Here is a 72089-nt window from a genome sequence, read left to right as displayed (position 1 = left end):
TATCTTAACCTCCCTAAGATAATGGGACGGTTATTATCCTAAAGATACGGCACTACTCCAACGGTGGTTATTGGTTCACCACTATAAGTACACTGACACGCCTCAGGTATTCCTAAGTCCAATACTCTCTAAGACCTGCTTACACCCTTGCTAACTTAGGCATCGGAGTGTCCTTGCAGGTACCACCCCCCATTCACGCGCGAGCACAAGTCGGACGGAGCCTCCCGAGTTGCGGACCTACCTGGGGTCCTCCTCCATTATACACTTGGGCCGCCGAACGCCATCCATTGGACTAATCTCCGGTTACCTACCGTAACATTGGCGCCGTTGCCGGGGACCCGCGAGATCATCCCTCGATGGCAGAAAGATCCCATGAAGAAGGCCATGTCGAAACGGATTCTGAGCAAGAGAATCCAGACATGGGCAATGACAATGAAGACACAGCCCAACATCAAGACAATGATCAACACAGAGAGGGTACCTCCGGAGTAAAGAATCCGAAGGTAAATTCCTCAGATGGGCGTGAATCAGAAAAAGGCGGACCAGCTCACGTAGCTGAACTAATGGGATTGGTCCATAGCCGCCTGGAGCAATTGGAACAAGAGCGGGAGAGGCAAAAGGAATCCGAAAGGTACCTTAAAGAAGAGATGGAACGGCGAAAAGAGTTAGAAAGAAAACTCTTACAGCTAGAATCCTCCCTCAAGAACTCCCGCGATGAAGGAGAAGACCAACTCCCAGGCGGAGAAGACCCTTTCAGCGAGGACATAATGAGGGCAAAAGTTCCAAGGAACTTCAAAAGCCCTGATATGGACCTCTACGATGGAACTACGGATCCAAAGCATCATCTTAGCAACTTCAAAAGTCGGATGTATCTAGCTGACGCCTCCGACGCTACGAGATGCAAGGCTTTCCCGACCACTTTATCAAAAGCAGCGATGAAGTGGTTCGATAGCCTTCCCCCAAGATCCATCACTAGTTTTGAAGACCTCTCAAGGAAATTCTTGATGAGGTTCTCAATCCAAAAAGATAAGGTAAAACATGCACCGAGCCTCCTGGGAATAAAACAGGAGGTCGGAGAGTCTTTACGAGCCTACATGGAAAGGTTCAACAAGGCATGTTTAGAGATCCAAGACCTGCCCACAGAGGCAGTAATAATGGGGTTAGTCAACGGACTTAGAGAAGGCCCCTTTTCACAGTCCATATCTAAGAGACACCCCGTTTCTCTAAGTGATGTACAAGAAAGGGCCGAGAAGTACATCAACATGGAAGAGAATGCAAAGCTAAGAGACCTGAGTTCGCGACCTGGACCCACTTCCTCCTCTAGGGAGAGAGAAAGGGAAGTCAAGAAGAAGGAAGAGCTCGGTCTCGAGAGGCCCAGGAAGTACCACTCTTATACTCCTCTAAAGACTTCTATAGTGGACGTATACAGAGAGATTTGCAACACTGAAAGGCTGCCACCCCCAAGACCTATTAAAAATAAAAAAGGGGGAAGTCGCAGCGAGTATTGCGAGTACCATAAAATATATGGTCACTCCACCAACGACTGTTACGACCTCAAAAATGTGATTGAAAAGCTGGCTAGAGAAGGTCGGCTTGACAGATATCTCATGGAGAGGTCGGACACCCATGGAAAGAGAAAGCGAGATGACATGGACAGAAGAGATCCTCCACCACAGACCCCTGAGAGACACATTCACATGATCTCAGGAGGATTTGCGGGAGGTGGGATCACCAAATCTTCTCGCAAAAGACATCTCAAAAGAGTCTACCAAGTCGAGGAAGAGACGCCCGACTTCCCCACTATCTCATTTACAAAAGAAGATGGGCAAGGGATAGTACCCGGGCATGATGATCCCGTGGTAATAACTATGATCCTAGCTAATGCCCATCTCCACAGAACCCTAGTAGATCAAGGAAGCTCGGCGGACATCCTTTTCAAGTCCGCCTTCGACAAGCTAGGGTTAGACGAAAAAGAGTTGAGAGCTTACCCCGACACCCTATACGGGTTAGGGGATACGCCAATAAAGCCACTGGGATTTTTACCCCTTCACACCACCTTTGGAAAAGGGGAAAAATCAAGGACTCTGAGCATAGACTTTATAGTCATCGATGAAGGGTCAGCCTACAATGCCTTAATCGGCAGAACTACCCTTAATCGCCTTGGAGCAGTGGTATCAACTCCTCACCTTTGCATGAAATTCCCAACTCCAGGAGGAATAGCAACGGTGAGGGGAGATCAGAAATTGGCGAGGAAGTGCTATAACGAAAGCCTAAATCTGAGAGGAAAGGGCAAAGAAGTCCACACCATAGAGTTGGGTGGAGCAAGAACCAGAGAAGAACTACGACCCCAACCGGGAGGAAAAACCGAGGAGATACAAGTCGGGGAGGAGGAAGGAAAAAACACTTACATAGGAGCCAACCTAGGGGAAACCCTAAAACAAAGGTTGGGAGAGCTCCTAAGAACTAATTCCGACCTCTTCGCATGGAAGGCTTCCGACATGCCCGGGATTAATCCCGAGCTCATGTCCCACAAGCTCTCGGTTTTCCCAGGGTCCCGACCTGTACAGCAAAGAAGACGCAAGCTCGGCCCAGAACGAGCCTCAATAGTAGAAGAACAAGTACAGGCGCTCCTGGAAGCCGGCTTTATTAGAGAGGTCAAATACCCAACGTGGCTAGCCAATGTAGTGCTAGTCAAGAAACAAAATGGTAAATGGAGAATGTGCGTCGACTACACCGACTTGAATAAGGCATGTCCTAAGGACCCTTATCCCCTACCGAGTATTGATACCCTGGTGGACTCCAGCTCAGGGTACCAATACCTATCATTCATGGATGCCTACTCGGGATATAACCAAATCCCGATGCATGAGAAAACATCGTTCATCACACCAAAAGCCAACTATTGCTACGTGGTCATGCCATTCGGACTAAAGAATGCAGGAGCTACGTATCAAAGGCTGATGAACAAAGTGTTTTCCCCCCATATTGGGAGCCTAATGGAGGTATACGTCGACGACATGTTAGTAAAAACCAAGCAAGAAAACGACCTCTTAACCGACCTCTCACAAGTCTTCAATACTATAAGGTTGCATGGGATGAGACTAAATCCCGCAAAATGCGCCTTCGCAGTAGAAGCAGGGAAATTTCTAGGCTTCATGCTAACACAAAGAGGGATTGAGGCCAATCCCGACAAATGCAGAGCCATCCTAGAAATGAAAAGTCCGACTTGCTTGAGAGAGGTTCAACAGCTTAATGGCCGACTTGCAGCCCTCTCCAGGTTTTTGGCAGGATCGGCACTAAAATCCCTTCCATTATTCTCCCTGTTAAGGAAGGGATGCCGGTTTGAATGGACTCCGGAATGTGAGGAGGCGTTCCAAGAGTTCAAAAAATTCTTAAGCCAACCTCCCATATTAACTCGACCAATACCGGGGAAAGACCTCGTCCTATACCTATCCGTCGCAAACAGGGCTGTCTCATCAGCCCTAATCAGAGAAGACGAGGTCGGGCAACACCCGATCTATTTCACCAGTAAGGTTCTACAAGGTCCTGAGCTAAGGTACCACAAACTAGAGAAGTTTGCTTACTCCTTAGTGATAGCCTCACGAAGGCTACGACCTTACTTCCAGGCTCACACAATAAGAGTCCGTACGAACCAGCCCATGAAGCAAATCCTTCAAAAGACGGATGTTGCAGGGAGAATGGTTCAATGGGCGATAGAGCTCTCCGAGTTTGATTTGAGATACGAAACTCGGACTGCAATTAAAGCCCAGTGCCTCGCCGACTTCATAGCGGAATACGCAGGTGAACAAGAGGAAAAACCGGCTACATGGGAACTCTATGTAGACGGATCCTCCAACAAGACGGGGAGCGGCGCAGGCATAATATTGGTAGATGGAAAAGGAACCCAGATAGAGGTCTCCTTAAAATTTGAATTTCCGGCTTCAAACAATCAGGCAGAGTATGAAGCCTTGATAGCCGGATTAAAATTAGCGGAAGAAGTCGGCACTACAAAAGTGATGATCTACAGCGACTCACAAGTAGTGACCTCCCAAATAAGCGGAGAGTATCAGGCAAAGGACCCCAATATGAAGAGGTACTTGGAAAAAACCTTGGAGCACCTTGGGCACTTTGCGGAAACCGAAGTTAAGCATATAACTCGGGATCTGAATAGCAGAGCTGACGCCCTATCCAAGTTAGCAAGCACCAAACCCGGAGGGAACAACAGAAGCCTGATCCAAGAAACCCTCCAAGAACCCTCGGTATCAAAAACAGAAGACGAACAAGAGGTACTTGAGGTAGCCGGCCTAAACCTCGGATGGATGAATCCCTTAGTCGAATACCTGAAATTCGACATCCTCCCCAAAGAGGAAAAAGAAGCTAAAAAGATCCGAAGGGAAGCACAACATTATACTTTGGTGAGAAATGTTCTTTACAGAAGAGGGATATCAACACCATTGCTGAAGTGCGTGCCGACCTCAAGAACCGCCGAGGTATTGGAAGAGGTACATAGTGGAATCTGCGGAAATCATCTCGGAGCAAGGTCATTAGCCAGAAAAGTAATCCGAGCCGGATTCTACTGGCCAACCTTGCAGAAAGATGCCACAGAATTTGTGAAGAAATGCCAACCATGCCAGATGCATGCAAATTTCCACGTGGCTCCACCAGAAGAGCTCATCAGTATAACTTCCCCCTGGCCTTTCGCAAAATGGGGAATGGACTTGTTAGGTCCTTTTCCCCAAGCACCAGGGCAAGTCAAATACTTGATCGTGGGAATAGATTACTTCACAAAGTGGATAGAAGCGGAACCACTAGCCACTATCACCGCCCAAAGAAGTCGCAGGTTCCTCTACAAAAACATTATCACAAGGTATGGAATACCTTATTCCATTACCACAGACAATGGAACCCAATTCACCGACGCCACCTTCAGAAATCTAGTAGCCAGTCTGAAAATCAAGCATCAGTTCACCTCGGTGGAACACCCACAAGCCAACGGGCAAGCCGAGGCAGCTAACAAAGTCATACTGGCAGGATTAAAGAAAAGACTACAGGAAGCAAAGGGAGCTTGGACTGAAGAGCTCCCTCAAGTATTATGGGCTTATAGGACAACTCCCCAATCCGCCACAGGAGAAACGCCCTTCAGATTAGTTTATGGCGTAGAAGCCATGATTCCAATAGAAATCAGTGAGCAAAGTCCAAGGGTAATTCTCCACGATGAGGTCGGAAATATACAGGGGCACAAAGAGGAGCTCGACTTGCTCCCCGAAGTCCGAGAGGGGGCCCAGATAAGAGAAGCTGCATTGAAACAAAGAATGACTACGAGATATAACAAAAAGGTCATTCGAAGAACATTCGCCACAGATGACTTGGTCCTAATCAGAAATGACATCGGAGTCAACAAATCGGGAGAAGGAAAACTCGCCGCAAATTGGAAGGGACCATACAAAGTCAAAGAAGTCTTAGGAAAAGGTTATTATAAAGTAACCGACCTAAATGGCACTGAGCTACCGAGATCGTGGCATGCTTGTAATATGAAAAGGTACTACAGTTAAAAGCGAACTCTACTCCCTGATGTACTCTTTTCCCAACTTCACGATTTTTTCCCAAAGAAAAGGGGTTTTTTCTGGAGAAGGGTTTTTAACGAGGCATCATAGTAGAGGCTAAGGGAAAATAGGCTATCAAGACCCTTAGTAGCAAAAAGGTACCTTCCCAATTAATAAAGATCTTTTTTATTACTACGTCTCTATTAAATATCCTCCTTTATTTTTATAAGTCTTTCTACGAAACGCGCCGACTTAAGCTCGACAAAACGTGAAAATCCCATGAACCGACCTAACATGGTCGTCAGGATGAAACGACGAGGTACAAGTCGGTGTAAAGAGGTTATATGAGTTGATCGTACTAAACTCGGGAACAGTCCGACTCATAAGTCAAAGACAAGAACCCGAGTAGAAAAACTCGGATATATTCCGAGTAAATGAAAAACGCATCGCAAAAATAACCTAAGTCATAAAAACTCACTAAAACAAAAGTTGAGTATAAAGGATAAACAAAAGAGATATCAAAACCTGGAAAAAGCTCAAAGGTTGCATACAAACCTTTGAACGAAAAGGGCTTGAGAAAAAGAAGCAAGCCAACAAAGGGGTTTCTTCAGAAAAGATCAAACATATCCAAAAACAGAAAAGCATGTGCACGCACAAGGTAACTTAAACCCTTATCCAAAAAAGGGCATTTATCTTTAAACCCCTTATCCAAAAAAGGGGTACGGATTGGAATATTTTGTTTACGGCCTTAAAAGGCCAGAAAGAAAAATTGTTCACCAGCACCAACAGATAAATAAAGTTTAAAAAAGGGGAGACCCACAGGCCGGGCCCCCATATAGCCATAAGAATAAAGAAGTCATTTTTTAATCGGAGTAGAGGAATCACCACCATCAGGAGGGGCGCCACCAGGACCAGCCGGAGGAACAGAGGAAGAACCCGAGGCATCCGTAGGACGAGGAGGAGACTCTATAATCCTCTGCCCCCGAGTCTTCAGGTCTGACTCGGAAATGACTTCGGGGACAGGAGGATCAACGATGGCGCCATCAATAACTACCTTGTCGGGATGTAAAGGAGAAAGGTCCAAGTCGGGAGCGATAACTCTGACCTGTTCCAAGAAAATTCTCCAAGACTCCTCGGCACCATCGGCAATAGAGTCCTCCAACTCGGCGTATGCGTTCCGAGAGTTCAGCAAGTCCTTCCTCACAGCAACAATATCTTGAAATAAACTATGGTAGCTGTCTTGGGCTGTCTTCCTCAAATTCGCCTCCAAAGTGCATTGAGCCCGCAGCTTACCTGTCTCCTCCCTAAGGTGATCCCTCTCCCTCCTCAACTTTTCTCTCTCCTCCTTCAACTCCTTCTCATGTTTTTCAAAAAGAAGAAGCCTCCCCTCCAACTCCTCAACCCTTGAGGTTGCCCCCAAGGAGCTGAGGGGAGTCTTCTCAAAAATGTCCAAAAGTTTGCCACAAACACCCGCCGTCCTAAAACTCTCCTCGGCCATGGTGGTAAGGTGGTTTCGAACAGAAACATCATCCATATGTATAAAAGGATAGATGTTCTTTCGGACGAATGCAAGAGCATCCGCCTTAACCCCACCATCAAAAGAAGAAGAGCCAGACTCTAAAGTCTTGCGCTTCTTCTTCTCGGGCTCGGAGAGAATTTGGGCAGAAGAAGGTGGTCGGGGCAAACTCGAGGAAGAAATGACAATGGGCTGAGAAGGAGTGCCAGTGTTTTTAGGAGGAGGAGGTGGAGGAGGAGGAGAGGTGATCGCCCCGACACCCCCGGACCTAGCCCGGGACTTCGCCTTGGCCTCCCGGACCCTTTGGTAGGCCTCCTGAGCGTTCTTTTTTGCCATATCTACAAAAGAAACAACCAAGTTACAAGTCGGTAAAATGTAAGTCGGCGGAAACAACTCGGAAATAAAGAATGCATGCACTACCTATTTGAGATTGAACGAAAGTCGGTGTTCCCTGAAGAATTTTTCTGGTATCCAAATATGGGGACCTCCCCCACGCTTCTCGGAAAAACCCTACAATAGCCGCCTCCACCTCATCCAGGTCATCGGGACCATATTTTTCACAAGAGGAGGGCGGCGACCAATAAAGGGGAAAGCGGGGAGAGGAATGCTCATCCAGAAAAAAAGGGTGGTGACCCTCTACGGCTTGAAGTTTGAAAAAGAAGTTTTTGAAGTCATGAAAAGATTCGTCAAAAAGGGTGAAAATCCTCCGACCTTGTATGGCTCGGAAGGATACCCATTGCTGTTTGTTGTTCAGCCCACTAAAGGGCTTAGTCATATGGAAGAGAAAGAAGAAAATCTTTAGGGAGGTCGGAAAGTCCAGAGCATGGCTTATAAACTGATAAATCTTTAAAAAACCCCAAGAATTGGGGTGAAGTTGAGTAGGGGCAACATTACAATAATGCAAAACAGATATCTCGAAATCTGAGAAAGGAAGAAAAACACCCAAACGGGTGATCATGCACTCATACATAAAGAAAAAATGAGGGGCCTCCTCATTTTCTCTCCCAAAATAGACCCGGTCTTCAGGACCCGGGATTATCAGTTCGTATTTGGGCTCGTCCTCCTCTGAAGTACAGAGCCTGTGATGGGTACGAAGATGAGTGATGAACTCAGCGTCGACCAACGGTTCCTCCCCAAGGACCGTAACATCTACCCATTGAGAAAGAACGTCTACGGAAGCCATTTTTTATATAAAGAAAAGTGGCAGAAACCTACAAAAAGGGAAAAAGAAAAGGAAAAATCAAAAAACACGGCCTCTAAGGAGAAAGATTCGAAACTAGAATCTACAGGTCAACCTATCTACTTGCAAAACAAAACATGCAAACAAAAAGCATGACATGAAAAAGCAAAGCTAACCTTTATCCGAAAATGAAGGTTGGAGAAGAACAGAAATCTTTGAACGCAAGGATGCAACACGAACAGGATAAGGAGAAGTTTGAAAGATCGCAGAAACGGAAAATGGAAAGAGAGGGAAAGTATTTATAAATAGGCTAAGGGGCATAATGGTAAAAACGAGGCAGCCATTAATGCGACTGCACCGTTACCAAAGCCCTCAATCCCTAAACGCTTCCTCAACGGACACGACGCTTGAATTGACGTAACTGTCAGAAACAAAAGGTCGCGAAAATCACGTCGGTTTCAAAACCCGTGAAGGTCGGCTACGAACCCGAGTTAAATACTTGAACCCAAGCCTTAAAAGGGCCTTGGGCTCAAGTAGGGGCACTGTTCATACCCTGGCCCAATGTTAGGGGCCCAGGTCCAATCGAAAGGCCTGATCCAAATAGATTAAGCCTAGCAAAGCACCCACCACCACTCAAGAAGTCGGTGTCAACCACGACTTAGTACGAAGAAGTCGGTTATGAGATTAGCTGGCAGATAAATACTCATTCAAATGAGTAACCGCCCCTGAAATCTCTCTAACCACTTCATAAAGCCATATCTTAACCTCCCTAAGATAATGGGACGGTTATTATCCTAAAGATACGGCACTACTCCAACGGTGGTTATTGGTTCACCACTATAAGTACACTGACACGCCTCAGGTATTCCTAAGTCCAATACTCTCTAAGACCTGCTTACACCCTTGCTAACTTAGGCATCGGAGTGTCCTTGCAGGTACCACCCCCCATTCACGCGCGAGCACAAGTCGGACGGAGCCTCCCGAGTTGCGGACCTACCTGGGGTCCTCCTCCATTATACACTTGGGCCGCCGAACGCCATCCATTGGACTAATCTCCGGTTACCTACCGTAACAATACTCATATATTTTAATCATTCAAATTCTTTCATGTGCAAAATCTATCATATTTAAGTCTTTGTAATCGAGAGTACATGCATATCCTTATGTTTTTTTTATAAATTCTATTTTTATAATTGTTACTACTATCTCGCAAGCCATTTAAGCTAAGAGTACATGCATTTTTATGAACTCTATGTGATTATTTAGTATGTCCTATTATTATGAAATTCTCTTGTACATGTGACCCTACACGATTTTTTTATGTGTATGCTCTTTATGTTACAATTATTATCTCTTTGATCAGAGAAAAGAAGAGAATGTGAAGCAATTAACTTGCATGAGACTAATTATCTTTACTTTTTCGAATCCTGTTTATCATATTTTTGCTTAACTTGATTTGACATTAGCTTCCTTGATTAGTTTTTTCTTTTCTTCCTCTTTGGTGTTTGAATAAAAAAAAGAGTAGAAAATTATGTTTTATTATCTTCTTATGTTTGACATGCGTCATGTTCTATTCTATTATTTATCATCTATGTTGCTGTTGTATGATGCCTGTTATCTTTATAGCATTATTCCTTTCTTTCCTTCTTTTACATACATACAATAGGTTCATCGTACAGAGTACATGCATGTCTTTGGGTTTTCTTGATTGATACTATTCCGATAATTGTTACCACTGTCTTACAAGTCATTTAAGCCAAGAGTACATGCACTCTTATAAACTCCATTCAATTATTTAATATGCCTCACTATCATTATATTTTTTAAAAATGTGATGTTACACAATCTTTTATTTATACCATTTATATTACTATAACTATTTCTTTAATTAGAGAGAATGAGAAAATGTGGAGCATTGACTTGCATGTTAAAAGAAACTAATTATCTCTAACTTTTTCTGAACTCTACTTATCATTCCTTTGCTTAATTAGTTTTTTCTTCGTTCCTGTTTGGTGTTCTTCTCTCTTATCTACCCAACGCTCAAAGTAAACTTAGCAAAAGTTTAAGATTATTTTTTTCCTTTCAATTGATTTGCTTTGGGTTTGGTTTGATTCTATTTTTATTTAGCAGCTTTGGATCCTTTTGTCTCATATAATTAGGCTGCAATAAAATAATTTAGGCCTACACACTAAATCACTCACTTGGGGTATTATTAACCCAAGTCATCATGTTTGTCATCGTCAATTTGTTATGTATTTACTAAACTCAACTACTTGTCTAATTGTTCTCAGGTAAATGCATATGAATAGCGATATGTAACTAATTATGTTTTTGCATGTGATTTATATGATTTGAATATTTAAGTTTGATATGCTAGAATGTTATTTGATTATTGATGATTTTTATTCCTTGTTAGAGATTAGGCTGTAAACCTAGATTCTCACTTAGGGTAATATAGAAACAGTAAGTTGTTTAGTCGGCTTCTCACCCCTCTCTCTGTACCATCTTCAGGAATGATGCAGTACAAAGTAATACATTGCTCAGTTGAGGTGAAAAGACAAGTGCACTAGTGGGAGCAAGTTATCGAGGACGTAGATACAAAACATTAAGTGTTTACCTTAAGAAGGAAGAACATGCGATTATTTTAGCCATAGTTAACAAATTAAGAGAATTAGGATTTTTTACGTGTCTTGTTTTATCCTTATTGAGTGATTGTAATTGTAACTATGATGTTTCTTGCTATAATTATTTGGTATGAGTAAAGTTTGTCATTGTTGTGCCTTCATAGTTTAGCATGCTCGTTTTTCATGTTAGTATTTCCAGATCCACTTATATTTTTTAACTAGTAACTATTTTAATAAAAACTAATTATTTAATATTTTTACACATGTAAATTATTTTATAAAAAGATTTCATATTACTTGAAAAATTTCACAAGTATTTAAATATTAGCTACTAAATATAATCCAAATAAAAGTTTAAAAGTATTAGAGTGTTACAGTTTGTACTTATTTTCTAAATTATCGACCTTGTTTTTATACTGCTATATTTTTTTTTATTATTGGGTTACAAACTCGACTCAAAAAGAGGAGAAAAGACACTAAAGAAATTCTACATCTCAGTCATATTCTCTTCCACATTGCCATCAAGAATAGGACAATACTACTAATATAAAACTGTCTGAAATATAAAAAAATCACACCTAATACAAAGATTAACACCAAATAAAGGAAATTTCTCCAACTAAATACTAGAGCTACCATAACTTTTGCAATGATGTCTCCACCTTTTATTCTGCTGTTATGGAGGACATTCCATTAATTATTTAACTTTGACCTTACGGTAAGACTGCATTGAAGTTAAATAAAAATTTTTTAGATTCAAATAGGATACTTTAAAACTTAAAAACCAAAACAAGATTACACCCAAACGTAGGGACTAATTTAATACTTTATCCTTTAATTAAACATAATCTCAGGTCATGTTTTTATTATGAACAAAAAATTATCATTAGTAAAAAATGATAATATTTCATATTTTTTTAAATAAGTAAATGTTAAATAAAATTTAGGATAAATTAATATCTAATATTTGAAAAACATATTGCCTTCTGAGTTTCAGTGGAGATTCAAATATTCTTAAAATTTTTATAGTAAATCACATTATTTATTGTAATAGAACTGTTAGAATTATAATGAGATATTACAATTTTCAATCAATTTTGAGTTATTTATGTATAAAAATTGGTTAATTTAAAAATAAGCCAACTTAATTTAAAAATTGTCCTTTGACTTTTTTTTTAATGATCATTGTATATGATAGCATGATAACATTGTCTATGTTGCAACTTGAATGATAATTCTGCATATCTGAAGGAGTTATTTTCATTTTAGGAATGAAGACCTTTCTACCTTCATTGTTTTTTGATAAAATTTTGGCTTCAATAATTTTGTTTTCAAGTATTGCGACGCTAATTTAGTTTCATTGTGAAGTCTAGCTGAATAATTAATATTTTAAATTAGGATAATTGGACAACTTTTTTTAAATAACAGTTCATGATGGTTATTGTGACGCTAATTTAGTTTTATTGTAAAGTTTAGCCAAATGATTAATATTTTAAATTAGCATAATTAGACAATCTTTTTTAAATGACAGCTTATGATTTGACAACTCAAAAAATTTTATTGTTGTCAAGAATTTTAGTGTGTGTTTTTAATTTATTTTTATTTAAAAATAACATGTAATCAGAATAAAGTTAGTGCATTATAGACAAAATAAAAAATATAATTTTTTAAAAATTAATTTATTATTAAAAATTATCAGGTAAATTAAATTTGTTTATTATTATTATTTATTTTTGTCATGAGCTGAACGAATAAGTTAGTACAGACCAAAAAAAGGAAAAAAAAAAAAAAAACTAAGCTCCTCCATTACTTTATGTTGCTCATCTAGTGTTTTTAAACATCCTCACCATTGATTGGTAGGGCTCCCACGATCGTTTTGGCCGGTGACAAATTTAAAAGTTCTTGAATCCATTTCCTTTTGCCTCTGCCATAAATGATCTTTCAAGCCCGAAAAAATCATTGTCATTGAAGAGGGAAACGTTTGTTCATCTGCTGCTAGCTAGCTAACTCTAAGTACAAAATCGATCCTGGAAAAAGAACTTCTGTCTCTATAAAAATGCCCATGGTCAACTGATTCCATTAGGCCTCCACCGACAACAAAGAAATATCTCGATTCACCAGGTATCTTTCGCTATCCTCTCTCAAATTAAAACGGTTGCTAAAAAACTTAGTTTAATGTGTTAGAGTCTCTCAACTTCACTATGATTTTTTTATGAAGGGCTCATGCTCCAAATTCTCTCCAATTTTATGCATTATTTATTTTAATTCTAAAATTCAGTTTTTTTTTTGTATAAAGATGTTTTTAATATTTATATACACTTTTTTGTTTTGGATTCCAGTCTAATATTTAAAATCTGTAAAAAAAAAATCTAAAATTTATAAAAAAAAATTAACTTAATTAACAGATTATTTTTTTAAATTCAGACCATTTAAATAAAATATAATAAATTAACAAAGTATGTAATACTCTATGCTTAACCAGAAGTATTTAAATATGAGCCATGTAATCATTAACCTGTTTAACACTATTAATAGCTAGAGTTAAAATTGTCCTACTTTATAGGTGATCTGAATTTGGATACGGGCGGGCTAGAATCTAAATTTTTATACTTAATGTAACTAGTTCAAAATAACCACATTAAATTTTAATATATTTGAGATTGTAATTTAATTTTTATTTTTAGAGATTAATACTGAAGTTGAACTATAATAGTTATTTCTTCAATTATAATATAAGTCAATTGAATTTTGTGTTGTGATTTATTGATTTTTTTATAGATTTTAGAGTAAAGCTATGACGAGTTTCATACTTTTTAATATTTTGCATTAAGACAAAAATAATTTAGAATATAAATTGTTATTATAATAACTGAAAATATACCTTAATCAATGATATACTTTATTTTCATTTTCTATCTGTATTTTAAAAAATTTATAGTTATAATATTAAACAATTAAAAAGTAGATGCAATTAATACTTAATATATAGGTGATTGAAATGTATAAAGAAACATAAAATTATATTTAAATGGTAAATAAAATAAAACTATTTAAATAACATGAAAAAAACACAATTTACTATATAGTATAAAAAAAATGGTTAATCACATTATCACAATAATACAAATTTTTTAATTTTATAACTATTGAAATATTTATAAAAGTCCTGTTGATCTAATTTATTTAAGGATATTATTCGGATGCATTTTGAATAATTAATATTATATGTTAGAGTATATAATTGAAGGTGAATGCTATGGTATCTTTGATATTGTACCTAATTTATCAAAAAAGGTAAATACATAATATTTAATAAATTTTAAATATTTTACTTTTTACTTTAAATATTTTATTTTTTATCTTTAAAAGTAAGTTAGACAATTTAGACACCATAGTAAAAGCCATCATAAAACTCACCATAATTGAAAGAAAATTTGTGCTGTTTGATATGCGATTGCAGTATCTATTAAAACTTAAAAGTAAAATGTCTTGGTCTTAAACATGATGTTTAACTTGGTAATATTATAATGTGTTTAATGAAGATTTTTTTTTGTCGTAAATAATTCAGTTAAATTAAAAATGACAAAAGTATAAGAACTAACTTTATATGCAGTTAAATAGTTAATTTTTAAAAAAATTTGATTTTAAAATTTTAAAAATTAATTTTGCACTAAAAAATATACGCTCTTTCATTTTTCTTCATTTTTTTCCTTTTTTTCTGCGTCTCTTTCCTAGATTTTAGAAATATCTTTTTTTTATAGGTTTTGGATTTTTCTTTTCATGTTTAGGATGTTTCTTTTTTTTTAGATTTTTTTATAATTCTTTCTAATAGTTTTAGATATCTTTTTTACTTAGTTTTTAGATTTTTTTTATATTTTAAAAAATAACATTTAAAACTTAATAGAAAAATATCTAAAATCATAAAGAAAAAACATCTAAAATTTATAAAAAATATTAAAAATTATTAAAAAAAACATCTAAAATCATAGAAAAAAATATTTAAAACTTTTAAAATTAAATATATGAAATTCAAAGATATTATTTGTTTTCATTTACTTTCTAAAAAAATATCTAAAATATCTAAGATTAAACATCTGAGTTATAAAAAAACATATGAATTGATGGCTTCGATTTTAATAATTTATTTTTATTTATTTTTAGTTGTATATTACAAAAAAATGTAACAGCTCAGACCACCCATTAGTACGATATTGCCCACTTTGGTACACAAGACCTCACGGTTTTGCCTTTGAGAATAGGGATGCTAGCCGAAGCTCCCCTCCCACACTCATTCGTCAAAACGCGTCATGCTAGGGAGAGGTATCCACACCCTTATAAGGCATGCTTCGTTCCCCTCTCCAACCGATGTGGGCCTTACAATCCACTCCCGTAAGGGAGCCCAGCGCCGTCGCTGGCACATCGAGCACAGACCACCCACTAGCACGATATTGTCCGCTTTGGCACACAAGGCCTCACGGTTTTGCCTTTGACGATAGGGATGCCAGTCGAAGTCCCCCCACACTCACTCGTCAAAACGCGTCATGGTAGGGAGAGGTATCCACACCCTTATAAGGCATGTTTCGTTTCCCTCTCCAATCGATGTGGGCCTTACAATCCACCCCCTAAGAGAGCCCAACGCCTTCGCTGGGCACATCAATTCGGGTTCTGCCTTTGATACCATCTGTAACAGCCCAGACCACCTGCTAACACGATATTGTCCGCTTTGGCACACAAGACCTCACGACACTCACTCGTTAAAACGCGTCATGTTAGAGAGAGGTATCCACACCTTTATAAGGCATACTTCGTTCCCCTCTCCAACTGACGTGGGCCTTACAAAAAACATCTAAAACCTCTAAAATTTAAACATCTGAATTATAAAAAAAATCTGAATTGATTCCTTCGATTTTAATAATTTTCTTTTATTTATTTTTAATTGGATATTACAAAAAATATCTAAAATCTCTAAAATTTAAACATCTAAAATCTAAATAATTTAAAATTTAATAATTTACTTTCATTTACTTTTAATAATTTGAGTACATTTTGAATAATTAACATTATATGTAGAGCATATAATTGAAAGAGAATTTGTGTTGTTTGATATGCGATTGTGACATCTATTAAAATTTAGAAGTAAAATGTCTTGATCCTAAGCATGATGTTTAATTTGGTAATAGTATAATATGTTTAATGAAGATTTTTTTTATTTTTTGTTTTTTTTTTTTAAATGATTCAGCTAAATTGAAAGTAAGAAAGTATAGAAACTAATTTTATATGGAGTCAAATAGTCATTTTTTAAAAAAATTGATTTTAAAATTCTAAAAATTAGTTTATGCTAAAAAAATATTTGTTCTCCTATTTTTCTTTATCTCTCTTCTCGCTTTTCTTCACATCTCTTCTATAGATTTCATATATATTTTTTATAACACTCTAATATTTTTAAACTAAATTTAAGTTTTATTTAAATTTATTGACCGTTGATATTAAAAATTTATGATATTTTTCAAAAAATACAATCTTTATATAATATAATTTATATATATAAAAAATAGTAGATAGCTAATTTTTATTAGAATCATTACTAGTTGAAAAATTATAAGTAAATCTAGAGATATTAACATGAAAATTGGCGTACTAAACTATAAAAGCAAAAACAATGACAAACTTTACTCATATTAAATAATCACAAAAAAAAACATTATAACCACAATTGTAGTCACTCAATAAAGATAAAACAACACACACAGAAAATTCTAATTCTCTCAATTTGTATAACTATGACTAAAACAATCAACTATTTTTCCTTCTTAATATGAATTTGGGTCAGCGCTTAACGTTTCGTATCTACGTTCTTGATATCTTACTCATAGTAGTGCACTGGTCTTTTCACTTTTCAGCTCAATTGAGCAGTGTATTACTTCGTATTGCGTCGTTCTTGAAGGTGGTACAGAGAGAGGGGTGAAAAACAAAACTTTTTCAATAGTTTATGTATATGGTGTTATCGTATCCATCTCCAACCACTCCAAGTTTTAAAATAAAAACAATGATGATGCAATGTTGTTCAATTATTATTTTCAATAGTCTTTATTAGTCGGAGTGATGTAATTTTTAGATGCTTCTCATTTACTTATATTATGACACATGTGACTCATGATTGAATGCCTATAACATTAAATCATACATAGTGCAAACACATGAACCTTCACTTGGCTTTTTTTGACATTCTTCTAACTTCTCTTTACATGAAAAGAAAACAATCCTTTAATGACCAAAAAACTCTTATGCAATGCATGAAACAGATTTTAACTTTTCTTAAGCATACTTTTAACTTTAACTTTGAAATGTATTGAACTCAAACTAATATAAAAAAAATAAGAGTTCTCTTTTCTTATCAAAGGTTCTTATCCAAAAAATTTTGGTGATCACCTTTCCTTATCGAAGAATCATTTCGATTGATCACATTCTCTTATTGAAGGATCATGTTGATATCTTGTCTTTGGGTGTCACCTTCCCTTACCGAAGGATCATTTTCTCAATTCTTTAATGCACATAAGATGGTTATTATAATGCTTAATGTGTATGCAACAAAGAGATATTATTATATAAAATTGATGGGAGTCTCCAGGATAATCTCGATTCGATTACCTTTTCTTACTAAAGGATCATTTCGATTATCTTGTCTTTGGGGGTCACCTTCCCTTATCGAATGATCATTCTCTCAGTTCTTTAATGCATATAAAATGGTTATTATAATGCATAATGTGTATGAAATAGAAAGATATTATATTATGACATGCAATGCTAATATCTATATTAAAAAATATTTAAGATATGACATATAAAAAAGTAGTATAAAACTCTTACCTTCAGTGAAATTTGTAGAAATTCTATATATATTCCAATGCAAATAGATATGATTCATTAGCAAAGAGAGTTTTGTTCCATGGCTAGACTTTGCTTATATTTTGATATAGGTATGAATCCTTGACTAGATAGAAATGAAATTTTCATATTCCAAAATTTGCATAGTTCAGAGAGGATATCTTCTCCAACAATATATGAGTGAAATTTGTGAATAGTTTGGTGAAGGGCTTAGAGTGAGAGTAAGAAAGTGAGAAGAAATAATGTTTTTTTTTTTATAATGAAGTAGAGAAAGTATATGAATGACAATTTATAAAGATAATAGAAGATAGAGAAGATAGGTTAACTAGAACATTTTATATATATAAAAAAGAGAGAATATAATGAGAAAAAAAGGACTCAAATAGCTAGGGATGACAACGGGTCCCATGGGGGTAGGGACATGCCCCCTGCCCCCTGCCTCCAAAAACCCTCCCCGTTCCCGCTCCGTCCCCGTGACGGGTAACAAGGACTCCGTACCCGTCGGATATTCAGATATCCACGGGTTTGGAGGAAACGAATGAGCAAAAATAAATAAATAAATAAATAAATAAAAAGGAATAAAAATCCAGTTAACAATGACATGCAAATAAACTCATTATTATAATTCAATGTTCCAATTTTACAGTAAGAATCCAAACCCTAAATTTAGTTTCATAGTAACAAAATCTAACTCTACACCAAAATTTGTCAACTAATAGAATTCAAACCCTAAACTTAAATTCAATTTCACATTAACAGAATTCAAAATTTAATCTTAATTTCATAGCAATTTTATCAAATAAAAATCAAAACATATATATTCTCAATTAATAGAAAGTCAGGAACATCCAATTTATTGTAAGGTGGCTGGTTACGGAACAGAGTCATCGTCAGCTTCGCTGAGCAGAAATGATACAGAGTTCTTGTAGAGCAGAAGCGTTGTCGAAGTAGAGTTGCCATCAACGACGCAGATCTGAGGCGGCTCGAAACTATGAGCAACAAGTAATGAGTGACGCAGTGAGAGGAAGAAAGTGAATGGCGGCTGCGACGGAGGAAGGTCAGGAACGACGACGTGAGGGACTCAAAGGGAGGAGGCTGGCGACACAGTGAGAAGGAAGATTGGAAGAAGGATTGAAGGAGGAGGTGGCGAGGTGCTGGAGAGATTGAGTGAGAGAGAGGCTCGTGCTCGTGCTCGTGTGATAACGAGGGAAGTGAGAAGAAAGGCGTAGAGACTGGGATTTGGGGTAGGGTCTCAACATATATATAAGGATATTTTTGTAATTTTTAATTTACGGGTACCCATGAGGCGGGTGCCTCTCTCTCCGCCTCGCCCCATTTATTATACGGGTACCCGTACCCGCCCTCCACGGGGAAAAAAAATACTCCCCAAACCTGTTTTCCGACGGATAAATTTTCACAGATATCCGCCCCATCGAGAAAGATTGCCATTCCTACAAATAGCTCTTAGATATGTACAGATTGTGTTAGGAAAATCTAACTCGCGTTTAGGTAAAATCTCTAATCTAAATTTTTATTTTGCAAGCTTTATAAAGTTTTCTACGTTTAGAATTTTGAAAGAGCTATTAGACGCAAATTTATAGAAAATTGAGTTCGCTCTAAAATGAACCTTAAAAAAAATCAATCGGAAAACCACAGTTTGAGATATTCACGAAATACTGTTAGTATGAACTTGTAATAGATTTATCTACCTAATTTAATTTGAATTTGATTTTGCACTAAACTTAAAGAATAAAGCTAGTTTCTTATCTTTTCATGTAACTAAAGATCATTCAAATCGAATAAATATAGAATTAATTATGACTATATCTTAAAAGGTTATTTATTATCGATTAGAAATTCGCTAAAACTAGTATTTTTATATTTTCAAATTTTAAATTAAATATGCTAATTTTTTAAGTGTATTATCTTCTAATATTTTATTATAAAGTTAAAATTCAAATTATTATAAATTTAATTAATTAAGTAATAAATATAATTAAAAAAACTGAGATGTTATGTTTTTATAGGTTTTGGATGTTTTTTTTTTAGATTCTTTTATGATTCTTTTTAATAGTTTTAGATATTTTTTTATTTAATTTTCAAATGTTTTTTCTTATGTTTTGAAAAATAACATAAAAAAGTTAATAGAAAAATATCTAAAATCGTAAAAAAATAAACATCTAAAATCTATCAAAAAATTCAAATCATTGAAAAGAACATCTAAACTCATAAAAAAGCATCTAAAACCTTTAAAATTTAAACATTTAAAATCTAAAAGTATTATTTGTTTTTATTTACTCTCAAAAAAAATCTAAAACCTCTAAAATTTAAACATTTGAGGTATAAAAAATATCTGAATTGATGCCTTTGATTTTGATAATTTACTTTTATTTACTTTTAATTATACATTACAAGAAAAATATCTCAAACTTCTAAAATTTAAACATCTGAAATCTAGAAAATTTAAAATTTAATAATTTATTTTCATTTACTTTTAATAATTTGGATGCATTTTGAATAATTAACATTATATGTTAGAGCATATAATTGAAAGAGAATTTGTGTTGTTTGATATGCGATCTATTAAAACTTAGAAGTAAAATGTCTTGGTCTTAAGCATGATGTTTAACTTGATAACAGTATAATATGTTCAATGAAAATTTTTTTGTTGTAAATAATTCAGTTAAATTGAAAGTGAAAAAGTATAAGAACTAACTCTATGGACAGTTAAATAGTCAATTTTTTTAAAAGAATTTGATTTTAAAATTTTAAAAATTTGTTTTACACTAAAAGAATATACTCTCCTACTAGGGGTGTCAAAAATCTCCAGGAGGCGGGGATCTCCGCGGGGACCGCCCCGAATGGGGCCCCGATGGTAGGGAATTTTTTCCGTGGGGATGGGGATGGGGAGCGAAATTCCCCCGAGACAGGCGCGGGGACCCGAGCGGGGATCCCCGCCCTATCCCCGATAATTTCCCGAATGTTTGAAATTTCTTAAATAACCTTACTTTATTTCTAATATAGGAGTTTCTTAGTAATTTCACCAATTAAAAAATCGTAATCCTATTATTCAGTCTTCCCTACTCACTATGTTGTTTACTGCGCCATCTATTCTCTATTCCCAGTCCCAACTCTCTTCCATCTCCACTTTTTTCAAATTACAAAACTCCCACAGCACCATACGCTGTTCTCTCCCACAGCCCCAACTCTCTCCAGTTTTCACTTGATGTTAAAGACTATATCTTATTTTTTTTTAGAATGAAAATTGTATTTTAAGATTTTATTTTATGGACTATAATTTACTATGTTGTATTTGTGGACTTATAATCTTGGATAAGATATGTTTGTGTGTTTGTAATAATATTTTCTAGTTTGTTTTTTATTTTTTTGATATTTTTTACTATAATTTTCATATGAATGTTAAACATAAGGGGATGGGGAATGGGGCCCCACGAAGAATACAGGGAACGCGGGGAATGGTGATGGGGACAATTATCCCCCCACGGCGGGGATCGGGGCGGGGACGGGGATTAATTCTGGGGGCGGGAACGGGGAGCAGGGAGGCATCCCCCGCCCCCGCCCCCGCCCCGCCCCATCCCATTGACATCCCTATCTCCTACTTCCCTTTACATCTCTTTTCCTTTCCCTCCACATCTCTTTCTTAGAGGTTTGGACGTGTCTTTTTTTTTAGGTTTTAGATGTTTTTTTTTTAGATTTTTTAAAGAATCTTTTTAATAGTTTTAAATATTTCTTTTACTTAATTTTCAGATGTTTTTTTCTTATATTTTAAAAAATAACATCCAAAACTTAACGAAAATATATCTAAAATGATAGAAAAGAACATCTAAAACCTATCAAAAAAATATCTAAAATCATTGAAAAAAATATTTAAAATTATAAAAAACATCTAAATTCTTTAAAATTTAAACGTATGAAATCTAAAAGTATTATTTGTTTTCATTTACTTCTAAAAAAAAACATTTAAAACCTCTAAAATTTAAACTTGAGGTATAAAAAATATCCGAATTGATACATTCGATTTTAATAACTTGCTTTTATTTACTTTTAATTCTACGTTATAAGAAAAATATTTGAAACTTCTAAAATTTAAAGTAATATTTTTTTTTATCATAATTAAAATTTTTTATTGTATTCATATTTTGAAACTTTTTTTGGTTAGATTTTGAAAGTTCTTTTACAATCATTTTAGATATTTCTTTTTATTAAATTTTGAATATTTCTTTTTGTTAGGTTGTAAATTTTTTTGGTTATATTTTAAATGTTTTTTCTTTGATTTTGGAAATTTCTTTTTTCAGATTTTAGAAGTGTCTTTTACTCTTTTCAATTGATTTTAGATGATTTTTTTAATTTATTTACAGCCCAGCTGGCTTTTATTAACTGATACCCGTTAGTTCAGTACAAGTTTAGATTTCGTTCTAATTTTGCTATCTACTTTAGCTGTTAGAGGGTTACATTTTTTTCCGAATTTCTTAATACGTACAATATATATTTATGAACTTAACGTTTGAGTCTAAGAAGACGTTAACTTTTTGTGCCACAACACAATCATTGTATTGATTTAACCTATATATATAAATAGAGATAATTACATTTCTCTCTCAAAATAAATATTGCTTTTTCTTCCCTATACATTATTGACGGAAAGAAGCCGGAACAAAAACTTGCTCTTGAACGTTGTAAGTAAACAAGAAAATATTTTACAACTCACCCCAAAATCTTTAATCAAGTCCAAAATAATGAAGTATTACATAATACAAGAAAATGGAATATGCAATTTGTGGATGGAGAGAACAAAAGAATGGCCGCCTGTACAAGATAACAAAGAGGGGTTGCCATGGACTCCATTATAAGTTATAACCAAGATCCCCATCCAGGAAACATTTGGCACAATCTTTCAGGATCTATTGCATCTTGAATCAGTTGTTGCACCTGCAATATAAATACCAGAATCACATGTATATTGCATTTCTCAGCCAAGGTTTATGCTATCAATGGTTGAAGTCTGTAATTGGAGAATAATGACAGCTTAAGATTTTTTATTTTGTTTTATTTATTTTCATTTTTTAATCCAAGACAACTGGTTACCTGAATAATTTAATCCAGTAAGATGGCTTTACCTGTTTGCTAATGTAAAAATAATGTGCAACTTGTTTATAGTTACCGGCTGAATACTTAATCCAAGCCCTAACAGTTAACTTGCATTTTGACAGGTTTATGTTTTAGACCAGTTGCAGAAAGTCATGTATGTAAAGGAATTGAGAAAATATATTTGTTAACCAACTACCTGTCCATGGATACTTCGCATTTCGCCTTCTTCATACCCATCTAGCTTTTGCTTGACACGCAGAAGTGCGCGTGCAGCATCCTTATTTCCTTCGTACTCATTTTGAGGTTCCTCCAAACTTGTATCCAAATCATCATCCATTTCCTGTGGAGAAAAGAGAGAATAGCATTGTGAAAATAGCCAGCCACAAGGTTAAAAATCCAAAAACCATATAAAAATTTAATGGTCATTATAAAGGAAAAGGTGAAGGTTAAAAATTCTGCTTAAATTCCGATTTTTATGATGAGCATTGATTTTATCTCAGCTAGCCACCCAAACTAGGCTGCCCTCATATAAACCCTCAATATTGGGATGTTGGATGCTGGATGAATAAAGAAAAACAACATTGATGGTTTAACATACCTTTTGACGCTGCAAAGCTTTCAGTGGAGACAAAGCCCATTTATAAAGAGGATCGTGTATAAAAACCTGAAGAGGACAATCATATTTTATGAAGAAAAATATAGAACAAATCAAATTCATACTAAACAATTGAGTGAAGTATGATTACCTCCACAATTGTCAGCAATGCTTCTTTGTTATTCCGCATAACAGACAGTGTTTCCTCGCAACATCTTCGGAAAACTCCCTCTACTCCAGTTACACCCATTCCATCAATTAGGTCTCTTGTAAGCCTGAATGGAACCTGCCAGAAGTTACAGGAGAATATAAAAATCTAGATGGTGATGGAAATAAGTGCATGCCTCAAGGTCAAATTGAAGACTTACCCGCTCTGGTGTCTTGAGCATCAAGCCTTGCTCAAAAGCAACACCAAGATCTATGTGAACTACCTCAGCAGTGGCTTGATCAATTAAAATATTCATTGCATGCCGATCTCCAAGGCCAACTATGTAACCAACCTGAAATATGAATTAACTACTAAATAGAACAAGTAATTGTAGGATGATTTTGGTAATATTTCAGATAACTCACATTCCAGCTAAACAATGCTTAAAACTAAAAGTTATTTCGAACATGGGTTGCAAGGTTTGACTGAAACAAGAACCAAACCAGATTGCAGTTAAACTTATTTTTGGAAACCTATTTAGCAGTTTAAAAGATGAGACCTACTGAACAGGTTAAAAATAACGTGAACCAATTTTGATATGGTTTCAGAAGTCTAAGACTAGCTATTCTGTTCACATCCTCCAGTGACTCATGAGGCCATGTATAGCCCACTAGTTTGCAAAGGTTGGCCCACTTTGCAGCTACCACGAGCATCTCATTGATTTGAAGAACAAGATCACCTCTGCTATCATGCTTTTCATTGTCCTGCAAAACCGCACAAGGCCTGGAGATGGTGGTGCTGCAAGGTTAAGATAGAAGCAGCACCAGTGGCAACTATGGTGAGTATGGCAGCAGATGAGGTGGTGGTACTCGTAACCATGGGGGGATAATGGTCCTGACTAATCGAGGTTCACTGTCATTTTTTTTATTTGTTATCTGAATTGGATTAAAGAACAGAATTCAATGTGTTTTAATTTTCTTTGAAAAATTGTTTCTTAAGGTTTAGTTTTAGATTGGGTTTGGTTTGCAAGGTTTTTCTGAGACTTAATATTGAATAAAAACAAAAGTGGAATAAATAGCAGAGTAGGATAACAAAGACGGGCAATTAAGTATCATAAAGTACTCAATTTGAATTTTTTTTTTAATCATTTTAGAGGTCAAAACCAATGGCTACATGTTTGCTTTCCAACATGGGAGGTAAAAATAGCACATAAAACCTAATGATGTATCATAAAGTACTCTCTTTGAATTTATCATTTTATTTGTGTCAGTGTGTGTGTTAGAAATAAGGAAGATATCATTTACAAGAAGATATCAATACCTGCTTTATTTCTATAAGTGTGTAATGAGTGCTTTAGTTTATCTTGATTAATGAGAACCTAATACTTAGATATGATATCTTGGGGCAATGTCAAGCACTAGGATGGTCCAAACAATGAAATAGGCATGCTTGAAAAGTAAAGTTCAGTTCACCTACCATGGAGCTAGCAGCTACACTTCGAGTGTAAGCAAGCCTCTTCTCAAACCACTCAGCTGGCTGCAAAAACCTCTCCAAGAAGAAGTAATGCATAACGGGCCTGCACAGCAACATCATTAAGCTATGAAGTTGTTATGCCACCTAGGTCATTTTAAAGAGAAGCATTGGCGGGGAAAAACCTGAAATTCCTGCAGACTTCCTCGAATGCTTTGCGTTTGTCCCTTTCCTATAAAAACAAGACACATTATGTTCAATATATCAGAGAATGAAAGCAATTGTTTATATCATTTAAGCTCTCGTAAATTCAAATATACATTCAGTGTTTAGAAGTTTACATAAAACATACTTAACCATATTAAGCATAATTAAACTGTGCATACAATCTATTTTGCCTAAATTTCAATAAAACTCAGAATCCTCCAATTCTATTTTGTCAATGATCTCATCAATTAATTATGTTCAAGATTAAATCAGTAATATTCTGAAAAACTAGACAGAACAAAACATCTTGTAAGAATTTAAAGAAAAGTTCGAACATCAGAGCTTTGCAACATATAAAAGATTATCAAATGGCTATTTTTCATTTAGTATTTTGGAGTTCCCTCTACCACACTCCCTTTTTTTTTGTTTTCTCTATTTACTGTTTGAATCAGCAATATGCCTCGGCATAATTCAAGAAATATTTCTACACTCATTAAGAAATAACTTAAAATGTTATTTGCTTACGTTTGCCATGTGCTCTCGACATTTGAGGAATGGCCAATCCCCTATTCCATAGCGACCATGAGCACCTCCATTTCTCATACTGAATTCAAGGAGGACCAGTAACTTTAAAAACGAACAGAATAAGAAATTTCGTGTTGAAAAAAAAAAGAAAAAAGAAAAAGAAACAACTGTCTTACTGACCTCCCTATGAGATATTCTCCAAGAGGAAGAGTTCCATTAACCCACTCAAGAACGCCAGCACTTGGAGTAAAAGGAACAACCTATTTGCATCAAAATTAGTAATTGCCAACCATTTTAAGAATTCAGTCTCCTGTCCCTTAAAAATTAATAGACACAAACTTAGGTAAACAATAAATTCATTTTCCACCATGAAAATAAAATTTGCACGTAAGATGAAAAGATATTGTAAGCATTTCATTTGCCAGCAAAATATACCCTCTAAAGCATGTCATATAATTTATCTATATTGGATACATTATCGAAAATAACGAGATGAAAATCATAATGAATCACTAGTTTTTCTAAGATTTGGTTTGGATGAAGTCCAGCTGGGTTCAAACGAGTTTTTATTAACATCCCTGCTTAAAATTGTTAATTAACAGCATGGATGCATTCAATAAACTAATAAAAAACTTTCAAAAATAATAATTAAATGAATTTTGAAAATTTACTTTCAGAGAAGCAACTCTTACTGCTCAAAAAGTTATTATTATTATTATTATTATTATTATTATTATTATTATTATTATTATTATTATTATTTAGGTAGAGCCGGCTACATAGATCAAATGATGTCATGCCATAGTGCCTTGTCATAGATTGTATCTATGTTCAATTTACCCATAGTTAAATCTCTTTTAATGTTTTCTAGAGTCTCCATTTATCTGTGGCTACCAACTCACATCTTAAATCTACACAAACCTAAAAAGTGATTTTTCTAAATCATCAATGGCCACTTAACATACACACACCTAAAAGAAAGCACTCAATGCAGTTTACACACCAGTATTAAATTCTCTGCCAAACACGAACATTAGAGACCAAGAACTTTATAAAAGCATTAAAATACCTTGTAGGTCCGTACTCCTAGCCTTCTTTTCCTAGTATCTTGATGATTCCTAAGAAATGTGTTGACCAAACTGAAGAACTGTTCCATTACCTATCAAGAATTCAGATGTTAGTCAAAAGACCCAGCTAATATGTATGGCATCAGGGTTTTGGACAAAAATAATCCAAATCAGAAAGGTAAGAAATCTATATTGTTAACCTTAAGATGATACTTTAATCTAATATCATACTGACAATTAAGAATTAACAGAAAATAGAAAACGTATTAATAAAGCATATTTCTCAAATATGCTTTCTTGGGAATTGACTTGAAAGATTGAAAATAAAATTATTCCAACACAATTTCAACAGAAGCTAAAAAGATAGGAGACAATAAGAGCTCAGAACTCGTACAGCATCTTGTCTTAGGTCGTCGTTTCCAGATTTTGCAAGTTGGCGATATCGGCAACCATCAGAACCAAGGCATTCAACCACTTTTGGAGCATTTATACCATTCATTACCCTGTACGCCAGACCAACATCAACTAGGTTTAAGCATTAAGTATTGCATGTGTGCTAGGAGCAATTCGTCACCAACGGCTATAAATGAAGGAGACATACATAACTGAATCCACCAATCCTTTGAAATAAGGAAAAGATCCTTCAGGATATTGACAACTACGATCAACTGAAATGGTAGCTGTCACAACAGGTACCTGAAAGTGCAAAGTTAAAAGAAAAAGAAAAAGAAAAGGAGAAGAAAAACGAATAAGTTTAGCATATTAAATAGTTTTGAAAGGACGATATAGCAAACTAATTAGATATATGTATAGCATGTTAGCAAAGCATATGTGAACATGCACATGAAAACTTCAGTCATTAACATCAACCAGAAAATGTCATTATCACATAGGAATTTAGAAGCTATACTCACAAGTTCAAGTGCTGGGAGATTACGTAAATCCCTTGGTAGTGTCACCCTTTTATTGGTATCCTGCAAAATTAATCCAATAAAAAGGTTTAGAAAAATAAGGATGTGGGGTTTACTTGGAAAGCAAATCATTGAAACTGATGTGAGATAAATTTACAATCACTAGTCACAATAAGAACGGATACTAAATATAGATATCTTGTCTCTTGTTTTCTAAGAAAAAAAATGACAACCACCTCTCTCTTTGTTTCCATCTCAGCAAGCCTGATATAAATCTCCACCATTTGCTTCATCTGTGATTGCGACAGTTTTAGTTAATTGATTGAGAATTACACCTAACAACTAAAAACATACTAAAAGTAGACCAACAAAAAACTTATCATGTTACCTGACATATGATAGCTCCATGATAAGATGACAACTCATTGAGAAGATTTTCTGCTGCTAGCTTTTTGTCCATATCCACCACAAAAGAACTTCTGCTACGCTGTTTGTCCTTGATACGGTCTCCATTTGCCAGAGCTAGAAGCTAAGATATAACCAGAAAAATAGAAATGAACTTTGGTATCAATCTGATTATCAATCTTAGAACCAGTACAGAAAGACAAACATCCAGATAAGTGGAAAACAAAATTGAGATAGAATATAAAATTTCGCATTAAAAACATATAACCAGAGAGTAATGTAGATTGTGTTCCTCAACCACAGAAGAATATGAACAAATTTTTACTAGTGCAAACCAAATAAAAAATATAATTCAAATGGCATGCAACACAACTGCCTGATAGAAGATAAAAGGAAGTGTTACATACTTGAAGTATTGTATGGTATGGATGATCCAAGGCCATTTTCTTCACAAGAGAAACCAAAGCAAACTGCATAGTCCATGTTTACATGAAGTAAAAGAAAGGAAAACACGCAAAAAAAAAAAAAGAAAAGAAAATATCTAAAGGAAGCTTTTAGAACTGATGAACCAAACCTGGAAACTAAGAGGTCCTTGTCCATCTTTTGAGCTACCCATTCTAGAGGCAATCTGGTACACCAGAGGTATAAATTTGAAAGATTGAACCTACAAAAATTCAAATACAATAAAGATCAAACCCAAAAACTCAGTTTTTTTTTTTATTTGTTTTTTTTTATTTTGTTTTTTGGTTGTAATTTTTGGATAACCGAATATTCAGTCTTAAATAAATAAATAATAATAGAAAAGGAAGAGTACAATGGTAACGAAGTCAGATTACTTGATTGAATGCTATATAGCATACCTCATGAATTGCGCTAAGCATGCTATTTACAACATTCTTCTTCATAAATAATAAAACAAAAGCTAAGAGTACAATGTTAAATAAGTCAGATTACTTGATAGGATGCTATATAGCATACCTCATCAATAGCGCTAAGCATGCTATTTACAACATTTTTCCGAGATGGAAGACTAAACCACAGGGAAATTAATCGAAACACCTGAAAAACATAGAATTCCAATCATCTTGCAGCTCAATAGTGTATAGTGTACAAACATGAATCAACTAATAGCAAAAGAAACTAAGAATCTATTCCATACCGCTCTCACATCATACTTATCACCTATAACTAAACAACGTTTGTACCCGTCCAAAGCCAGACTAAGAAAATTATCCCGGTCATCCTGCGACGTTGAAAGGCAGAGGAAAAGTTAATAAATCAGTTATGGGGTTAGCAGTGTAATTATAAAAATAGAGTTTACCTATCAATTTGAAAAATAAAAGAAATGGCTTATTTATTCTGAAAGTTCCTATAGTTTTCCTAAATCTTTAAATTAAGTCCCTATAGTTGAAAAGTTTGTAACCAAGTTCATATGTAGTGAAAAAAAAAATGACCAGGCTTAAACATTTCTAATTAAGTCACTATGTTGTACAAATATTTTTCAATCAACTCCCTACAGTTTAAAAATTTTGTGATCAAATCCTTATATTGTACCAAATTGTTTCTTTTTTTTTTTTTTGAAGATTACCAAACTATTTATCCCATCCAGAATAGGGTTTGATTATAGTCTAAAGACATAAGGACTTGATAGAAAAGTGTTTCTACATTTCAGGAGTTGATTAGAAATGTTGAAAATATAAGGACCTAATTTAAAATTTTTGTACAATACGGAGATTTGAATGAAATATAGGGATCAAGTAATTTAACCAAAAAGTTCAAAATGAGAGATGTGGGTTATTTTAATATTAAATTCATCATAGGTAGTGGTTAATCAAATATATCACAAAACCTGTAATTTCTGGGCCTCTTCCTTGTCCATTGCTACTTGTTTTTGCAGTTCTTGGATTTTGCTGGAGTAGTCGGTTCTCTCCCCCTAAGTAATGTACTTAAGTTAGAGCATCAGACAACCAACCAGGAGAAAAAAGAATTATGAAACATCTGTAACCACCTTGGTTGAATTCCTTAATCGTTTTATGAGTGCTTCCAACTCTATTGTCTGCAAAATGAGAAATATCATGATCATACAAATTATCATCAAATTCCAATTATAATTGATACAGTAAAGTATGCTCTTTATCCCTTTACATTTACAAGGAATTTTAAAGATATCCCAAATATTTAATTTGTATCAATTTTAACCTAAACATTTGAAATACGTTTTAATACTACCCCTATGCATCAACTCCTCGGTTAATGACAGTTTAGTTAGGTAATTTTGAAACATAAATCAAACATTGAGGACAAAAATGATAACAGGTATTCGAGTTGGTGACAATTTTAATCCATATTAATAAACATAGTTAAGGTGTAATGGTAGAACTGAACCTTATTGCAAACATTTTGGTTAAAATTGATATAAATTAAACGTTACGGATATCTTTTAAACTTCTGGCAAACATTAGGGATAAAAATGCATACTTTAACCTAATTGATATTATCTGATTGTTGTAAGTGTAGTAGTTGGGATAAGTTAATTAGGAACCTTGTGCTTCCTTAGGCGCATTGCCGCTTGCCACTCATTGGAGTTAAGTCGCTCTTCATGACTCCTAAATAGAGCATCAGCATAGTGTGCAAGATGAAAATGAGTTTGACATTTCCTTTCCATAGCCTTCTTATCTGTAGTATTCACATCATCGGCTATAGAGACTGCAGGTTTCAAATACTTCTCCAAAATTGTTCTTGAGCTGTAATTTTATTTAAAAAAAAAAAAGGAACTTAATGAACCAGAAACAAAAAGAATTAAGATAATATTGAGATGTTTCAAAGAAGAAAGGTCATAGTCATATAACTTGCTAGATCTAGTTTCTGCCAGCCACTTCCCAATCAACCGACATACATTTGAAGCCTCCTCATCAGAATGGTAATTTTGTGATATATACATTGAAAGGTTGATAGCCATCTCATATTGACCTTGAGCACGCAGAAGCTTTGCTTCTTCAAGCTTCCATCCAGAATACAATACTTAACATATAATTGACAAGTTTGACAATAGTAATACTAAGGATGTGTTTGGTTTGTGTTTTCATTTTCAGTGTTTTTTGTTTTTAGGATTTTGTGAAGAAAAAGAGAACAAGAAAAACAATAAAATCCTGTTTTCTGTTTTCACCTGTTTTCTCTTTTTCTTTCACAAGATTTTGATAGCAGAAAATACTGAAAATGAAAAAAGAAAATTAAAACACAAACCAAACACACCGTAATTGTCTAACTACCACCAACTCAAGGGCGGAAACAGCAACTACTAACCCTTCCCAGCCAATATAAGGACGGACTTTGCTCCTTCACTTCAACGGAAAGGAACTTAAACTCATGTAGAGCAGCAGCTGATTGAGAGAACCTAGATCCCTGAAAAATGAGTAACATATTAGCCTATAACAAAATGTGAACGAATCATGATTCCATGATAATTATTAAGGTAATCTCCTGAAAGCTCAATATGGTAGCTGGAGAATCAATGATTTAGTTGTAGAATAGCCTCTCATGCAACAACCCTTGAGCTTAAACTGTCAACAAACATTGCAAGAGAAGTTTTTGTGCTGAAATTAAACTTTAGAATCAGGTGGAACACAATGATCAAATCCCTAAACAGTTGGTCAAATACCATGTCAAGGACCACATATCTAAAAAGAAAAAGTTAATAGAGTAAAATCACACTGCTTCTATCTGTTTAGGAGTTTTTTAATGAAAAAAATGCTGCTTAGTTAAAATATCAGTGTTAAATGTTTTAACATAATTTAGATATTTTATTAAAAAAAATAAAACAAAAGCAAACCCTCAAGGGAAGTTGGCATAGTGCTTTTGCTAGAAAACAAATCTCCCAAAGGTTTAAGCTGTAGGCTCAAAAATAATGCACAGAAGAATGGGGACCAGAAACAAACATTAAACATGCTTAGGGCCACCTTAGTCAACAAGCATGAGGAGAATAAGGTTAAAGAGGAATTGAATAGAACTACGGTTAACCATGCTGACTCTGCTCAATAGTGTAAACCAACTCTACCAAAAGCTAAAGCTGTTAGCGAAAGCATATTTATGAATGATTTTCATCTAATATTTTCTTGTAAAATAGGAAGAATAGCTTATATTGAGGAGAGGAAAGAAAATTCTGCATCAAAATATCATTATTGTTAAACTTAAATAAATGCAGACCCACCTAAAATCTGTAACAGTGATTGAGGTTTTAAGTGTACCTTACGAAGAGTGGAGGCGGACTGAAGTAGGTGTTGCAACATACAATCGCTACAACTTAAAATTTGAAGTAGAACTCGCCGAAATGCTATGAAAGGTTCAAGCAAATTCATATGAAGTTGCATCCGTTGCACAATTGAGTGCCAATCCATATCCATCCGTGACAGCTAGTTGACAATGAAAAAATAATAATGCATCAAAATAAATGAATAGACAATCAGAAAGGAACAAATAGCTGCCAGAATTCTAAAATGTTTCTGCCAGGCAGACTAATGCACCAAATACCTTTTCAATTGAAGGTATCACAGGCTCAAAAGTTACATTTTGCTTCTGTATACTAATCATTGTGCTATTATCTTGCCATCGTAAATCCCAAGCCATGCCAATATGATGAAGCATCTGCCAATGACCGTTTTTTTAGAAGAGTGGAGGAGTGGGGAGAGCAGAAGGAGAATACTATTGAGAGAAGAATGGTTGAAGATGGCAGGACAAGAAATCTATCAAACAATAAGCAAAAGCAGAAACAAACAATAAAACATCTATAAAGCACAACTGTCCAATCCTATCTCACACAATAACCTTGTCAAGAATTACCAACATAAGTGCAAGAAAAATGTTACTTCAAATATTGCCATATATGGCACCTTACAACAAAAAGAGGCAGCAGGGTACACCACATACATTGCAAAAATGCATAATAAAGTGTTCCATAAAAAGTTAGTCAGTGAGTAAAGCAATACATATCTATAAGGAGAAATAGGCTCATCTGACCCTTGAACCTAGAAAACGGCAATGATAATTCTTGGATCAAGCACACTAGCCCAAATAAATGTTCTGGCTTCTAACTTTAAACGGAAACTTTGTACTTCCAAATTGTTTATCAAGGTGAAAGAGGATATATATAACGAATGAGTTATGAGTTGCAGATGAGATTTGCATGTCAGGAATCCAGGTGGATCAAAAGATCACTATTTATTTAGCCTAGAAACCTAAAAGGACCATAATTCAAGAAGGACTCCTATCATTTTGGTTGCATAAAAAGCGAGTCCCAAGAATAACTATAGTTCTCCACACCAAAAACCCAGATAAGGAGAAAAACAACAAATGTATAAGCATAAGATATTTTGTTGAGTCAAACGGTTCTTGATAGAAATTTAGAAAACTATAACAGCAACAACAGCAGCAGCAACAACAACAACAAAGCCTTATCCCACTAGGTGAGATCGGCTATATGGAACAAACAACACCATTACGCCCTATCATGTATCATGTCTATAGTGAGATTGTTGAATTCAAAATGTAACTGTACCAAACATAAGAAAGGGATTCAAATTCATTCTATCCTATGAAGCATCAGTAAACACATGGAGAGACTTGCTTAAAACATTTGCAGGAAACAAACACAGTCCAGGCCGTGTTCAGAGCATCTACAAAGATTATTTTTTCATATTCTGGTTAAGAAAGGTTTAGTCATGTGACAATGACTGTCTTAGGGTAATAGGGTGTGTCTAGCATGTCCGGAGATATATATTCCATCACGTTTGACGAGTGTCATCAAGTGTGAGTGACTGACACATGGAAATGGCAACTTAATGGATTGTCAGAGCTTCATAGATTATATCCCATCATGCACTCCAAACACCTTCCAAGGTATTTTCCATACACATGCTCACATTTGCATCTGAATAGTGAAATCTACCAATACAACTGGACCTAAATGAACCTGATCTTGAGTGACTCTACCCTCCATAACTGAATCATACCCCCCCCCCCCCCCACCCCCAAAAAAAAAACACACACACACGAAAATCGTGGATATATAATTTCATCTCAGCTGTGAGCTCTTCACACCATACTATAACAAGTCTTCAGTGGTTGCCATGATGATATTGATATACACCAACGTTGCAAGGTATATACAAAATGCATTCAAAACAGAGCTAGAAAACATAGATGTAGTTGTGATAAAAATCAAGGATCTATGTAAGGTATAAATAAGTACCTGAAGTTTAATGATGGTTAGGTGAACATACTCGGTGCTCTCCTCACTTGCATGAGAAATATTCCACACAAGTGCCTATAAGATGTAAAATGTTAGTAACTGCATGGAGTCCACAAGCACAACAACAATAAAGGAAATAAATATTACCTGCTTTGAATCCCTCAGTCTTTTTTTAAAATCACTCAAATCACCCTCTTGGAGTGCCCTTAAACAACTGAATAAAAGAATAATTAGATGAGCTTTTCAAGAATTAGAACAACACATTCTGGATTAAAATAACGTAGGCATAAATCTTAACCATATTACCTGTGCAAATTTTCATTAAAATGGTCATGTTTGATATCATCAGTTGAAGGAGGAAAGGATCCAACACAAGGTAAAGAGAAATCCCAGTTCCCAGCACGCCAGGCGGATTCATACTGCAATTCAGCAAACTCTAAATCATGCTGAAGCTGGTCTTTGCTTGATGTCAACCCTTGGCAATACAAGTCAAGTACATGTGTACAGCCTATCTGCTGCAATGATTTAATTAACCCTTTATACGGTCTGCTCTGCTGCATCTCATATGCGTCCGAGGCAAATGGCAATGGATTTGCTGCTCCAGTTTGTTCCAGTGACAATCTCGTAGAATTGTCATTCTTCCGCCCTGACACACCTGATCGCACTTGCAAGTCATAATACTCAAGAGCCTTTCCCCAGTTCCCCTCATGCTCAAACATGATTATTTGAGAAGTCAACTATTATTTACATCAGCCCATGTAAAATACAAGAGAGAAATCAGGGTCACACAACCAAAATATATTAACAGTGAAAAATTAAAAAATGGTCTAAATCCACTTCCAAATAAGATACCTAAATGAATGATTTTATTTGCCAGTTGTTCAACAACCATGTGATGATTGGATGACAATAATCAGGGAATGAAGGTGTTAAAAATTGCAACAATCTCAGCTCCATATGGATTTTGTTGTTCAAATGCTTTGTATAGTGCAAATAATATCTATAGGTGTAGTGTTGAATTACGATTCTACTGTAGTTGTACACTAATTGTTCTTATTCTCAATGTCATTTTGTCCCCAAGAAAACCTTTAAAAGGTATTGACTAATAGTCTTAGAGACCAAGTGGTCAGAAGATCGATTTGATCCATGAAACCTCCATTCTTATGACTCAATCATAATTTAAGAACCCAGAACCCAGATCGAGAGGGCCTGAGTTTCTGTTACCATTCATGCCTGGTTTGTGTAGTTATATCTATTAGACATACAATTCGGTATTTACTTTACAGCTGTAGCTAGTGCAAAGAAGTCTTAGAAAAAAAAAAAAAAAAGACATCAGTATAAAAGAAGATTCATTTAGTCAGGCAATTAAATCAGAAGATCCATGTTAAATATCAAATAACCATTTCTAGGTCTTCTTGTTACTTAACAATATATTATTCACCAAGCTAAGAGATGCAACTACAAAATCAAAAGATGATGCTGGCTTACCTTGTGAGATTGAAGAATTCCATATAAGCTATCTGGTTCATTAATTCTTGTGACGGCGGAGACAAGTATCTCAATATGATCTGGCAACTGATGTGCACAAAGCAATCAGCGAGAAACATGTAAAATAGTCGCAAGCATGATTATGGTGTGTGTGCACCCCATTCATCAAAATGTTCAGTACAACTTACCATTTCATTATGAGAGAAATCTGGGCCTCCAACTGTCATACCTTTAAAGTGCTCTTCACACCAATGCTCCACATACATGACTGAAGTAAAATATGATCCACAAGTCTAAAAAGGAAACGAACACAACCAAATTCACAGAAAGAAGATAAAACCAGAGAAAAAGAAGAAGAGATTAATGGACTCTAAGTGGAAAATGGAAACAGTTAAAGAAAGAGAAATAAAGTACAGAAAATTTTCCACTTACGATTGCCGACTTGGCAACAAGTAGATAATCAATAGACAGCCAAAACACCTAGGAAGATAAAACAAAATAATAAATCATGTCAACTTCAACCAGAAAAACTATGCACTGTTTTAAAAAGATCAAAATAACAAAGAGGATGATACTTTCTCCCATGAGGATACGGATTTTGCTAGTGCACTTGAACCAGCACCAGATTCTCTTGCCTTCGCTGGGGTAGACCGGGTTTTTGAGGTGTAACTTGAAGGTTTAGAATTCTGCACAAAATCCATGGTTATCATAGTTGCCCATCCTGCTCCCACTATTTTTGCCAAAAAATAAAGCAAGTAATTGAAAACAATGACATATTCAGTATTCTTAACTTGGTTTATGATCCTTAAGGTCCGTTGGAATATCTACAAATTATCTTTTGAATAGAATAGCAACAACAACAAAGCCTTGTCGCACAGTGCAACAATATCATGCATGAAAAACTCTGACTATGAACTACAAAAGAAACTGGAAACAAATGATAATTCAAATGGATTATAACAAAGTAGTTCCAATTTATGATCTAATCATACTTCTATCCTCTAATATTTTATATTTACCTTGGATGTTTCACGCCTCGATGGCAAAGAAGATCTTTCTTGGACATGACATATACGAAGTTCATTAAGGCAATTCAACACCACTTGAATAGATTTGACCAACTTATTCGACGCAGTAAATATATGGTCCTTCAACTGCAAACTCAACAATTAAATATCAATATATTTCTAGAAAGCATAAGCTATTTGTTCTTTAAGTTGAAAATACACATATTTTAGCAACATAGATAGCAGTATAATAATGCAGTGAGTTTATAAAATAAAACCTACACCCAGACCATATCAATATAAAATAACACGAATGACTCAATCAACTGTTGTTAAAAAAAGAAAAAGGATATCCAAAATTTCCAGTTTCCAGCTCTAGAATACAACCTGGAGGGAGATTAGCTTATGAAGATCAATCTCCAGATCCTTCCTTGCAGCAATATTGACAAAAATACTTGGCAAAAGAAGCTCAGCAACCTCAGCTTTGGAAAAAACAATATCTTGACACAATCTAGAAGTACAATGAGCTAGGAAATTAGTGTGTGAAAAAAGGAATAGAGAAAGTAAAATTATTCCTTGTTGCTAACAAATAATGGCCTTTTCATTCACAACATTTAAGTATCTCAGTAAGACCACACCAGCATACCTTAGTATGACGTCATTGCAGTAGATGATAAGTGAATATACCAATGGACAAATCCACATCTCAAAAGATTTACCACGTGTTTCCCATACTGTAGACTTTTCCAAGGAAGCTGCTTCAACTGATAAAATGAAAGGAAACACGGTATACTAAACATGGAATGGGGAGAAATGAGAAACCTATTATTGAGTGGGAATTAGTAATTGGACTTAACTTACATAACCTATATTGGTTCAGGTTATACTGATTCATATAGTATACTAAATGTTTATTAAAATATCAAAGATCTAGGAAGGAAAGGATAAGAGAAAGTGGAGACTATTATACCATGAATATTGATGTGTTATGCCATGATGCAAATTAAAAAGGCACTAACCAGAATAAAAGAACTAGCCTCTATTTATTTACAGTAACACTAAACTCTTAATCCCCATTAAAAACGGTAACAAATTACTGAAATAAAGGAAATAATGTCCCGACACAAAAAAAAGACATAATAACAAAAACATGAGAAATTATTTAGATAATACATGACAAAATCTTACAAAAGTTTAGGCATGTCACAACTACTTAAAAAAGGTAGACTTTATAAAGCTAACTCAAAGTTGCATGAACTGAGCAAAGAGCCTTTGCAAGAAAGATTGTTGACCAAGTATCTATCGACAGGTGAGGACAGAAATAATTAGCTATTTCTCTACAACTGCCAAAGTAGCATTTGAAAGCCTCAAAAAGAAGGGGGAAAAACAACCCAATTGTCGTGTTGATAGGATAAAAAGTTGCTGTTGATCAATAACTGACATTTACAATTACATTTATGTAAGAGATGCGCAAAAATCAAGATACCTTTTGACTTCCTTTCCAGGTCCATAAGGAAGTTTTCCACAAACTCAATATTAACACCTTTGGAGTGCACCTGCTTTAGTACACAATGGACGAGGACATGTTACAAACTGCATCATAAGTAATAACAAGATGTTGCAGACTCGGTAATCTAGACAGTTATATCTAACTGTGTTCTATGGATATAAGTTTCGAAAAAACTGCCCACTGTTGAAAATAAAAAAATGTGTTAAATTTGTAAGTCATGTTAGAGACCCAAACCCAAGAGCAAGCTAGTAATCCCAAACAAAGTGTAAGCAAGAAGGGAGTTGGGGGGGTGGGTTAGGGCCCAAATTGTCAGTGGAGATAAATTATGAGGAGCTTATGCTGAGTCGGCAGAGGGCGGGCAACATGAGGCATGGAGATTGGAGAGTTTGTTAGCAGAGCTTATAATCATGTAAATAGGTACATTAAAAAATAATAACAATTACAATTACAATCTACAATGACTAAAATGATCCAGCAATCTAGAAAAGAAATAACAGAATAAAAGCATTACCTCAATCAATGTTCTTTGATACGAATCAAATGACTGTAAAGCACTTTGGCCTCTTTCAGTTGAAAGTATTCCCTACAGATAAATCCAAACAGTTAATATATACAAAGAATGGAATGCAATGTTTGTAATTAACTAATTGAAAAATGATGCAAGTCCAAACCAAATGACCATATTATACTTTGTAAATTATAATACATTTTAGAATGCTAAACATCAACGAACTAACTTTCATGCGAACAATACAACAGAAGAACTCCACAGACGGCTTGCCAAATTGAAAGGAAGACTTGACAATTAAGGACAGGAGTAACATTAGTTCCAATTGCAAGTTAGAAGCACTTACACGAAGGGTTTGTGAAGCCATGTCAACAATTTTCACAGAATCATCCATCAGATACTTCTTTAGAAATTTCAGAACCACCACCAAAAGTTCTTTGGACACGGATGTGTCTATGCTTGAACTCATATCCACAGCACAGCTGATATCAATAGATTTACCAACTCGAACATGACTAGTCTCGCCAGGAAGATGGAAAACAACAGAGTATGGGTCCCCTGCACCAACCTGCAGCAGTGCATCCTCAATGAAGATTCCATACATGAGGAAATGCCAACTTGACATGTGATAACACAACTAAAAGCAGTGACAAACCAAGACCAGACTTCAAAAGGGGCAAGGGTTAGCATGAGAATTTAATTACAATAATACGTTTGAGTAATTACAGTTTAGAAAATTCAGAATATACTAATTATTTTTAACATATTATATCCAAGTATTTCTCCTCATACAGTAATTTTTTGGCAGAATATACTGAAATATTACTAGATAAGTGGGGATACATAAGAGGATAAAGTATAAAATTCATTTCTGTGCCATCAATTAATAGTTTAAGGTTTTGGAACAGTTGATTCAAAATTTAATATCATAGCTACCATGAGATCTAAGAGTTTGATTCCTAATATTCTTATTCCTCTAATTAAAAGATGAATTTCAGTATAAGATTAGTAAGCACATCCTTTTTCCATGCTTTCATGCCTGAGTACCTCTTGCATAAAGGGGGTGTCAAGGAGAAAGATAATATTCACAAGTCTTAATATCTAAAGCTGTAAATAGCATTAGTACATCATAAAAACAAAATTAGTAAGCAGTGGCATATTGAACGAGAAATAATGATGACATGATAAGCTGAAGGGTGTTATAGGTAAAGGAAAAGGGAAAGAGAAGAACATGCAACTCCAAGCACATGCCCAGATAATATTTTAAGAGTTATAAGACTAAATTTAATAAGAATGATACCCTAGAAACGAAATCAGACACCAATTCTCTAACGCCATTTGCATCATTTGAGCCACAAATGTTAACAAGTGTCCAGACTGCATGCACTATTTCGTGATCACCATGCCAGTATGTTTCTTCAGAATCATTTTCTCTCCCTCCTCTCAGAACGGTTTCTCTTATCAATAGCTTCTTGTGCAATGCCTGGAGACTGCAAGAAGAACAGGGTTCATGAAGCAAGCACCTCCAGAAAATTTGAGGAAGTAATTAGAAAATAAATTGCAGAATACAATACAGTTCAAGAGAGATTTCTTTTTCTAATTATTTTATTTACTTATATTCAATATATAACCATTCATTACACCAAAAGTGGTTTCATCACAACTTATCCACCATTATCGAAAAAGGAAATCACCTTGACAAAAGTATCCTCGGAGGAAGGTAGCAAGATCTCTTTACAAACTGAAAATGAACAATGCATTAGATAACACTCTACAGAAACTAATCACGTTGAAATTTGATGCTTTACATCTACAAAGATGCAAGGGAGAACCTTCAATAAATGGTCGCGTATAGAGTAATTGTGGCATAATTTTTCATGGAACATCCTTATATCATGAAAGACTTTTAATTCTGGAAATGGCTCCAACTCCTGCAAGAAATTTAACATCGTGCATTCACAAAATCACTATAGCATATCCTTAAGAGAACAAAATAGCTGACCGCAAATACTCACTTTGACATAATCATGCATAGATGGATCTGAATCCACTGTTAACAGACGGAGCAGAGATAGCACTTGTGATGTGTTGCTATCAGACAATTCTTTTCTGTTAGGAGTGCAACATGCCACCAACTTTGAAACAAGAAACTGAAAATAACACAAACAACTAATCACCTATTTAACCAATAAAAAATAAAGGCTAAAACATTAGAGAGAGCGAGAGAGGGAGAGCAGAGGGGGGTGTTGGAATATATACCTGGAGCTGTTCACCAAGCATATTGGTGATATCAGAAGATGGTTTATCTTTAAACCGCAGCAACAATGCAGAAAGTATCCGACAACATTGATCTTGTAAAGCATGACATCCAATCAACGGCCCGATCAAATTAAAAAGATAACTGCATCATATCAAAATTTAGGCAAAGCAAATGGCAATAATACACATATAAACTTCTAAATCTATTAGCAGTTGAGAATGACAAGAGCAAAATAAGCAGCTAATTCGAGACAAAATAAATACTTAGTAAATAAATAAGCCATAGTTAAAAATAAAATAAGCAAAAATAATCTGTAAATTATAACAATTTGATAACAAATGTTCATTTGCTGACGGAAAATTGCATGCATGAAATCTACAATCTCATTAGGAAACCTCGTATATTAAAAAATACAACAACAAAACCGTATCCAATTAGGTAGGATCAACTACAAGGATCAAATAACGTATCATGTAAAACCGTTCACACAGAGATCTTGCTCTACCTCTAGCAACTAGCATATTTTCCGTTTGATCTACCCTTCTCACTAGATTCTCTACCGACCTTCTCCACACATGTCCAAACCACCGTCCACAAAATTCCACCATCTTTTCACATTAGGTACTACTTCAACCCTTTTTTTTCCATATCTTCATTTCTTATTTTATCCATATGCGTATGACCACTAATCCATTGAAGCATCCTCATTTTGGCTACACTAAACTTTTGTTCATGCCCCCCCTGGTTGTCAACACTCCGTTCAACACAACATAGCTGGTCTAATGATAGCACGATAAGATTTATACTTGCATAATAGTGCATATAGGTCAAAATTTAAGGATCTATGTGGATAATGTACGTTCAAATGTACACAACCAAAATCTCAGATGCTTTAGCATCTATTTGGTGTAAACGTCAAAATCTTTATAGAGAACTTTTCCCTCTCTGAGATGTTGAGAGATTGGAGAGATTTATAATTTTCTTTTTTTGCTTTCGTATAGGGGAACCCTATCCACCATCCTCCCAAAAAATATCCTTGGGCATTTTCTTTTCCTCATCTTAATGAAATTCTTATTTAATCCCCAAAAGAAGATGTTCACAATAAAAATTTTAACAATAATTTTGCACAAATTTAAGAAAATAGGACTAAAGTGCAGGAGCGTTGAAGGAAGTTTTCTAGAAAATTCCCTACATTAAAAAAAATTAATAAATTAAGCTTACTTGGAAGTACTTAGAACAGCAATTCTCTCGCCAAGGATACCAATGAGCACCTCAATTCCAGCCAACCGATGACACTTATGCCTGTAATGAGATGCTGCTGCAATTTTATAATGAATTTCAACCAGAAACTGCCAATTAAAAAAAAAATGATCAAAACACCAAGCAAATAACAAAATAGAATGATGACTAGGTAAAGGATATCTAAATGTAGTCTACTTTTATGCCACCAAAAAGTTACCATGAAAGCTCTATCAGGGCGAAAAATGTTGATCTTGTCAACAACAGCAGAATTGGTATGCTTATCATCCCTACATATCAATATAATTAGATATTACATCTGAAGATATAAACTCCAACTTCAAACAAGAAAAAACATTGAGGCAGAAGAAAACCCACATGTTCAGAAATCCATCAACAACTGTTCGAATTGCAAACGACACTGTTTCCCTTGAAAAGAAAGGGACTACAGGGTCGGATGAACAAGAGGACAAGGATAAAATACAGCTCACAATAGAAACCTGAGTTTAACAAGCAGGATGAAGTATTAACCTACAAGAATCTGCTTAAGCAAGTTCAATCAATATTGATAAACAAAGTGTTACTATTAGATATAAATGTGAATGGATAGTATTTAAGTCCAACTGTAAATTAAAACCAGTCAGGGTATTTGTAAACTACAAAGTTAAACTGATATCAACAACTAACATCTTGCAAGTTTACAAAAGGTCCTCGCTGATGTGAAAAATTGAAATCAAAAGCAGATCATTAGGTGTCCACTAGCTTCACAGAAAATAACTTAATGGAAAAAGCTTCAAATAGAAAAATTCCTGAAACACAGCTTTTTTGGGGGGATCAAGTAATAAAGTATGACGACACAATTTCTGAAAAGCAATTTTAGCTACAGGTATGTTCCGACAGATTATTTTGATGTAAAAACATTATTTTACAAACTTATGCATTTTCTGTTGTTTTTAATCAGGAAGAAAAGCTAGCCACCACACATCTGAATATCTGATCAAGAAAATATTTTCCTTTGAATGGTGTACCATACAGAGGAGAATAGTCTACAGAAATATTACTTTCTTCTAAAAAACAAACCCTAAAGTGGAGAGTAGCGGACCATATGTCTCTTTATGAGTTTGTCCCGTTCAGTCTCGGAAATCTGAGCAAAATGAAGAAGGGAACTTTGAAGCACAACTGTTCCCTTCTCTGACCCAGGTTGCTTACTGCTGCGCAGAGCCATACAGATTGAAAATACTGAAGCAAAGTGGTCCGTTACTAGAACTGACAATGGTTGACATGTAACCTGCAAAAAGAAATTTTGATAGAGAACAATATAAGGTTAAGGGTAATACACAATGTTGTGCACTGTGATACACAATGAAAGATAATAACTTTTTCGTCATTCCATAATGGTAATATTAAAAGCTTAAGGGTCCTTTATTGTGAAAACCTATTACTCTATTTTATTAGAAACTGAAAATCATAAGCTTCTATATAAGTATAAATATAGCATCAATGTGAAGTGATCATACCTTGGCCACCCAGTTGAGGTCAGAATTGCTCTCATGAAGAAGCAAGACAGGAATAAGCCACTGACAACAATACTTAAGGAAATGACCAGGTTCTGCATCTGGTACAAATAGATGCCTTGTCTGTAGAACAGTCATGTTATCAGTTTATTCATGGAAAAGGACAAAGATTGTCAGAATACACACAGTATGTCACTGTCCAAATAAAGAAGTTGATTATATAAAAGGTTATATATTTCAATTCTGGCATATCAAAAAGCTTATCTAACAAAAATGAATATGATAAATAATATAAAATAAAAAGTTGAGCAAGAATCATCCTTGGCAAGTAATAAGTAAAAAACAATTACACAGCACAACAAAAACAATATGAAATTCAGTGAAACAGTAAGTAACCAGAATTTTATAGTCCACCATTGAATTTTTGAAACTCCAGAGCTTCCCATGGTATGATCACATGCTACACCAAGGTTCGCATCTAATGAGGTTATGAGTCCAGAGGAGCATGTTATACCTTAATTTGTTGAACATATGAAGCTAATTGAGCTTCTAGATTGATTGGCGGAAGTGAAAGATTGAAGTATGTTGGTAACAGTCCCCAACTTCAGAAAATTGTTCTCCATCTTTTTTCCAATCAACTTACCAACAATATTTTCATGACTACTCAATGCATCAAATAGAAATCTAGAATTAACAATCCATGGATTTTTCCGCCTTGAATTATCAGAAAAATTTAACAATGTCACTATATATCGAGTAGCATAAAAAAAACATCCTTATGAATAACAGGCTTTCTTGCTTTGTGCTTACCAAGTAATAGAAAATTCATATGGATTAAAGTAAACAGGGAGATAAAAATACCTCGACAAGCGCAACTATGCTTACACCACAGGCAACCCAGCAAAAGAGGATTGATCCCAGAAGCTCCTCCAAGTACTGCATAAAAGATATTCGAAGTCAAAGAAACCATTGAGCATTCATGACCTTTCTTAATCCTAAATGCACAACGATACAATTTTTGATAGAACAACTCTTGGTGCAATTCTTGGCTCCCTTCCTCTTCTGTAAACCAATGAAGCCAGTTCAACAAGAAGTCAAGAACCAACCAAAGTTGCTAGAACATATTCAACAGTCACCATGCATTCAATGGATATGAACGTCAATTCCCTTTACAGAGAAAATGAGAAGAAATATACCAGAAGATATGAGTACAAGTTAACCTTATTGAAAAGAACACCAGTTACCTTCATTCTACTTGCGTATTGGAGCTCTCTCGAAAGATTGTCAAGTACAGCACAGACCAATTCCCTAAACACAACTGCTGATAATTACCAAACAAAAGTAATGATTTTAAAATCAGAAGAAAAGATAATTTTACCTATGATATGGATCAATGGCAGAAACCACACATATCACGAACACAGCCTGCATGTGCCACCAAGAACCACCAAATAACCAAAGGGCTCTTTATAATGCAAATGAACATACTCGCATAACATAATGAATCATAACAGTATCCTCCTCAATAAAGTGTATTGAGCAGAATCAGAAATGGAGGAGGGGAGCATTGCTAAACAAAAAGGAAGTCCCAAACATTATCCATCATACTCGCACCAAAATATCTATATACAAGATTCAGCACCATGTAAGGGGGCTCCTAAAAGGTAAAAAGAAAAGGAACAAAAGCACAGGAAACAAGTGTATACCTCCAATTCAATCTTGTCGCTATGTAAAGCAATATGCATCAGAGTAATCAAAACAGTTTCCATTAAAGGTTGAGGTTGGGGACCAGCAGCTAGCACCTCATTGGCAGTGACAACTTTTGCTTTAGAGTAAACTATGAAATGAACTCCAAAATTTAAACTGAAAACAAACACATGATGATAATAAATACAAATATCCTTGTACAAAGATTTTGTTGCAGAAAGAATGGGGAAAGAAGATGAAGGTCCAATAAAATGGAAAATGTAAAAGCTTGGCGTTGCTAATATTTTTAACATTAAATTAATCCTTCTCAATATTAAATGCAACCATGTTAATCCCTTGATTGTGCATAATCACAATCAATAAATCAATCCCTAAATAAGGAAAGCATACTCACAATCACTCAATCAGACAAACAAGGACAAATTTGATGACATTGTACAAAAGATGCTGCTAACTTTATTACGGACTAAAGTGACCAGATCAATATTTTTGGAGGATGCAAAAAAATCTTTTACTCAAATAAGTGCTAAAAGTCTACAACAGAGTAGTAACAAACAACTACCACAGTTTCAAGAAATCCATAAGTATGATAATGTAACCCAAGAACCAAGGACTAGCAATAAAACAATCAACACAGAAAAGAATTCAAAAGGAAAGGGAAAATGGGAGGAGCGGGAGACATGTTCATTTAAAGTGAAACCCACCAAATGTCTTGGAAAAGCTCTTCATGACCATCCCAGGTTTGAAAAAGAACACAAATTCTCCTTGACAGGACTAACCGAACTCGAAAATCCGTATCTTTGAGCATCAAAAGCAACGGATCTATCATAGTCTGCCAAAACAGGAAAATAAAATAAGGCATTGATAAGCCTTTGAACCAGAACAGTCATATAAGTCCATTTCAAAAACTATGACAACTACTCCCTCCAGTCCTAAATAATTGCCTATTTTCTTAATTTTACTTGGGCCAAAATTATTCTTAGATTAGGAAATTTACGTCAATATTACTTGACTGTTTCACTAAAAACTTATTAAATGAAGAAGAGAAATCAGAAGAGAAAATAAGTATAAAAAGGAGACTCCTTAAGGGCAACTTTGTACATCCACTTAAATTTATCGGAAGAGAGAATAAGTATAAAAACCTTATTCAGTCATTTTCTTAATCCATGAACTTAATTAAAATAGGAGTAAATGAGAGAAAGATATACTAAAATAGATGCAACAAACAAAATTTTGAAAAGTGCAACCAACTTCATAGTTAACAATAAAAGACAAGATATCAGCAACCAAGTAATCCAATCTGCCAGTGTAATATAAACCCCTTCATATAGAGGTCATATGATACATTTACCACAAACATGCCTAACACATCGACCAGCCCATTTCTTCAAGTCATATGAATTACCTGGGCGCAATTACCAGGATTTTTTTATTTGTTAAGTTATTTTTCTTTTCCTTATCATGCTTCTAAGACAAAAGCTGTCTCATGAAGGAGTTTTCACAAGATATGTGTCAAAAATCACCTGACCAATTTGAGGACTAAGCGAAATGAGATTGCAGATGCAATGAATCAACTTAACCCGGCCAAACCAATCAAGATTAACTTCTGAAAGTTTATGCACCAAATTTCCTAGCGACATAAAGCACTGCATTAACAAATCAATAGCTACTTAGTATAAGAATATCAGATCCTGATATATAAATCATCACAAAAAGGGATGTTTTAAAAAGAAATGTATGACTACTACACTATTGATAACCTAGCCCTGCCATAAGAATATAAAAGTCAGGAATCTCGCAAGGTATAATAAACTCAATAAGTCACAGAAACACAAAACACATCTGCGTACTAGCTTGCAATGTAACTTCATTCCACAACTTCTACACAACATTTAAGAAAAGTACAAACTCAGATTTTCCATGAAATTGCATTGCATTACCTAGAGCGCGCGCATGTGTGTGCGAGACAGAGAGAGAGGAGGGATCCATTGACACCAAGTGTAAGGCTAAAATCTTACATTCAATATTCATCATTTGTTTTAGCAAGATCTAATGATTATAACAAAATAAACAAAGAATCAGCTTAATCTCTCATTTTAAAATCCATTTTTCAATTCTTCCCTGATTCATGTAGAAGAAAAAAAGATTCCTTATTTTTGTCTTCCATCTCTGCTTTCCAGTCTTGTTTCTCATCCGCTCTTTGACCCCGTCTCCAACCCCACCCCCCCGGGGGGAAAAAAAATGTGTTGCGGTGCCTTAAAAAGTGTTGTTAAAAATTAAAATAACACCTTTTAATTTAAAAATTAAAAGAAAAAAGGGTTACCAAAATATAAAAGAACGTGACTTTAATTTTAACAACACTTGTATAACTAACATAGCCTATATATATATGAATTTAATTTTAATGCACTGTCAGTGTAAAGTAGTTTTACATCTACATCCAATTACGTAATGTCACATCAGCAAAAATAACTACCTTTCACATTGACTGCGTAAATAATCATCTAAAAAAATGAGTGTGATTGCACGACTGTATAAAGTATTTTACACTGTCAGTGCATCAAAATATATATATTATGCTCTTTTCATCAGGTTCCATCAAAAGTTTCTATCTCACTCTGTTAATAGGTTTTTTACTTCTGCATGTTGGGAATCAAAATAGAATAAGATCTTCTACTTTATAAGTGATCAACTAGGTTTTGAATCCCTCGCTTACACTCTTTTGGGCGAACCGGGGGAAGGGCGATAACGACCCAGGAAATACGGTATAATGGATTGATTTTGTACTGCTTAGCCCAAGAATTCCACTGTGTGTGCTGCCGTGCTGGGACTTCAAAACAAACCTACTGCACTTCCTGCCAAACATTGGAGGGATTGCAAGAGATGACCAAGGCGGATGGTTATTTTGTTTTAGATTTATGAGTAAATTTATGAGTCATAAGACTATCTCTAGCTCAAGTTTCCAACAATAGTCTACTTTGCCTCAACTATTATTTCCATTCTTGTGCAAATAACATTTACAAAAGATCTGATTATATCATTCCAACCTCCATAAATATATGGCCACTCTTCTATATGTGGCAAAGTGCATCATTGTTGACCATGATTTATTTGAAAATTTGCTTTATGTTTCTTTCTTGTCCTTTTTTTTTTCTATTGCAAATTAAGACGACAACAACAACAACAAAGCCATATTCCACTGGGTAGGATCGGCGGCATGGATCAAATGATGCCATTGTGCCCTATCATGTATCATGTCTACAGTGAAACTGTTGACACGTAGATTTTCTTTAATCACCTCATGTATGGTCTTTTTAGATCTTCTTCTACCATTTTCCATCTATCCATCTTCCATCTCATCCACTCTCCTAACCGGGTACTTTGCTAATCTTCTTCCCACATGTCCAAACCACCTAAAACAAGATCCTACAACAGGCGCTATTCCTACTTTCTCTCTAATATCTTCATTTCTTATTTTGTAGATACATGTGTGGCCGCTCATCCATCGGAGTATCCTTATCTCTGCTACAATTAACTTATATTCATGCTCATCCTTTGCCGCCCAACAATTTGTTCCATATAATATAGACAATCTAATAACAGTGCGATGTTTTAGAGATACTTTTTTTGTCACATATAAAACCAGACGCACTCCGCCACTTTGAGCAACCCGCTTGTATCTGATATTTTACTCCTTCCTCAATTTTTTCATTATCCTGTATGATACACCCAGCGTACTTAAAATACTTTACTTGCGATTAGGATGCTTTCTCCAATTTTCACTCTGTATTCTTGTTTTCCCCCTCGCCTACCAAACTTACATTCCATATATACCATCAAAACTGCGGCTTATGCTCAAACCATACCTCTCTAAACAATAAGTCTACGATCTATAATTCTACAGTGCCTACAAAGACTTTTAGTTCTTCCTCCCTGATCGGCTGATCCTTTTCAGTTCAATAGCTTGTGTAGTTGACTGCTTTAATGTTGTATTGAAAATACCCTTTAAAAAGTGAACAAGAACTAAGAGAGATACATGAGGGTAGAATTGAATAGTTAGTAGGAGAGGAATGAACTAAAAAGTAACCGGTGAAACTGAGAAAAATCAAGAAATAATTGAACAAGAATTTAAATGTTAGAGGAACCAAGAGGTTTTTGGTTTTATTATCCATTAAATCTTTCTAAAATAAATGGTGAGGATTGAATGTAAGTTATTATACTTACACTCGGAGTCAATGGATCCCTCTTATATATCATCAATTAATAAATATTCTGTAATATTTACTGCATAAAGATCATTCCCTCAATCCAAATTTTCTGGAATTTGAAGATACCTCTTCAGCCTTGGCTCCCACCAGATGTAGGCCACATTTGTCCTTATCAACACCATCCCAGGAAGATAAGGTAGCCAATAAAGCATGGATAGAAATCAATATGTCTCCACAAGTGAGCTTAAGTCTAACTTGCTCCTCAAAGATATTATTCATTGCATTGACCTGCAAAATAAAAGTGCAGATGAAACAATCAGTGGCAGCTATCCTGTATGAAACAATTATTTACAATACAGACCCCGTCATTTTCATACCAAATCTGGAAACGTTGTGGCCTTGGACCAATGAGGATGTTGACAAAGATGGTACAATATTTTCCCACGCACCTGAGTTTAAAATGGGTTTAAAAAACATAAATATGAAGTAGATATCCATTGAATTAATAAATTCCACAATATCAATTATATAGTGCCTAAATTTTATAAACCTTGTATTTTATAGCGTTTAAAGTCTACCTTCGGATCACATTCTTTATCCACTAATTTGAAGAGTACATCCCATGTAAGAGCATGAGTAGCAGAGAAGAAATATGAAATAATTAATATCATGCCCATTTTCCACTTCTCTACAGAAGACCACACATCACTGCCTATTTTCTTCTGAACTGCTAAATTATCCATGTCTGTGGAATCATCATTAACATCTAATTCCACATCCACAATTCTACTTTTACTGCTGTCATATAGGCAGGAACTTTGAATACCATCAGTAGCTATATCTTGTGTGACTGTCTGAGACTGAAGGTTAATCACATGCTGAGCATAACCTTCATATAGATCAACAAATGCATTCAATAATCTCTCAACAGATTGAATTACATCACCAAATGGGGCAACTTCCAACAAATTTAGATCCCTCCATTCTTTAAATATTGGAGTGGAGAGAAAACTATGAACAGCAACAGCAAGAGAACTTGTTTCATCACAAGCAGGATCACAAATTAAGCAACTATAAGACCGTTCATCATGATATTTTTGAATGATTCCAACAGCAATATCAAGCATCTCTTGCAGGCATTTGTATAATTTTGAAAGGAATAAAACATTTATTTTCCTGAAAGAATACAAAAGCACATGTAAGAAAACAAAAACCAGTTGGCAAACTGTCGGCAAATATCAGGCGAAAAATAATTGTCGTGTGAGTGAATGCACATGTGCGACAATATGGTATTATTTTAAACCATACAGTTGTTTATTTTGGAATAACTTAGCTGGTTAAAATATTTAAAACATATCGATATGTTCTATGCTAAAATTCTCACATGTCAAATACAGGATATTTGAACTTGTGAACCAACTAAGCTCACAAATCCCTAATGGCACATATTTTGAACACAGCAAAACCACCAGAAATATTATAATCTCAAATTGCTAATGGCTAATATTGTGGCTAACACCTTTTATCAAAATAATATATTGAGGCCAACTCCAAGTCTCTCTGAATTAATAATATCAATTCAGAGCATAACAAGACATTAAATAATACAATGACACAAAGGTATAAAAAATAAGTAATATAATATCGATATGCTTTTGCCATTTCATTCACCCTAAAATACTGCAAAGGGTAACACCATCAGGAAGGTAAAAAAGACAGCAATAACATGTTCACCGATATACATCCATTATGTATAACATAACACCAGTATCAAAAGTACATTAAAAAAAAGGATTATAAAAAATAAACCAAAGGTGACAAACCTTGTGAAAAAAGAACCGTAAAGAACATTAGACAAGAGAGAACATATCAAGAAAATATCAGGTAACTGCCTCTCATTGCTATCCTCTGTCACAAAAACTCCAAGAATAGCTTTCTCCATCTCGTGCATCAGCTGATCACTTATTTCACGAGGGACACGTACACAGGGAGAACTTTGAAATCGAGAGCCCTGGAAAACTTTTCCTTGTGTTAAAATCGTGGAAGATAAAAAAAATACAAGCTTCTTTAGATGAAGACCTACCACATCAACTTTAGAAACTTTGTCGGTTTTTGTGAGAGCTTCCATAGAGCAATCCAAAAAGTCAAGGAGAACTCGGTGTTTAGGATCTTCTAACTAGAACCAAAATCAAAATCAGATTTCAATCTAAGAAAAACCACTAGAACCAAAAACTACCCAGGAGTAGGAGACACTAAGTTGTACCTTATGATAATCATCTAGAGTTTCAGAGGTATTGCAAATGCTGTAAACAAGAGGAAATTCTTTAGAGTATTGAATAAGAGGAATACAACCTGCACAAAGTGCATACATAGCACTAGGCAGCAAAAAGACAATCCGCTCATCCAATGTTGAATATCCCTGCATAACAACAAACAGAAAACTGAAACTAAAGTAGAAGAACATTAGGCACTCCCTGCATTTTTAGGATGTGCCATCCAGCAATATTGCCAACTAATAGAAAAGAAAGAACTCAGAGATATATATTAATTACTGAGCTTAGCACAGATGAGTTTTTACATACAATGAGGAGATAGCTTGTGATGGAAGCTATAACAAAGAGCTTATGGCAGCTGTAACTAACTCAGCTGTCCTATCCTAGCTGGCTCTGCTGTTCTAAGTTCTAACTAACTCCTACTTCTTTATACTTTACTAGCTTACTCTATTACCAACATATATTACAGAATATATAACAGGAGATTTACAATATTTTGTTCAAAACAATTTAAGGCAAACACACCTTCAAATTAAGATCACTCAAAATTGATCTCAAAAGGTTCTTCCTCAAATGTAAACTATCTCGCAAATCAGCCTGCACAATACGGAGACAATATATTAAATATGAAAGTGGTTCAATGTAGCAAACTTATCATTTTTACCAATGAAAACCTGAAATTCACCCACATGTACAACATATAAAAACCATTGCAAAACTTTGTCTTTATTATGTGCCAATATATATAATGCCATGTAAAGAATAAGGATATACAAGAAGACATAAAAAGGTGTAGAATGAAGACTTAAAAGGTTGCTTATATTTCACTTGCATAAATGCTAAGCATATATTGCAAAAATTTATCTTTGTAAGGAAAATAAAATTTAATTTAGACACTGATAATTACAAACAACGAAGATGAGGAATACTCCTAAATCAATGTGACACTTTCCAATCCCTTGACACATCATTTTAGTGTAACTCTGAGAAATAGCGGTTAGCTTTACACGAGATAGAGGTCCACCAAATCTTATCTCAAATAAGCCCTATGTAATAGAAGTTTCCATAAAAAATGAGATTTTAGTTCCAACCAAAGACCATATCATTACATAGATTCCATGTTGCCATAAAGTTTGACCTCTTTCTTATTTTACAAAACAAGCTAAACTTCAAGAACGACTGAAATCAGCAGCAGTTCTTGTAGAAACAATTATTTTCAAATTAAATTCTGCAAAATAAATTGCATGCTCAAAAACTACAAGGCTTCTCCCATCTTATATAAACATCATTTTAAGATAACGACTAGTCAAACATCAAATATATATATATATATATATATATATATATATATATATATATATATATATATTATTACAAAAAAAATATATGACGCTTCACTGTCAACTTACATGAGAATTTTTCTTTGAAAAGTAGCATGAGAAGAAATACAATATGGGTCTGCATTAAAAGTAAATCAAGAGATAATAAGAATTAATGATGCAATAATTATATATCAAGTATGAAAAAAAAACCATATTCATAAAAGAACTGAAAAAAAAAGGGACAAGAGTGAATGGCTAATTCAGAATACTAGAGAGGCTCACATGACCCATCTTCAATGAAAAGCTTCATATACACTGCTCATTCAACTTCATAAAATTCAACAAAGATGTTCTACCGGATACAAACCTTTTAATGCATAAAACTAGTTTCTTTTTTCTCATTTGTCATTGCCACCACAATTGTTTATTTCAATTTCTATCGTCATATTCATAAATATGGGATAGTCTCACACATTATAACAAAGAAATGTTAGTCACAAAACTGTAGCATTTATGCTGAGTTTCAAATTAGTATCTTGAGCAGAGTAATTACCTAGCTTAAAGAAAAGGACAGTCTGGTGCACAAGTAATTACCTAGCTTACAGTGGGTTTTATTTTTTGTATTTAAGCAATTATTGTATCAATGAGCTCATGGATACTTCTATGATATATTGACCTGGCAACCCAATTTCAGTCAGTGCCACCTTTCTAAATAATCATGAACATAGTATCAGGGAGTTATCCAGAACCACGGTAATATGAGCACCTAAGCTCCAAGTCGCTTTTTGGATACATAATGTATCATGTATACTGAATTAACCTACAGCCTTCAATGATAAATCTTTATTTTACAGTCTTAAAACTACAGTTTTCATTTCATCTGATCATTCAACGTAGAAAGGCACTTACATTGAAGTTGGTCTTTTAAATAACTGAAGATCCCATACATCTTGTGGTACAACGCATGTATTTATCATATCCTGGATAAAAGCATGTGAGATAGAGATTTCTCATGAATTAACAAGAAGCTTGATTCTGTGAAATCTACAACTCACACTTGATGTTATATAACTAAGCAGCACCAACGCAGCATCGACCTGCATCAATGTGATCATTCAAAATCTAAAATGACAACATACAAAAACTATAAAATAAATTTCCACTTTACTAATAAGAGAACAACATTAAAATAAAGGGTAAGTATACTTTTTGTCCCTAACATTTTCGAAAAGTTTCGAAATACCGTTAACGTTTAATTTGATTCAATTTTATCAGTAACGTTTGAAATGAGTTTTAATTTTACCTTTTATCTTAAATTTTTGTCAATTAATTTTTTTGCGAAAACTATAGAAGGATCAAGCTCATGAACCATATCATGAAGTTATAAGAAAGAATGATAAAACAGAGGGTGAGACGAGACACAAAAAACAGAGAACCAATTTGGTTTTATGCCAGGTATATCCACCACTGAAGCTACATACTTGTTAAGAAGGATGATGGAGAAGTATCGCAGTAATAAAAAATATCTATATATGGTGTTTATTGATTTGGAAAAGCATACGATAGGGTGCCAAGAGAAGACTTATGGAATATTTTAGAAAGGAAGAGAGTAAAGATCGCATATAATCGTGCAATTAAAGACATGTATGATGGGGCTACAACTAGAGTGAAGACTCAAGGTGTGACAAAGGAATTTTCTATTGGTATAGGATTACACCAGGAATCATCTTTAAGTCCATATATTTTCACATTAGTCTTCGAAGTACTCGCAGAGCATATCCAAGAGCCTGTGCTATGGTGCATGCTTTTGCCAATGATATCGTCCTTACGAGAGAGTCAAGGGAAGACATAAATAAGAAGATGCACTTCTTGAGGGAAGCTCTAGAAGTGTATGGTCTACGAATAAGTCGTAGCCAGGTGGAATATATGGAATGTAAATTCGACTGCCGAAGGAAAAACCTTAATAAAGAGGTGAAAAATGGAGAAAACACCCTACGAAAAGTTAAAATTTTAAATATCTTGGATGCATCGTACAGCATAATGGAGAGATTAAACATGATGTAGATAATAGGATCCAAGCAGATTGGTCAAAATGACGGAGTGCGTCTGGTTTCATATATGACAAAAAAGTGCCTTTAAAACTTAAAAGTAAAATCTATCGGACTGCTATCAGACCGGCTATGCTTTATGCTACAGAGTGTTGGGCGGCCAAAGGAAGCACGAACATAAGTTTAGTAGAGATGAAGATGTTGATATGGATGAGTGGTCATCTGCGATTGAATAGAATAAGGAACAAAGATATAAGAGAGAGAGTAAGAGTAGCACCTATTGTGAAAAAAATGGTAAAATCGCGTCTCAGGTGGTTTGGACATGTGAGAAAAAGACCGACAGAGCACCCAGGCAAGAGGATGGATGAGATGGAAGATGGACAAAGGGTTAAAGGGAAAGGAAGACCTAAGAAGATCATCCATAAGATGGTCAAACGAGATCTACATGTAAACGGTCTCTCTAGACATGATACATGATAGAACTCAATAGCATCGTTTAATCCGTGTAGCCAACCCCACCTAGTGGGACAAGGTTCTGTTGTTGTTGTTTGTATACCTTTAATTAATCACATTATCATTATCAACATCGTCTCATCCTTCCTTATTTCCCATCTCAGCAACCTTTCCACTTCCATCATCAACATCATCACCCATTATTCCATTACTCATCCCACAACCACCACACCTGCCTCACTCCACCTCCATTATCAATATCATCATCTCATCCTCACCACTGCACCTTGCCACCACCTCCAATGCCCGTCACAAACTCGCCCCACCTCCATCATCTTCTCATGTCTCTGGCACCACACCCCCCTCATCCTCCCACCATTGCCACTCACCTCCACCATTCCCACAACAGCAACAACACGCCCATTAAATCCACCTCTCACCCCAGCTGCCCTCTCTCTAACGGTGAGGTGGGGGAGATACAGAATGATGCAAGGATAAAGATGCAGGTTGAGGATGAGAGGTGGTGGATAAGTGTTGTAGATGTGAAGATGCAACGGGAGTATGATGATGCAGTGTGTGAATGTTGAGAGACCTGTCTTGAGGTGCAGGGCTCAATGCAGAAGCAGTAGTAAGAGGAAAAAAGATAAGACACATTATGATTTGGAAGGAGGATGAGGATGATGATGAGGAATGCTCCTTGTAGGGAAACTCATACTCATGAAATGTTATATCCTTTGAAATAAAAACCTGCCATTAGCATCCAAACAATTGACCACTTTGTATGATTGGTTGTATACTAAAAAGGTATTCTAAGAGGAACAAAATGCATATTTATTTTTGTTATATGGTCTTAAACAGGGGTAAGAAGCGCCCCCAAAAACCTTAAGAGCATAATAATAGGTTTCGTATGAAATAAACACTCAAAGGGGGATGAGAAGCTAAGATTAGAGGGGGTAGCCTATTGCATGCTTATAATAATAAGATTTTACAATCGATTACATGTGCAGTTTTTCATCATTTTTTGTGCATATACATGTATTTTTAGTTCATCCGCCATTTCCTGCAACACCATATGCCATTATCCAATGGTGGATTTTTGGCTCTTTACCGTAAGCCGCCATCCGCAATCAAAAGCAATTCTTTTGTGGTGTGATTCTCCTAAAAATCTTCCTAGACAGATGCTAAACTAAAAATGAGAAAAAGAACTTTAACTAAAGTATCCCAAAGTACTGAGCTTCTTCCTCCATCTCTAACTACTACGCTACCTTTCATCTAGTCTACACAAGTTACTATTGCTTCCGCAGGCCTTTTCAACACATCTCAACTATTTAAGTGAAATTTCACCATTTTGGAATAGTGCTACATCAACTTTTTCCCTCGTACTCATTCCTAATCCTTTCATGTCTGGTGTATCCACTCATCCAGGACACCAACTCATCTTTGCATTTATCATTTTTTCTTGTAGGTATTTTCCTTTTTTGGGTGCAATTCTTGGTGTCTTACTGCCCAATAATCAGTATAATACCCTAAAATATGATGAACTCTATAACTAGAGTGGTAAGTTTATCATAGATAACATCTGTGAAATATTGATTACCCAGTTACAGAGATTAGAAATGCAAAATTTACAGGCTGTTTCTAACGGTAGCCAAGGACCTACATTACCCTTGCCAGAAATTAATAGATTCATGAGAAGAGACAGGAAGTGCATGCAATTATGATGTAGCTAGCTAAAATGATTTATGAGGCTATCAATGGAACAAATATAGGGTGAAATTCCCTTTTGAAAAAAAAAATACAGGGTGAAATGAATAAATATGTAATTATGCTGGTCAGGTTGTGTACATAGAGTCAGAATACAGGAGGCAGAGATATTGAAAATATCTACATATAACAAGAACTTCAACCATTAAAATCTTGAGCCAGATTATGTCAACAAAACTTACAAGAGGGCTTATGTTGCTGAAAATTGGCAATGCATGCACTAAAGTACTCCATATTAGTTGCCAACCACTGATGAACTGCAAAAATTCATTTGACCAACTTAATGTATGATTCAGTAAGAAAACGTAAAAGCAACAAAGATAGTGACAAGTGACAACAGTCTACGACAGGCTTAAAAATTATCTTTGATGATAAAAATGTTAGAACTCAGTGATTGCTAAATAATGTCTCTTTCTTTAATGCTTTAGTACAAACTTTAAATGAAAGGTTATTCAAAACTTTCAATCGGTGAAATTCAGACATGGAAGGTAAATGTCAATACTGTATATTGTTGTCACCTTAATATTCAGTAACTTTTCTCAACATTGCTTGGCTTATTGAATGTTGTAACCCATTCACCAAAATATATCGCCAGATTATTAAATGCACACTGAACACCTACCATTTCTCTTCCAATTTCTCCTCCAGAACTTAAGAATAACAATGAATGAGGAGGATAAGGTATCCTCATAACCAACAAATAAAGATAACAGAGGATTGAAGGGCATATTAATCCTCAAGATAGGCAACACTATTTTCACACATGATCATCCATTATCAATGCCAACTATTATTGTCATGCTGAGACTGAGTATTAGAATTTAGAGGCATCAGCGCAGGATAAATCAAAAAGGACCGGTGAGACTGTGTTTTCATGTTTATGTGTGTGCGCATGCATGAGAGAGAGAGAGAGAGAGAGAGAGAGAGAGACCTCATTTAATTTAGAAGATGGCACTGATGATATCACCATCATTGAATCTGGAAGAAACAGAACAGATGAAAGTTCCTGCAAACTCCTTCAGAAGCAAGAGGAAAATCAGGGCCCACATATCAACTCCACTAGAACAGAATGACATATCTGTTTATAATATATCAAAACAGAGCCCAAGGTAGCCTATAGATGCATTGTTATGAAAGATTACAACTGTCACAAATAACAAATAACAACATAAATATGTGTACACCTAAATGTATATTTCTAATTCTAGAACACCCATTTACATTCATAGTATAACTATTCTAAAGAAATCGAGTTTTTGTTTTTGTGGTCTTATTGTATTTTATTCTTCTTTCCAAAAACAAATGAACGCTCATAGCTTGATCCTGTGCAATTAATACGTTGGTCAAAGATTTTTTAGTATCCATGACCATCGCCAAAATTTACTATGCAAAATAGCCAGATTGAAACGGCGGAAAAAGATCCTAATAAAAAAAAGGCAAAAAATCCAACAAGCAACAACAGAAACAAATGAATCAGCAAATAGTAGTAGCAAAGAAAAAGTAGAAGACAATCAACAATGCAAATTTCATGACAAGCAAACATTACTCCAAACATTCAAGTGGAGGAAAACAAAACAAACATCACCAACAAGTAGCAACGCTGCAAAAAGGAAGACACCAAAAGCAAAAAAATAATAATAATAAGTAGAAAACTATATTGAGCAACTTTAGTTGATTTACTACTTAAGACATTATAACCGTTGACAATTTTAAATGTATTCAGACATGATTAAACAAAAAATTCAATAATACATTATTTATCGCATTATTCAATTAAATTCTTTGTATAAATATACACTATTTTATTTAAATAATATTAGAAAATCTAATAAAGAAAAACTATCATAAGAAAATCATAATTCAAATTCTCCGCACATCACGCGGATCAAAATCTAGTTTGATATCAAAAAGAAATGAATAAAACTAGAGATTATTATCAAGTAAAAACATGTAAAGAACAACAGGACAACGCCAACTTATTCACATGCATATGATAAGATCAACAAAAAACCAAAGCATACCGCAGCGTCCATAACAAACCATCATAGGCACGCTCCACATTGGCACAATTCACAATCCTGCAATATTATCTCAACTTTATTAAGTAAACAGTGACCATGACCATTCTTTCCTACAGAGATACGGCATGCATAAACAAATATTCAATTTAAATTTCAAACCATTAGCAAGATAACTGAGTGCTCAAAATAATACATCTTAACCAGTAAATTGTCGAGAATAAATTCTCCCAAAGTATGCGCAAAATTACAACACTTTATATATTAAAATGGGAAGAATATCACCAAGAGCATGGAGATACTCCCAAGCTAATACAACTCTTCATAAATACAGAGGGGGTATATAAAAAATAAAAAATAAAATAGTGTAACAAAGGAAACAGCATGATAGAGAAGTTTGTGAATGAAACATGTCATGCTTTCAATCTTGAAAAGTGTATGTTTAAAAAATATATAAGAAAAGAGAGGGCAATACTGCCAGGAACAATACTGTCCAAACATTTCAATGCAATTCCTTTTGAGTAGGAAAATATAAAACTCTTTAGAATAATGCAAATATGAGGGAGCTAATATTCCACCTGAAACAAATGACTGAAGCAACTATTACTATGTCTACCTTGTGAATCCCGAATTACCTGTCAAAGGTCATCCATATGCCTTCAAACCAGTAGAGAAAAAGATCTTCGCGAATGCAACTATGGTAATTTCGAATAAGAGAACAAAATGCAGCATTCCTGTGCAGCAAATATCCTCCATCAATTATCATCATGATAATTAATTTAAATAGGGACATGGATGGGTGTATTTATCTACATCAGTTATTAATTTTCACTTTCCTTGTGATGATGCCTTTTTTATTCTGTAATCTCTCTTACATTCTATCTGTCTATCCAGCAGGGGGAAATTTTGCATAATTACCTCTGTCATGAAACCGTCTCTTGTAAAATCTTAAAGTATAGTAGAAATACATGAATCATTTATATTTAACACGTCTCCTCATACAAGAGCATCTTGTAGGCTTAAAACATGAACAGTGCAGAAAGCCATCTTATGTCATACTAAAATTATTTTCATTATTATTTATTTAAAAGAATGGGGGCAGCAGGATCAAACTCTAGACCCTTTTAGTCATAGAGGCTCTAGTATCATATCATAAAACTTAAGTTGTCAAGTAAAAGCTTGTATCTAACAACCTCTATCTACACTTCACATTCTACTAACATATATAAGTTAATAAAAGTATAAATTTACAGAGAATAATTAAATACATAGTCAAACAATCATCATATTCATGTTCTATTTCTTGGGGACAAAATAGAAAATGAGTTTCACAGTGCACCCGACAACTATGCTTATAAATTACCATAGCCATTTGCCTTTCATGAGTGCCTCCCTCATAATCCCAGCAGCAGGTTCCCTCTTTACCCGTTTTTCACTAGAAGATTCTCTAGTTGTATTAAGGCAAGCCTGATCAACAAATCGGGTTAGCAAAAAATAAGCAAATTCTTATAGCAAAAAATACCAAAAAAAAAAAATACTGCATTTACTAAATCAACTAACATAAAAATGTAATATGCTCAATTTATACACAAACACTATATGCAAATTATATATGTCGATAACTCTACATAATACGCAGAAATGGTATCATTCTAAAAACAAGAAAGATCATGGTAACAAATATTCAAGAACATTGTGGCAAGAAAAACATAAATGTTACCAAGGAGAAAAGAGGGCAAGTTTAACTGATGAAAATAAAACAACCACCAAAATAGAAATAGAAATATAAATAATAACAGGAAAAAGACAGCAACACTGCTCAGCTTCTCCACAAATAAAAATGAATATCAACCACAAAATAAAATATGGAGGTTTAAAAAAAAAAGCACCAGAGAACTCCACAAGGACAATACCATCCCAAAAAATGTCATTTAACATATAGGGTGCCTTCTTCAATCAAACACAGAAGCACTGCTACTAAAAGACACAATGCTAGAATACTATGGCCTCATCTTTATTGAAACATCTAGAACAAAGGACAAGAAACTGCCCCACAGCAAACCCAGTATTCATTAACCACACTAGACACACTCAAGAAAAGAAAGCATAATTAAAACAGCTGTGTTTTATCTTACTAATTATATCAGATAAAAAATAATTTGCAGAGTATGGGTAACGATGACTGAGTTTACAGTAACTACCCGATAAAATATAACTGCAGCAAGTTCCACCAAGCCACAATGTGAACTAGTTAAAGCTCCAAGTTTATCATCTTTATTTCCATCTCCCCTGGTCAGAAAGCTCATTGTGATCTACCAGAAAAACCAGGCATCAATTATACAAGATATGAACATCAGAATTTGGAAACACTCACCTAGGCATTGAAGTACAAGACATGCTACCCTGATCAAGATCCTTACAAATCACATCCAAAAGTTGTTCCACCAGTAAACAACTATCAGCAGCACCCCTCATCAAATTTAATTGTACCCTTGAATACAATATAAGTGAATCCTGTAACAGACATTGGGTTTAAAAAATAAAAAATAAAAACAATTTATAAGTTTAATACGGTATTTTGCATTTAAATACAATGGTAAGATACCTTAAGCACTCGATCATGTGTTGTCAGCCAACAGCGAAACACGAACTGCTGTATACCATTATGAATCTCTAACAACTGACAGCCCAAATTTGGACCATCATTTAACAAATATGTATTAATACACTCAACAAGCTTGCGTGATATCTTTCCCTCTTCCCTAAAGAAAGAAACCAAGATACGACATTGTATCCAGATGAACAGAAAATAATAGTAGAGACAGAGTTAAAATAAAATGGAAGCAACTTAAGAGTACCTGATCAACAAACAGATCCTAACAAATCCCTTAACAAGGTCTTCTCTTATACTATCAGGATAGTCTCCAGGAGGATTTTCCAAAAGAGAATGAAGCGTCAATATATAGCGGAAGACCTCCTCCTTGGAAGTATAATGACTAATATTTTTCACATTCAAGCTTGCTTCAACCTTCTCAATGTACAGAAACACCAAGTCTTGCCAAAAAAAAAAACAAAGAAAACAAACAATAAATGAATATAGAAGATTAAAATGATCATGTTGACGAGATGCAAAGATAACGCATGCCTCAATTACAGACACTTACTGCAGTAAATCCGTTTCTTCATTTGAAGACTATAATCGCCAACTGCCAGAAGATGTCGAAGGATAATTCCATACTCTGACTGGAAGCTTGGAACATTACTCAGGACTTCCCAAACATGGTTAAAAAGTGGTTTAACCACAGATGACAATGGCAGAGTTTTTCCTAAAAACAGAGGAAAACAAGTAACTAAGGAGATGGAAACCTGGAAGGTGCTTCAAATATAAAATTTTTAAGATAGATTTACCATAATGGTAGCAATAGATATTAAGAAAACAATTAAAAAACAATAGACCATCAAAAGTATCAACACTCATTAAATGAGAAATCATACACAGATTTTCTTTTTTATAAACTAGAAAACAAAGGACCATATTGAGTAAATGCACCTTTTAAATGAGCAATCATACTCCAGCGATAAGGCAGTAATCAAATTCTTACCAGAAGAATACTACACAACAAATCCTTAAAATGATTAATTTTAGACTTCAACAAATCTATGCATTAAAAGAAACCACAATATTGTACAACAAGACGAATAGTAAAAACTCAACAAAGATTTCTTGAGTTCTTGCAATCTTGCATTTTACATTGTTTTGAGACATGGCCAGCATTAAATGCAGAGAAATTTCCTAGTCCTTTTATTTTGGAGTGAACAAATTTCTTAGAAGCAATGATGACTCGGTAGTCTTCCACTCGTTACAACCTTAAATATCACCAGAAAATAGTTTTTGACACCCCTACTATATTTAGACTTTTGAAGATAATATGAAGTTTTGAACACTCCCATTATCAACATTGCTACTTTTTTCCCCGCATCTTCATTTCATGTTCTGAAACTCCGAAGATAATGGTAGAGGTATTTAAAACCAATAGCCAACAAAGTTAAGGAGTATAGAGACAGATGGAAAAAGCCAGCTTCTAAGAGGCTCATTGATCAAAGCATGACAACTTTACAAAATTAGTTCCCACTAAAAACCATCTCAAGGGATGGAAGTGAAAAATTTGAGAGTTTACCTGTCTTCTAGCCACACTAGGTTCTCATCAAAGGGGGAGGGGAACTAAGCTTGTTACCAACTAAACTAAACTTACCTGAATATTTTGCTTCTTCAGCTCGTTGTACAACAACTCTAAGAGTCTTTGCATATATTATCTTTGGATTTCTCCGCTTACTTGACGATATTTCCGATGATGCACATTGAATAAGTAAAGATATGAGAAAGGGCCATGTTTCAGCTGCCAATATAAAATTTAAAAAAATAAAAAGAAGAATTCCATAAGATTACAACTTAGATTCAATAATATTATATGTATAGCATCAAAATGCAAGTAATAATGAACTTACAGTGAGGAACTTCATCAGGTCTAAGTTTTGTAGTATTCAATCCAATAAATTTGCAGAAGTTATATGATCTTTCCCCTTCTAACCAAGTATTTAACAACTTGATCCCTTCCTGATAATGTTTGACACAACAACACTCATGATAAATCCGAGTAAATAATGGATCATTCTGGGAGAATGTGCACATAAAAAGAAATCCAATGGTGAATATAGTGTAGCTGGATCAATTTCAAAACACAGCATGATATCGTAAAATGAATAAATGAAATGTATCACAATTTCTATCCAGACAAAACAGGCTGCTAGTTATCCCTGAATTTACTGATTTCAGCAACCAGGAACAAAGAACATCAAATCATTGCACACGTGTAATATTAATATAAGTCATTTAGTCCAGAGTATCAGACTTTTTTTACCAGTTGAACAGAACATGAGAGGCAAAACATAAATAAATATAACTTTTGATTTAATGATCCAACACTACTCTGCTCTAAATGTTCGTTTCTCTTTTTCTTAGGTTGACAACACAAAAAATAATTCCAAAAAGTAAAAAAGGATGATATTCACTCGGAACTCAATACTCAGAGTTTTTATATACATTATTGTTTCTCATTTAACTCAATACTCACATTCTTTTATAGGCATTATTGTTTCTCACGTTAACTACAGTTTTAAACAAATAGCTGAACTGTTGAACTCTAAATCAACCAGCGAATCACTCTTTTAGTTTACTCTAACTAGCATATAAGGATTCTCGTGATCTCATCATAGCATCAAAGTTGCTTACTCCGGTTCAATTTACTATAAGCTCGTCAAAATCCATTGCAGTCAAAGCAACATTAATCTAAACACTAAACTCATCGCCTCATGCACAACATTAACAGCAAACACACTAACTTCCTTCTTTTTCTTTTAGTTTCTTTTTTCAATTTTTAATCCAAATCAGATTCGAGACATTTCTTCAAACACAAAAATTTCACCAAATGATGTGTTTCGAACAGCGATTAAAAGAGGCTTGATAAAAAAGAAATCAAGTTACTTCGCGAGCTTTGGCTTTATCGGAAGTGAGCTTGAACACAATTTCTTGAACATCTCTGGAAGTGACTATTGTCGCCATTGTCGCGGAGCACTGTGAAGGTTTAATGGAGTGCTCATGCAGAGAATCGAAGCTGATCGAAGAGGTTTTCGCAGTGAAATGGGGAAGCTAGGGTTTCGGAACTTGGAGAGGAGGGTTTAATGTTATTTTTTATGGCGGGAAAGCGAACGGTTTTAGCGTTTTTGTCTCCGAAGAAGCAAGTGAATTCTGAACATAAGATGACGGAAACTTGGAAATGCATAATTTTGGCAGCGTTTATGCTAAATTCGCTTAGAAGTAAAAATGAGTCAGAGAGTGTGATTATAAATTTAGAACTCTGGAAAGGGTAGCATTAAAATCAGAATCCTTCCTTTCTTTCGATTTTTTTTTATCGTACAGTTTTTTTATTTTTTCTTATATTTTTTATTCTATTTAAAAAAATTAATTTTCTTATACTATCAGTATAAAATAATTTTACATACAAAAAATAGACCAAGATAGGAAGAAAAGGAGACATTTGTCCCCACAAAAAATTTAAAAAAATACTAGAGTATTTATCCATTTTAGTTTTCAAAGAATTTTGGACCAGATACTTTAGTCTTCAATTAAAATTAATTATTCGATTAGTTCCTAACAAACTCCGTCAGTCTTTTGCTCCGTTAATTCTAACAGAGGACAAATAGTTCTGGACAACTCTAACAAGGGACAAAATGGTCCCTAACCTCCTCTGTTTGGAAACGATACTATTCCCCTCCAATTTCCATCATATTTCCTATTCGCATAACACTAACAGTTTAACACTGTAACTTCAAGCTACACAATGCACACTCTGCAACTTCAATGTTCACAAGAAGAAAAATTCTCAACTCACTACCAAAAATAAAGGGTTTAGCCACGAAAAAATCTGTGGTTAAACACCAAAAAAACTGTGACAATTATGCTTTTGCAACAAATGAACATCCGTGGCTAAAGAAGGCGACGCATTTTTAATTAGCCACGTTTTTTACTCCAATAGCCACAGTTAACATCCGTGAAGACATTTTGTTAGTCACAATTTTAGCATATTTAGACACACTCTTTTCTGTGGCAAAATAAAAAGATGCATGCCACACTTTACCCGTGACAAAATTGACCAAGCCGGACCTTTTTGTCACACTTTTTTCCGTAGCTAACGATAAAAGTTAAATTAAAAAAAATATCATAATAAAAATGCTCTTTAATATAAAATTACATCATATAATATTAAAAAAATTAATCACATTCCTATACGTATTATCCATAGTATAAAAATATAAAATTAACAAATACTTAGTATTGAAAAGCAAATATCCTAGATTAATGAATTTAATGTTAAAAAATATTCAAATAAAACTATTACAAAATAAATATCAAACTTTGCTAAAATGATACAGAAAACTGAAATCTTGAAAGTGCCAAAATGATGAATTTGTCAAGCTCTTCATTTCTGGTTACACAAACAATATTTTCAGGTAAATAGCAAAAAATACACATAACTTTCGCCACTAAATTATACACCAGTGAATTATACACCCCGTCGACACTCCAATTGCTTTGTGTAACTCCAATAAAATCTGCTAAGTAAGATAGAAATCAAGAATTAAGCTAAAAAATTAATAGGCAATGATTTGACTCCTTCGAAAATGATAAAAAAATTAAGGTACAATACCTACTTCTCGGATGTAATTTGCAGCTGCTTTGCGGTCTTCGGTTGTCGGTTGCATAACATCTCTCAAAATGCTAATTGGTAATTTAGAATCTATCTACAATCAATAGCAAAAGAAAGAATGCATATTGGAATAATAAAAAATGTCTAAAATTAACTTTTATTGTTGACTAAAAGAAATATAAAAGACAAAATGATGCCATGAAAATCTTCTTCGCGATTTGGGTTTACCGATAGAATCCGATTCCACCGATTTTACTTGCTTCTTTGGCGACTCAAACTGCAAATCATGGTCCCCCTACTCTTTTACAAAATGTCCGGTGTGATTGAGTTAAATGGATTACTCTAAAGGTTAGCTAGCTTGATCTGAGTGCAGGAGCTAAGAAATTACGATATAGAGAAATTGAAAAAAATGTTATTAATGAAAGAGGTTGGCTGCATGTTATCAAACTTGAATCAATTGCAGGAGCTAACAAATAGGAATTTGGGGAATAGTGGGAGAGAGTTATTGTTAAGACCGAGTGAGTGGGCTGTTAAAAAAAGGTTGCGCTTAACATTGCCGCTTAAAATTTCATTCATTTTATTATAGATGTTAATTTAAATTTTGTTTAGTGAAGTAACTATAACTTTTTAATTTAGAATAAAATTTAATTTTAATAAAAAAATATCAAATTGTAAAATTTATAATTTTAAACTATATTTCAAAAATTTTATATACTAATTAGAATTTAAAATTTTTACTCGATGAATTTAAAAAAAATGGCATCGATCAAAATTAAAATAGATGAACTTAAAATTTAAGAATTTGATACTTTTAAATTGAAAAAAAAAAATAAAACTTTTGTACATAGTTAAAAAATAAACTTCCATAAAATTAATTTTAATTTATTTTTTAAATTAAATTAATAAAATATAGGTATAAAACTAATGTTCTGAATTTTAAAAGTTAGAATTCTATTTATTAATGTTGCCATAAATTAATAGTGAGTAATTAAATAATGAGTATTTTTTTTTGTGACTAAATAATGAGTAATTAAATTAGTTATTATTTCAATCAATCATAGTTAGTATTTTTTACTTTCTAAAATTACTTAGAACTGTTTTATCAAAGATAAATATATACTCTTTTTGTACTCTTTTGGTATTCTTTTTATAATTTTAACATTCATTTTAAATTGAATCATTTTATTTCATCACCAAAGTTTCTAAACTAATGCATACGATAAAATTGGGCGCCGAAACTGCATTTGACCAAAAAGAACACGCACAAAAATATGTAACAACTAAAAAATATAAATATTGAAATTGTATGTATATAATTTAGTCTTTTGGTTACATTACAATCTGATTTTTATACAAGTAATGAATAACACAACCACATTAAAAAACTACTGTTAAATCAAGAAGGAGAAATTAATCAAATCAGCGCATATAAAAAAATCACATGATTTAGAAATATGGCCGACTTTAAGAATCATAGGAAGCGAGAAAATTGCACATCATCAACAACATCTAAAATCAAACTATTAGCATACTTTAATTTTCCGTGGCAGCACTCAAAAGGAGGGAGAAGAAACCAACAATTGAAGAATTGGAAAAGCCTACACCCGATAAATCGAATTTATCTTAAGTTAGGGTTTAAATTTGGAAAAAGTATAAATTGCATAAAAATATTGAGAGGAGTAGAGGAAAAAAATCAAATTAAGCACGGAATTTAGAAGTGAAAATCGTTCGATTTTGCCACAATGATCAATGAGTCCGTGGTCATTGAGAGAACCCATCTCAAGTTAACCATAAACAAATAAAATCGTCAAAAATTTTCACAAAATTTGGCCACGGAAATAGAAGACGTTGCAAGTGATTACCACGATCATATAAATTTGCCACTATTTTTAGTTCGTGGGTATCTTCCCGTTGGTAACGTCCGTGTTTCTGGTAGTAACTTGTTCTCAACCAATTCATACTCAAGAAGCTAATGACTATGTCTCTCAAGTACTTATCATCTTCAATGGATCCCATGAATTTAGACAGCAAGTCTGATTTGTTAAGATCTATCGACGTCAGCGCCATCTCCCTCCTCCTCTACCCTATCATCTCCATGACCACATTGTCCACTACTCCGATCGCTTTATTCAACTTCTTCTCCAAACCAATGTTCAGTAATTGCTTCAGTTTTCATATGAGCGGCAACGACGACATTGCTTGTTGTACTGATAGTTTGGATGCGAGGTCGAAACTATCTGCTAACTTGGACTCTGAGAAAGAATGAATGAAGCACTCGAGTCCATTCCAAATGAGAATTTGTGTATGATGTTGTACGAGAATCTTATCATGATGTCCTAATGTCCAACAATCTATAATGCTTACCGCAGAATGGAGAAAAATGTGTCCTTAGGGTAGTTGTGGAACTTGGTCTTAACGATGTGGTGGATATTGTTGGGGTTGGAGAAGATGCTCTTATCAAGGACGTAGAGGTGGGTGCTTATGGTGGGTGAAGTGCGGAGATGGTGGGTGTACCAGTCATAGAGATTTATGAATTGTGTGGTTCATGACATGTTGAGATAGGTGCGATACCGTGGCAGTAAAACCATGGCTTGATCTTGGAGTTGAAGAAGAGGAAGGAAAAAATGGAAAAAGAATACTGTGAAGGTAAAGAAGGAGAGTATAAATATTAGGATTATGCGAGATATGATGAAAATTGGAGAAGAATAGTGTTGTTTTCGAACAAAGGGGTTAGGGATCATTTTATCCCGGTTAGAGTTGTCAGTGACCATTTTGTCTTCCGTTAGAGTTGATGAGGCCAAGGACCTAAGTGTCTAACGAAATTATGTTAGGGACCAATCGAGTAATTAATTTTAGTTGAGAATTAAAGTGTCTGATCTGAAATTCTTTGAGGATCAAAATGGATAATCACTCTAATAATTAATATATAGATGTACATAGTTGTCCCTTTATTATATATGTTTATTCCTAAAATAAAATATAAATTATTTTTTTGTATTTTATGTTAAAAATTATTTTGTTAAACTTAACTTACAATAATAATTATCTTGTTAAATTTGATTTAGTATAAAAATTAAAAAATAAATAAATCAACTTATAAAAATAGTAATAATTAATTTTATGATACTAACTAATTAGATGATATTTAAATTGAAATTTAATTTTTTAATTAAATAGAACTAAATTATTAGTGTTTTTTACTTTTTTTAGAAAGTTATTTAAGATAATAAAGTGTATTATCTATATAATAATATATTGTATTAATATTCTTTATTAAAATAGTCTCGATTATAATAATTATTTTATTTAAAATTTTATTTATATCACAAATATTATAATAAGTCAATTTCACAATTGAATAGAAGATAATAATTAGTTAAAATTTTAAAAATTTATAGAAAAATAATATTTAGCCATGTTAAAAATAAAAAAATCGTTATAAATTATCTTTTTATTTTTTTGAATACTATAATGTGTATATAACATTATTTTTTCATCATTTTAAATACTATAATAAGTATGTGTATAGGTGTCTACGTGTGTAGTTCTAATTTTTTTAATACATATAGATAGTTCTAATTTAAAATTTTAAATATATCTAAACTAACTTAGGGCTTATTTGGGTGAGTTTCTAAGAAAAAATTTTTTAAATTATATTTTTTTTAAAGATCTTGTAGAAAATTAAAACTAATTTTATATTTGGATATCTCATACAAGAAGATCCTTTTATCTATCAATATATTTGGGTATAACAATATTAAAGTACTTTTTTGTTTATTTATTACATGAAAAATAATTTTTTTAAGGAAAAAAGATCTTTTAAAAAAAGATGTAAATTACAACTTCTTAAAAAAAAATTCTAATACTTTTACTTTTATTACTAGAAATTTGCGCTAAAAAATAAAAAAAAAATTTATTAAGATAATGGCGCCCAAACAAGCATTTAGGTTGGTTGAGTGATTATCTCGTTCATTGACTTAAATAAGTATTGGAAATTTGAATTTCGCCTCGTTTATGTAGCAACTCATTGACCAATGATAGATTCTTAATAGAGCTCAGATCCAGGACAAATTAGTTCTTGACCGGTTTGGTATTGTGGGAAACAAAAAAATATATATCTATACTAAAGGGATTTCAAGTTCTTCACTTGTGCAATGAGAAACAATACTAAGAACAGAATTTGTAGCACATACGAATTAGAGAGAAAGAGATGAAGACTTGTGTTTAGAACTGAATATTAACTTTGCATTGTATTGAAACTGAACTAAGGAACCAGTAGCACGTACAAGGCATATATATATATATATAGTGTTTTTTACCCTGCTGCACTACTCTGCACTATTTTGTTCGGTGTATATTTCTGAACTGATATACTGTAATATATTCATTAGTTGCACTGTTCTAATATTTGATTGTCCATGGGTGTATATTACTTGACCTTGTAATGTTGCTTGTCCTTGTATATTAATGCTTGTTTGAGTGATATCTGACTGATATCTATGGGTGTATCTGACTCATATCTATGGGTGTATCTTATTTATATCCTTGGGTGTATCTTGCTGATATCTATGGGTGTATTTTTCTGAACTAATATACTGTAATATATATTCAACAGTTGCACTGTTCTAATATTTGATTGTCCATGGGTGTATATTACTTGACCTTGTAATGTTGCTTGCCCTTGTATATTAATGCATGTTTGAGTGATATCTGACTGATATCTATGTGTGTATCTGACTCATATCTATGGGTGTATCTTATTTATATCCTTGGGTGTATCTTGCTGATATCTATGGGTGTATTTTTCTGAACTGATATACTGTAATATATATTCAACAGTTTCACTGTTCTAATATTTGATTGTCCATGGGTGTATATTGCCTGACCTTGTAATGTTGCTTGCCCTTGTATATTAATGCATGTTTGAGTGATATCTGACTGATATCTATGGGTGTATCTTATTTATATCCTTGGGTGTATCCTGCTGATATATATGAGTGTATTTTTTATTTCAGAAAAAATGGCAGCCAAAAACCAAGTTGGAAGAAATGTAAGTGTGCTTAGATGAAATAAATG

General features: G+C 34.3%; 1 protein-coding gene across 3 annotated transcripts; it reads right to left on the bottom strand.

Moving 5' to 3' along the window:
* Positions 1 to 22305: 22305 nt before the first annotated feature.
* Positions 22306 to 65630, bottom strand: LOC130958090 (serine/threonine-protein kinase ATM). Of its 3 annotated transcripts, none has more exons than XM_057884984.1 (78): positions 65291 to 65630; positions 64255 to 64363; positions 64002 to 64145; positions 62913 to 63074; positions 62607 to 62802; positions 62354 to 62510; positions 62123 to 62262; positions 61950 to 62037; positions 61112 to 61215; positions 60384 to 60482; positions 59752 to 59808; positions 58662 to 58746; positions 57913 to 57987; positions 54521 to 54562; positions 54375 to 54445; positions 53553 to 53601; positions 52669 to 52740; positions 52134 to 52289; positions 51954 to 52046; positions 51694 to 51881; positions 50449 to 51046; positions 50248 to 50319; positions 49997 to 50158; positions 47186 to 47308; positions 46367 to 46494; positions 45662 to 45818; positions 45334 to 45380; positions 45200 to 45263; positions 44817 to 44891; positions 43959 to 44078; positions 43544 to 43729; positions 42820 to 42941; positions 42662 to 42731; positions 42424 to 42551; positions 41202 to 41343; positions 40958 to 41092; positions 40775 to 40873; positions 40637 to 40683; positions 40243 to 40432; positions 39289 to 39510; positions 38946 to 39017; positions 38411 to 38483; positions 37571 to 37688; positions 37312 to 37435; positions 36937 to 37071; positions 36493 to 36603; positions 36350 to 36397; positions 36106 to 36210; positions 35918 to 36004; positions 34736 to 35166; positions 34577 to 34643; positions 34430 to 34504; positions 32713 to 32826; positions 32430 to 32594; positions 31489 to 31587; positions 31035 to 31186; positions 30728 to 30929; positions 30194 to 30241; positions 30035 to 30118; positions 29345 to 29428; positions 29164 to 29244; positions 28760 to 28849; positions 28593 to 28655; positions 28169 to 28309; positions 28017 to 28073; positions 27784 to 27843; positions 27471 to 27565; positions 27264 to 27372; positions 26872 to 26961; positions 25983 to 26062; positions 25803 to 25881; positions 25256 to 25302; positions 25077 to 25176; positions 23821 to 23952; positions 23604 to 23738; positions 23456 to 23521; positions 23054 to 23197; positions 22306 to 22698 (listed from the first exon to the last, which is right to left on the bottom strand). In XM_057884984.1, exons 1-78 carry the CDS (start codon positions 65366 to 65368, stop codon positions 22621 to 22623), a joined length of 9093 nt encoding a protein of 3030 aa, XP_057740967.1. In that variant the 5' UTR covers positions 65369 to 65630; the 3' UTR covers positions 22306 to 22620. The 3 variants fall into 3 exon arrangements, with proteins under 3 accessions (XP_057740967.1, XP_057740969.1, XP_057740968.1); XM_057884986.1 differs by having other exon boundaries at positions 26872 to 26949; XM_057884985.1 differs by having other exon boundaries at positions 38411 to 38480.
* Positions 65631 to 72089: the final 6459 nt, after the last annotated feature.

The sequence above is a fragment of the Arachis stenosperma genome, chromosome 10 (assembly GCF_014773155.1).
Source record: "Arachis stenosperma cultivar V10309 chromosome 10, arast.V10309.gnm1.PFL2, whole genome shotgun sequence".
Classification (NCBI taxonomy): Eukaryota; Viridiplantae; Streptophyta; class Magnoliopsida; order Fabales; family Fabaceae; genus Arachis; species Arachis stenosperma.
This window is presented reverse-complemented; position numbering and strand designations above follow the sequence as displayed.

Excerpts from the sequence above, each read along its gene's own strand:
- LOC130958090 (XM_057884984.1), bottom strand. The coding sequence starts at position 65,368 with ATGGCGACAATAGTCACTTCCAGAGATGTTCAAGAAATTGTGTTCAAG. Across the intron at positions 35,167-35,917 it reads GAATTCTTCAATCTCACAAG|TTGACTTCTCAAATAATCAT; the intron begins GTAAGCCAGCAT and ends TGTAAATAATAG. Across the intron at positions 27,566-27,783 it reads ATCTCCCAGCACTTGAACTT|GTACCTGTTGTGACAGCTAC; the intron begins GTGAGTATAGCT and ends TTGCACTTTCAG.